This window comes from Odocoileus virginianus, chromosome 5 (assembly GCF_023699985.2).
Source record: "Odocoileus virginianus isolate 20LAN1187 ecotype Illinois chromosome 5, Ovbor_1.2, whole genome shotgun sequence".
NCBI classification, from domain to species: Eukaryota; Metazoa; Chordata; class Mammalia; order Artiodactyla; family Cervidae; genus Odocoileus; species Odocoileus virginianus.
This window is the reverse complement of record NC_069678.1, coordinates 20462395-20534483: the sequence shown is the minus strand read 5'-3', so window position 1 is coordinate 20534483 and position 72089 is coordinate 20462395. Positions and strand designations below refer to the sequence as shown.

The window sequence follows — 72089 nt, the reverse complement described above, 5'->3', positions numbered from 1 at the left end:
TCTATATTTTTTCTTTAATTTTGGTATTTAGGAGAGTTGGTAGTTTTGTCCTCATAGTTACCTTTGTTCTTATATGATTCTTAATGTCTTTCATCCCCTGTTTCTTATTTAACGTGTTATATGGCTTGTCAGATATTATTAGTCTTTAACTGATCACCTATACAATAATCAGTAATCTAATTCAACTTTTTTTTTCCATTTATAGTTTCATTATTTATATGAAGAATGCTTGCACATAAATACTGAAAGTCCAAATACTAAGATTGTTTAAAAGGTGAGAATACACAACTAAAGAAAGAAAATAACTACTTTGGCCAATACAAATATGAACAGGAGCTTGAATTCATCAGTAAGGAGAAAGGTATATGCCAAAATGATTTTTTTTTTTCTTTTTGCCTGGCAGTGGTAAAAATTCAAGTCTGGAAAATGTTGAGTACTGAGGAAAATGAGAAGAAAATAATGCAGTCAAGCATTTCTATTGGGGGACCTAAATTAGTCTGACCACTTTATAATTTTGTAATATTAAATTTCATGATCTAGCAATTACACTTTGTGAAATACATTGTATATAAACTGCTCTAAAACACAAAAACAGCAACATTAATTGAAGTATTTCTGTGAGAAGTAAAATATTGAAAATGATCTAAATATTCAAGTTGGTCTATAGAGAAACACAATTTTATATGCACATGATAAATTAATTAAATTAATTAAAAAACATACATTAGAGGTAGAGTGTAGCCTCCATGCTTTCAGTGTTAATATCAATGCTTTTTAGCTCTCAACAAGTTCATGTTTATTTAAAATATCAGTGTTCCCTCATTATTAAAATGATAATAACTACACAACATATCTCATGGTTTTATTGTGAGGATTAAATATATAAATGTATGGAAAGTGTTTTAAAAGTCTTTGGTTCATAGGAAAATAATCCATAAGTGTTAGCTATCACTCCAACCTAAAAATACAAGGAGTGCATAATTTTAAATAGAAATTAAGATGGAGATTCTACTGTGTTTGTTGTTTAGTTGCTAAGTCATGTCTGACTTTTTGCGACCCCATGGAATGTAGCCCACCAGGTTCCTCTGTCTATGCGGTTTCCCAGGCAACAATACAGGAGTGGATTGCCATTTCCTACTCCAGGGGATCTTTCAAACCTAGGGAACCTGTGTCTCCTGCATCGGCAGGTGGATTCTTTACTGCTGAACCACCAGGGAAATTGTACCATATATATAAATCAAAACAGAAATTATTACTACATACTTTTTATGAATCCAATGTATATGAAGGCAATAAAATGTGATCTGACAGAAAATGATATACCAAAATATTAAAAGGGATGGTGTATGTGAAAATGGGGCAAAAGTGAAAAATTGAATTATCTTTTATAAGAAGTTCAGTTCTATCTGTTGCCACTTAATTTAAAGGAAAAAAAAAAGGCCTGGAAGTATATATAACAATTTATTGACCATATTTACTTATGGATGGTGGAACTGAAAACTGAACTTGTGCATAAATTTAAAACTTTGTCAGAAAAAAAGAGAGAAATCAAGTGCATGGAGCTTGTGCCCCTAGCTGGCGTGAGGGTGGAACTTGGAAGCAAGAAGGGTGATGAATCTATCGGAGGAGGATGCCTCCTCACTGTCCACCACACATCCCAGTCCCCACATTGGAGGTTCTCCTTGCGGTGCCAACAATGACTGTAAAATGCATCTCAATAAATGTGTTATGTGTACGCTCAGTCACTTCAGTCATGTCTGACCCATTGCAACTCTATGAACTGTGTCTGGCTGGTCTGTCCTTGGGATGTTCCAAGCAAGACTATTGGAATGGGTTGCCATGCCCTGACCCCATGATTCTTTACTCACTGAGCCACCTGGGAAGCCCCCAAGTGTGTTTTAATAATAGCTAAATAAGCTGATACCTGCTTTAGTTAAGGAAAGGAGCTAGAGAAGAGTCACAACAATTATGTATGGGGAGAGAATGTGCAGAGACGTATGTGGGCAGGAAACTCTGTCAGCTGATGAAAGCTTTTGATTATTCTCACCACTTCCATCTCCACAGCTAATTCTTATCCCCTATAGTATCTAGCATTGGACCTTGCTTCTATCACCAGTCACATCCACAGCTGGGTATTGCTTTTGTTGTGGCTCCATCCCTTCATTCTTTCTGGAGTTATTTCTCCACTGATCTCCAGTAGTGTATTGGGCACCTACCTACCTGGGGAGTTCCTCTTTCAGTATCCTATCATTTTGCCTTTTCATACTGTTCATGGGGTTCTCAAGGCAAGAATACTGAAGTGGTTTGCCATTCCCTTCTCCAGTGGACCACATTCTGTCAGACCTCTCCACCATGACCCGACCATCTTGGGTGGCCCTACACGGCCTGGCTTAGTTTCATTGAGTTAGACAAGACTGTGGTCCATGTGATCAGACTGGCTAGTTTCTGTGGTTATGGTTTTATTGTGTCTGCCCTCTGATGCCCTCTCGCAACACCTACTGTCTTACTTGGGTTTTTCATACCTTGGACTTGGGGTATCTCTTCACGGCTGCTCCAGGAAAGCTCAGCCGCTGCTCCTTACCTTAAACGAGGGTTATCTTCTCATAAGATACCATCTCCTGGTCAAACAGGAGATGGCAAGAGTGAATGTCGACATTCTAGGAATCAGGGAACTAAAATGGACTGGAATGGGTGAATTTAACTCAGATGACCATTATATCTACTACTGCAGGCAGGAATTCCTTAGAAGAAATGGAGTAGCCATCATAGTCAACAAAAGACTCTGAAATGCAGTACTTGGATGCAATCTCAAAAACTACAGAATGATCTCTGTTTGTTTCAAAGGCAAACCATTCAATATCACAGTAATCCAAGCCTATGTCCTAACCAGTAACACTGAAGAAGCTGAAGTTGAATGGTTCCATGAAGACCTACAAGACCTTTCAGAACTAACACCCAAAAAAGATGTGCTTTTCATTATACAGGACTGGAATGCAGAAGTAGGAAGTCAAGAAACACCTGGAGTAACAGGAAATTTGGCCTTGGAGTATGGAATGAAGCAGGGCAAAGGCTAATGGAGTTTTGCCAAGAGAATGCACTGGTCATAGCAAACATGCTCTTCCAACAACACGAGAGAAGATTCTACACATGGACATCATTAGATTGTCAACACCAAAATCAGACTGATTATATTCTTTGCAGCCAAAGATGGAGAAGCTCTATACAGTGAGCAAAAACAAGACAAGGAGCTGACTGTGGCTCAGATCATGAGCCCCTTATTGCCAAATTCAGACTTAAACTGAAGAAAGTAGGGAAAACCACTAGACCATTCAGGTATGACCTAAATCAAATCCCTTATGACTATACAGTGGAAGTGAGAAATAGATTTAAGGGACTAGATCTGATAGACAGAGAGCCTGATGAACTATGGAGAGAGGTTCGTGACATTGTACAGGAGACAGGGATCAAGACCATCCTCATGGAAAAGAAACACAAAAAGGCAAAATGGTTGTCTGAGGAGGCCTTACAAATAGCTCTGAAAAGAAGAGAAGCGAAAAGCAAAGGAGAAAAGGAAAGATATTCTCATTTGAATGCAGAGCACCAAAGAATAGCCAGGAGAGATAAGAAAGCCTTCCTCAGCGATCAGTGCAAAGAAATAGAGGAAAACAACAGAATGGAAAAGATTAGTGATCTCTTCAAGAAAATTAGAGATATCAAGGGAACACTTCACGCAAAGATGGGCTCAATAAAGGACAGAAATGGTATGGACCTAACAGAAGCAGAAGATATTAAGAAGAGGTGGCAAGAATACACAGAAGAACTGTAAAAAAAAAAAAAAAATCTTCATGAACCAGATAATCACGATGGTGTGGTCACTCACATAGAGCCAGACATCCTGGAATGTGAAGTCAAGTGGGCCTTAGAAAGCATCACTAGGAACAAAGCTAGTGGAGGTGATGAAATTCCAGTTGAGCTATTTCAAATCCTGAAAGATGATGCTGTGAAAGTGCTGCACTCAATATGCCAGCAAATTTGGAAACTCAGCAGTGGCCACAGGACTGAAAAAGTTCAGTGTTCGTTCCAATCCCTAAGAAAGGCAATCCCAAAGAATGCTCAAACCACTGCACAATGGACTCATCTCACACGCTAGTAAAGTAATGCTCAAAATTCTCCAAGTCAGGCTTCAGCAACACATGAACCATGAACTTCCAGACGTTCAAGCTGGTTTTAGAAAAGGCAGAGGAACCAGAGATCAAATTGCCAACATCTGCTGGATCATTGAAAAAGCAAGAGAGTTCTAGAAAAAAAAACATCTATTTCTGCTTTATTGACTACACCAAAGCCTTTGACTGTGTGGATCACAATAAACTGTGGAAAATTCTGAAAGAGATGGGCATACCAGACCACCTGACCTGCCTCTTGAGAAACCTGTATGCAGGTCAGGAGGCAACAGTTAGAACCGGACATGGAACAACAGACTGGTTCCAAATAGGAAAAGGAGTACGTCAAGACTGTATATTGTCACCCTGCTTATTTCACTCATATGCAGAGTACATCATGAGAAATGCTGGGCTGGAGGAAGCACAATCTGTAGTCAAGATTGCCAGGAGAAATATCAATAACCTCAGATATGCAGATGACACCACCCTTATGGCAGAAAGTGAAGAGGAACTAAAAAGCCTCTTGATGAAAGTGAAGGAGGAGAGTGAAAAAGTTGGCTTAAGGCTTAACATTCAGAAAACTAAGATCTTGGAATCTGGTCCCATCACTTCATGGGAAATAGATAGGGAAACAGAGGAAGCAGTGTCAGACTTTATTTTTCTGGGCTCCAAAATCACTGTAGATGGTAATTGCAGTCACGAAATTAAAAGACGCTTACTTCTTGGAAGGAAAGTTATGACCAACCTAGATAGCATATTAAAAAGCAGAGACATTACTTTGCCAACAAAGGTCTGTCTGGTCAAGGCTACAGTTTTTCCAGTGGTCATGTATGGATGTGAGAGTTGGACTGTGAAGAAAGCTGAGTGCCAAAAAAATGATGCTTTTGAACTATGGTGTTGGAGAAGACTCTTGAGAGTCTCTTGGACTGCAATAAGATCCAACCAGTCCATCCTAAAGGAGATCAGTCCTGGGTGTTCATTGGAAGGACTGATGCTGAACCTGAAACTCCAATACTTTGGCCACCTGATGCGAAGAGTTGACTCATTGGAAAACACCCTGATGCTGGGAGGGATTGGGGGCAGGAGGAGAAGGGGATGACAGAGGATGAGATGGTTGGATGGCATCACCGACTTGATGGACATGGGTTTGAGTAAACTCCGGGAGTTGGTGATGGACAGGGAGGCCTGGCGTGCTGCGATTCATGGGGTCACAAAGAGTCGGACACGACTGAGTGGCTGAACTGAACTGATAGTTTCTAGCATTTGAGTCTAAACTCCTGTCTCATCCTGCAAGACAGAAGGATAGAATACATTCTTTTTGTGGTGTTTTCTATTTTTTCCCCTGCTTCCTTAGTTACCACTCCTAAACATCTTTCCTCTGCTGATAAAGAGATTGATACCACTCAGAATGTGATGGTCAGTTTCTTTTTCTCTATGTCATTATAGCCATATGAAATTTTGATACATTTACTATCATTTTGAGAAATGTTTAGGAGGGTGAGGAGAGAAAAAGTGTTTTAAAAAGAACTATAAAATTATTTTACATCAAGGTGAAGGTTAATTTTTAAAAAAATTATTGGGGTAGAGTTGATTTACAGTGTGGCATTAGTTTCTGTTATACAGCACAGAAAATCAGTTCTACATAAATACTGCTGTTCAGTCGCTAAGCCATGTCAAACTGTGCAACCGCATGGGCTGCATCATGCCAGGCTCCTCTGTCCTCCACTATCTCCCAGAGTTTGCTCAAATTCATGGTCAGAGTCAGTGATGCTATCTAACCATCTCATCCTCTACCTCCCCATTCTATTTTTGGCTTCAGTCTTTCCCAGCATCAGGGTCTTTTCCAATGAGGCAGCTCTTGGAGTATTGGAGCTTCAGCTTCAGCATCAGTCCTTCCAATGAATATTCGGAATTGATTTCCTTTTGGATTGACTGGTTGGATCTCCTTGCTATCCAAGGGACTGTCAAGAGTCTTCTCCAGTACCACAATTTGAAAGCATCAATTCTTTGTCATTCAGCCTTCTTTATGGTCTAACTCTCACATCTGTATATGATTCATCTGTACATGAAAAACCATAACTTTGACTATAAGAGCCTTGGTCGGCATATATTTACTCTTTTTTAGATTCTTTTCCCATGTGGATCATGATATAGTACTGAGCAGAGTTTCCTGTGCTATATAGTAGGCCCTTACTAACTACCTATTTAATTTAGATTAGTTATTTTTAAAATTATCACCACAAAGCAAAACAAAAATAAGAGTATTATTCACCTGATTATGGAAATTTAAAAATGCCTTAATAGTAAACACTCCAATATATTTCTAGCAAGCATCATGAGGAACATTTAGTTAAGAAATTCTTTTTAGGAATTTAGACATTTAGGCAAACCATTTAGGCAAGGATTCTTTACAAGAAATCTTATAAAATTATAGTAAATGAAATTATTTTTTACTAAAACTTTTTTAAACTTTTTATTTTATATTGGAGTAGAGGTAACACGAAATTTAAAAATGTTTGTTCCTTGGAAAAAAAACTGTGACAAACACAGACAGTGTAACGAAAGCAGAAACGTCACTTTGCCAACAGAGATCCATATAGTTAAAGCTGTCATTTTTCCAGTAGTCATGTATGGATGTGAGAGTTGGAAGTCTGAGCACCAAAGAACTGATGCTTTCAAATTGTGGTGCTTGAGAAGATTCTTGAAAGTCCCTTGAACAGCAAGGAAATCAAACCAATCAATTCTAAAGGAAATCAACCCTGAATATTCATTGGAAGGACTGATGCTGAAGCTGAAGCTCCAATGCGTTGACCATCTGATGTGAAGAGCCAACTCACTGGAAAATACCTATTGCTAGGAAGGATTGAGGGATGGAGGAGAAGGGGACAACAGAGGATGAGATGATTGGGTGGCATCATCTACTCAATGGACATGAGTTTGAGCAAACTCTGGGAGACAGTGAAGGATAGGGAATCCTGGTGTACTGCAGTTCATGGGGCAACAAAGAGTTGGACTTGACTTAGCAGCTGGAAAACAACAGGTGACACAGGTAATCCAGACATCCTGGAATTCGTGAACAGGTGAGACAGACATCCTAGAATGCGAAGTCAGGTGGGCCTTAGGAGGCATCACAAGTGCTGCACTCAATATGCCAGCAAATTTGGAAAACTCAGCAGCAGCCACAAGACTCAAAAAGGTCAGTTTTCATTCCAATCCCAAAGAAAGGCAATGTCAAAGAATGCTCAAACTACCACACAATTGCACTCATCTCACACACTCATAAAGTAATGCTCAAAATTCTCCAAGCCAGGCTTCAACAGTACATGAACTGTGAACTTACAGATGTTCAAGCTGGATTTAGAAAGGGCAGAAGAACCAGAGATCAAATTGCCAACATCCATTGGATCATTGAAAAAACAAGAGAGTTCCAGAAAATCATCTATTTCTGCTTTACTGACTACGCTACAGCCTTTGACTGTGTGGATCACAACAAATTGTGGAAAATTCTTCAAGAGATGGGAATACCAGGCCACCTGATCTGCCTCTTGAGAAATCTGTATGCAGGTCAGGAAGCAACAGTTAGAACCGGACATGGAACAGCAGACTGATTCCAAATTGGGAAAGCAGTACATCAAGACTATATTGTCACTCTGCTTATTTCACTTATATGCAGAGTACATCATGAGAACTGTTGGGCTGGAGGAAGCACAATCTGTAGTCAAGATTGCCAGGAGAAATATCAATAACCTCAGATATGCAGATGACACCACTCTTATGGCAGAAAGCAAAGAAGAACTAAAGAGCCTCTTAATGAAAGTGAAAGAGAAGAGTGAAAGAGCTGGCTTAAAACTCAACATTCAGAAAACTCAGAAAATGGCATTCAGCCCCATCACTTCATGGCAAATAGATGGGGAAACAATGGAAACAATGACAGACTTTATTTTTGGGGGTTCCAAATCACTGCAGATGGTGACTGTAGTCATGAAATTAAAAGATGCTTACTCCTTGAAAGAAAAGCTATGACTAACCTAGATAGCATATTAAAAGGCAGAGACATTACTTTGCCAACAAAAGGCCATCTATCTAGTCAAAGCTATCATTTTTCCAGTAGTCATGTATGGATATGAGAGTTGGACTCTAAAGAAAGCTGAGTGCCAAAGAATTGATGCTTTTGATCTGTGGCATTGGAGAAAACACTTGAGAGTCCCTTGGACAGTAAGGAGATCCAACCAGTCAATTCTAAAGGAAATCAGTCCTGAATATTCATTGGAAGGACTGATGCTGAAGCTGAAACTCCAATACTTTGCCCACCCGATGTGAAGAACTGACTCATTTGAAAAGACCCCGATGCTGGGAAAGATAGAAGGCAGTAGGGGAAGGTGATGACAGAGGATGAGATATATGGATGGCATCACCGGCTCAATGGACATGAGTTTGAGGAAGCTCTGGGACTTGGTGATGGACTGGGAAGCCTGGCATCCATGATTTTGCGAAGAGTCAGACACGACTGAGTAACTGAACTGAACTGAACTAACACAGATTAAGAATCCACCTGTCAATGCTTGAGACATAAGATAACATATTTAATCCCTGGGTCAGGAAGATCGAGTAGTAGAGGGCATGACAACCCACTCCAGCATTCTTGCCTGCAGAATCCCATGCACAGAGGAGCCTTTCCGGCTACAGTCCTTTGGGGTGCAAAGAGTCAGACAGGACTGAAGTGACTTTGCATGCAAGCATAATGTACCTATTCTTTTTCAAATTCTTTTCCCATTTAGGTTGTTACATAATACTGAGCCATTTGCTGAAACATGGATGGACCTAGATATTGTCACACTGAGTGAAGTAAGTCAAACAGAGAAAAAGAAATATTGTATGATATCCTTTGTATGTGGAATCTAAAAAAGAAAAGATACAAATGAACTTATTTACAAAACAGAAACAGAGTCACAAAGAGAGCAAATTTATGGTTATGGAGGAGGGTTGGGGGAGGAATAGTTAGGGAGTTTGGGATGGACAGGTACATACTGCTGTATTTAGAGTGGATAACCAATAAGGACCTACAACTATAGCACAGTTATATATTTTACTATGTGTGGGTGTGCATGTGTGTGTGTGTGTGTGTGTGTGTGTGTGTGTGAATCCCAGCCTTCCAATTTATCCCTCCCCTCCCCCTTCCCCCATCCCCAATAGCTGTAAGTTTTTTTTTTTTTTCCCCTACATCTATGACTCTATTTATATGTCAAGGTGACTGGACCACTAGGATCCGGGATATTTGGTCAAACATTATCTTGAGTGTGTCTGTGAGGGTGTTTCTGAATTCAACAAACATTTGAATCAGAAGATGGAGTAAATCTGATCACCTTCCCCAATGTGGGTGAGCCTCACCCGATCCACTGATAGCCTAAATAGAACATAAAGCAAAGGAAGGGACATTTCATCCTTTCTTCCTGTCTTCATTGCAACATGGATCATCTCCTGCCTTCAGACTAGGACTTGGACTCAGATTGGAACTTACACCATTGCTTCTACTTCTCAGACCTCTGGACTAGGAGCACAAACCTGGGCTCTCCTGGGTCTTCAGCTTTCTGACTGCAGATCTTGGAACTTCTCAATGTCCAGAACCAAGTGAGCCAATTCCTTATAACACATCTCTGTAGATATCTCCTCAGAACCCTAATACAATGAGCAAACTCTTTTACATGCCCTCTTTATGAAGTTTTTAAAACAAATATATGCTGGATTATTTATTTTCTATTTGAGCTTGCTTTTTTTTTTTTTCATTTTGTGTTCTAGTTCATCATTTATAATGATGGATATAATTTTGAGTTTTGAATAACTCCACTCATCACTCTTCTGGGATAGTCAGAAACCTGCTTTGATCTTCAGCTCTAGCCAAAGCATCTTCTACATAATTTTTTTCATATTATTTTCTCCTCAAGGCCACTTGTGTATCAAACAGTAATTTCGGCTTTGGCTCTAAGGAGTTTCTTCTGCTAGCTTTACACATATTCCCACTATGAGACTCAGTCATCAATAACTTTTTATATTGATTTGCTGATGTTTGAGTGGCCAGTAATGGCAGAACTTGGACAGCTGTATATAGTTCAAGCAATCTTTGTAAATGTCTATGTGCCTGATGTTGTACAAAGTCAGAATTGACTACAATAGGGTTCCCTACTTTTAAAAATGTATGGTAGGGACTTCCCTGGTGGTCCAGTGTTTAAGACTTTTCCTTCCAATACAGGAAGTAAGGGTTGGATCCCTGGTCTAAAAAGCAAAACATTAAAAACAACAACAAAAAGAAGCAATATTGTAACAAATTCAATAAAGTCTTTAAAAATGGTCCACATTTTAAAAATCTAAAAAAAAAATGTATGATATAGAGTTATAGCTTTCAAAGCTTTATGATCAAGATTTATAGTCAGAGATACAGTTTAACTAATGATCCTATTCATCCATATATATGGTTAATTAAAGCAAAAATTTCAGAAAACAGTGTCTAGCCTTCTTCACACAATGCAGTTGAATATTTGTGTATTATATTCTATTTATTTGCTTTAAAGCACCAGGTTATAATACACTACATTAACTTTACAAATCCTGATCAATAGTTAATACAGTTTAAAACAATTTCAGATAATGTGGAATGTTATGAGAATCATCTTTAATTCCAAGTTTAGAGCTTTTTTTACAGATTATATGATGCTGCTTATTTTTAGCTTAGACTCACGCCAACCCCTTAGGCATTTGTATTTACATATTAATGATATGTATCATTACATTAATGATACATATCATTATACAGCAATGATAAATTCAGGGCTTCCCAGGTGGCATTAGTGGTAAAAAGAAAAAAAAAATTGCCTACAAATGCAGGAGACATAAGAGATAGAGCTTCAATCCCTGGGTCCAGAAGATTCCCTGGAGGAGGGCATGATAACCCACCCCAGTATTCTTACCTGGAAACTCTCATGAACAAAGGAGCCTGGCAGGCAACAATCCAGAGGGTAGCAAAGAGTTAAACACGACTGAAACAACTTAGCAGGCATGCACTTCTTAATGTATTAGCCCCTTGAATCCTAACAGGATGAAGCACAAGCAAGGTAAATTTTGGTGAAAATAATCCTTAAATGATAGGAAACAGGCAAATGTTGAAGGGGAAAGCATGATAAACCCAGCCAAGGATGAGTGGGTCCATGGGGGTGTTGCTCCAGAGAATAGCCTAACCTAGTCATCAAAGTAAAGGGACAATGAGAAGACCATTTACAGAATTAGGGGAACAGAGGATCAAATCTAGTAAACAGAGTCATGTAAGGTATTTTATCTCTTTCATCACTCAGCTCAGCTGTTATTTCCTCCAAAAAAAATCTTTTCTGGTGCTTAAAAGCTCACAGCATTCTGGGCCTGCCTCCATCACTCACCTATACTATATTTATATGACGTTTGGAATCTTCAGAGCATAGAGTACCTTTTTATTTGAATTTCCAGCATCCAGCTGAGTGCCTGGCACACCGTAGGGATTCACATACATGTCCCCCAGAGCTCTCTAAAACTGTTTCCTCTACTGCAGAACAAAGTTGGGCTACATGATCTGCAAGGGCCCTTGAAGTCCTAACCATCTTGTGACTTAGACACATCTGAAGTAGCCCAGAGCATTCTGCTTCATAACAAAAACCCACATCTTTGCTGTGATGGGTTCAAATTTATGAGTCAAAGCATGAGCCTCCTATGCCCAGTTTAGGGACTGCCCCTGCCCTGGCAGAAGTGTTCTGATAAGAGCAGCTGAAAACCTAATGTGGCAGTGCCTGCCGCAGAGGAAGGATTCCAGCCCCCTCCTCCCACACGAGCGCTGTTGCTCTCCAGCCTGCAATTTCCTCTAAGGCTCTGGATTGGCCCACAGAGGGACGGAGGGCTGGGAGAGAGCCTCTATATACTCCCCGGAGTAAAAGTCAGTCTCAGACGGTTTCGAAGTTTTCAGAGACTTGCTCTGCTGATAAGGACTTGTGTTCAAAGCTGAGGAGCTAAGCCACTTGCCAAAATGTGCAAAGGACTTGCAGCCTTGCCCCACTCATGCCTGGAAAGGTGAGAACGACTGATTTCGGTTTAAGAGATGGAGATAAGGAGACACTTCACTCGGGGGTCACTGCGGTTTGTGGCAAAACAGGTGGTTGATTGTAGACTGGGGATTGTCTCCTCTGTTAAATGACAAAGTTTAAGATCTGAGCTAGGAGACTGATACAATATGAGATATAGCATACATTGTTTGTATCCAGAACATCACTTCCTCCAAGGATTTCCTCCTATTTTATAGGTGCTTGTGCAGACTCAAAAGTATGGTTAAGAGCATGGATTCCAACATCAAACTGCTTGGGTCTGAATCCTGATTCCATTACTTACTATTTTTGTGGTCTTGGGTAACTTATTTGAACTCTCTGTATCTCAGGGTCCCTATTGGTAAAATGGGTCTATGTGTCTATCTCACTAGCTGATTATGAGGGCTGAATGAAATACTGTGTGTGAAACTCTCAGAACACTGTCTGGCACATATTAGAACTGCATAAATGTTAAGCTTTATTAATGTACATGAACTCAGAGAGGAAGACTCGGATTTGCAATGAAGCAGAGAGGACTTCTCATTGCTGTCTGTCTTCTGGCTAGATACCATCAGAAGCAGCTGGGTTGCTGGACAGAAGACAGTCCTTGGGACATAGAGATTATTTATTAGCTAACATTGTGCTTTTTTTTTTTTTTTTTTTTTTTAGATATAGAGGAACACCTTTGAGGCTCTGTGGTTATCCTTAGACTGGACAATATCCTAGAGGGAATCCTAAGTATCTAGACTAAGTAAACTGAAGGAGAAGAAACATCTGACTTGTTAGAGAATTTAACCCAACAATCCTACCAAAGAAGTAGGGTTCTCCTTTCTTGATAATGAGTCTGATTACATTTTATTTGATCCTACATTATTTAAAGGAAATAAAGATGATCCTTGTACAGCCTAACTTCATTCCTAAAGGCGGTGGTAATGTTTGCCTAAGAAGGTTGTGCTGTTCGGTAGATCTATATTCTGTCTCTAACAAGCTCAGGTTTTCTTTTTGATGCCTTCAACCTTAGAAATTATCTCAAAATGATTTTAAAGAGATAACATCATAACAAAGTAATTTGTCTCCAACAATACTGAAAAGTGACTAGGAATAAAGCCTACTCTCACTTTGTACTGTCAAAAGCACAGATTATTTTTTTTTAAAGATGTATGTATATATGTTTTTTTTTTTTTTTAAAAAAAGAGAAGTAGGACTTAAGTAATTAGTAGTGAGATGGTAACTAGGTGGGTGATATTGGCCATTGGACCAAACCTGGGGAGGGAGACAGATTTCAATGCTGCATACCATTTACAGATCTCAGCTTACCTTTCCCTCTATAGAAAGCCCAAAGAACACCACCAGGGTGAAAGACTCTTCCTAGAACATGACATGATGCATAATTCTTTCCTTTTCCATTTTTTCAACTCTGAGATTGCATATTTGACTTTTACCACAATTTTAACATACATCTTTAGTCCATTTATTGTCTGAAATCATGTACTTTTCTGTAATGGATAAATCTTACCTTATTAATTGATGGACCCTTTACACAGAATGATTATATCATTGATTTGCTGGTCATTGTGTGATCCTATGATCTACTGCTTGGCATTTAGTGAATACTCAATAAATTTTATTGACTGGCACTGTTACTAATATTTCCCTATTTGTTCTTATGCATAATCTTTACTGAGACACATAAATTGAACATTTTTTAAATTGATTTCTCTAACTTTCATATCTGATTCACTAATTTACTACCTACATTGTTATTGATTCACTTTATAATTATTTTAAGTCACAGTAAATTCTTATGCTTCAGGATATAACTAATGTTCACATCGAATATTATAGAGCAACCAAGGAGCAAGCTTTTTTTGCCTAGATTACCTGAAACTTTTAAGGTATATGGTAGAATCCTGCAATTATGGTGTCATATTACTTTTTTTTTTTTCATGATCTGTTACCATTACAGTCATATTTCCAATTAAGTGCTACCTGTAATGAGTGATTTGGAGAAGTAGAATTGTGGACCTGGGGGAGCTGTTAGAAAATGTTTATGGAAAGATTGTTTATTCTAAGGGGAAAATGATACTTGAATAAATCCTTCCAGATCTGCTTTCCTTGGCTCTGATCATAGTGGAAAGGTTAGGGAGTAAGGAACAGACTTAGTTTTGCCATTAACTAATTTGTGTCCATGAGCAATTTATTTCACTTTCCTGGAATTTTATTTTCTTTCTTAGTAAATGAATGTTGGATTAGTTGTTCTATAATTTAAATAAAGTGAGATACACCTGGTTTCAGTGACTAGCAAGAGTTACAATTAAAAGGAAGGTTTTCTTTCTTTATATTTCTGAAAGCTTGGAAGTCAATTAGTGAAAATCATCAAGAATTCAACCCTGTGTTGAAATCATGGCTGTGGCAGAAGTAATCTACTCAGTTAGAATCTGACTTACAAGAAAGTAACATTTACTTCATGTAAGGGAAGCTTTAGAAAATAGTTCTTTCTCAATGTTTAGGAAAGCATTAAGCCAGAGTCAACTTTGATGTATTTGTAGAAACTTCTTCTACTATTTATTTAGATTTTTAAGACTATTACTCATTTAAACTCAAAGTTGGCCTCAGATATTTTTATATATCTAAAAAGGCCTATAATAAACATTTGAGAAATGAATGACCACCACCCCAAAACTTTTACCTTCTGTTATACTGAAACCTAACACTGTGTGGGTGGGAATATTAGAGAGTCAACAGAAAAGGAAAGAACTGAATCAACTGAAGGACTTATTTTTACCAGTGATATTCAACTATGAGTTTTAGGCTTCTTTTAAAAATTCATTTATTTTAAATCTCTTGAATGTCTCTGAACAAGTTTAATTTTTAAGTATTCCTCTTTGGAAAAACATGAAATTCTTCTGAAATAAAAAGTATTATCATGATTCACAGAAGTTATTACCATTATATAAAGCAACAAATGTGGTTATTTACTCTGGTGGTGTTGATTACTCCTGATACCAAATTTACAGTCTCTACTAAACTAAATAAAGGGGAGTAAAAGAGTAATGAAGACAGCAACTACTGACCAAGAATTTTCCCAAACTGTTAACAAAGTGTTTGACATATCTGACATGCATCTGATTTTTGTGGGTTGCTAATGATGAGTGTGTTTAATCCATGGTTCACACAGGTGCTTCTGGTCATCTCAAGTGCGTGGCAATGCTGGGAATTTCAGGAGCTATAGAAAGTAGATGGGGAGAGTGGTGCTTCATCTTGTTGTTTATTATCATTTTACTAAACATCCAGTTTCCCCCCCATCTTCTTTAATTTATGTGGGTCTAAGCATTGACAATTTAGAGAAAAAAGGTGCCTAATCAAGTAATCTTTTAAGGTTTTCAAGCCGCACAGAAGCAACAAATAGAATGGATCAAGACTCCTGGATTCACAGAATTAAGTGCTGCTGCTAAGTCGCTTCAGTCGTGTCCGACTCTGTGCGACCCCATAGACAGCAGCCCACCAGGCTCCCCTGTCCCTGGGATTCTCCAGCAAGAACACTGGAGTGGGTTGCCATTTCCTTCTCCAATGCATGAAAGTGAAAAGTGAAAGTGAAGTCGCTCAGTCGAGTCCGACTCTTAGCAACCCCATGGACTGCAGCCCACCAGGCTCCTCTATCCATGGGATTTTCCAGGCAAGAGTACTGGAGTGGGGTGCCATTGCCTTCTCTGTCACAGAATTAAGTAAATACAGCTTTTTCCAAAGGCATGAGCAAATCCTTGGGCAAATTATAGAGAAAAGATAAGTACATAAAGAATTGAAACACTGTAGCAATAAGCTTGAATAAATGATAAATAAGTCAGAATGAATACAGGATCATCAAAGAAGCCTAAAGAGATAGTAGAGTTTGAGATCATGCTCTCTGGGAACAAGTGTGAATTTGAAGCTTGCTGTTGCTGAGTTGTGTGACACTTACCGGCAAATATTTCAGAGAAACTCTGTAATCTTAAGGAAGTGAATGAAGTATATAATAAAATAGGGAGGAGGTGTCCCTAAGAAAAACTTTGTTTCAGTTCTTACTGATGAAATAATTTTGACCCTTTCTCTGGATTGCTTTTCAAACCTCCATACTTGCCATAGACGTAAGGATAAAATATCTCTCTGGGAAATTGCAGTTCAGGTAGGGAGATAAATCTAGGCTTCTCTAGTGGCTCAGGGGTAAAGAATCTGTCTGCCACTGCAGATATGGGTTTGATCCTGCTTCAGAAAGATCCTTTGGAGAAGGAAATGGCAATCTATTCCAGTATTCTTGCCTGGGAAATCCCATGTATGGAAGAGCCTGACAGGCTACAGTCCATGGGATCACGGAAGAGTCAGAGATGACTTAGTGACAAAGAAATAACAAGGGAAACAAATAAGAATAAAGTAAAGTCTCTGTTGAAACCAGCTATAGAGGAATAAATGAATTGAGTGCCAAGAAGCACAAAAGTAGGGGAAGTGGACAGGAAACTAATAGAGCTTTGGGTGGTCATGCAAAACTGTGTACAAAGTCACAGGGGACGATGCCTGTTTATGAACTAAGCCTGAAAGGACCAAGGAGTTGGTTAGGTCCAGAGAGGAGGAAGAAGAGAGAGAAAGAAGACTTTCCAGGCATGTGACAAGGCAGGCAATGAGAGGCTCCAGAGAGTCTGATTGATGTTTAACATCTTTGTGCAGTCCGGACTGCCTCTCCCAGCAAGCAGGGAGACAACTTTGAATTTCCAATCACAGTTAACCTCCTGCGCAGTTTGTCCTTCATGCTGTCTCCTTGCGACTTATCCAGTGCCCATCCACTTCGAATCTGAAGATTGAAAAGATCTGTTCATAAAAAAGATTTTTCCTTCTTTTGCCTAAAGACTTCAATTACTAAAAAGGTAATCTGTATTTGGAAAGTAGTAGAATCCACAAATAATAACAAAATAACAAATAAAAAACAAAAAAACAAATAAAATAACAAAAAGAATCCACAAATAAATGTGCAGCAAGTAGAGACAGATCTGCTTGCAGGCCGTCTTGGCGCTCTCTGTTTGCAAAAGGATCGAGAAGGGCAATAACAGTGACTTTTCGGCTGAAATAGGATGAAAGAGTCTATCTTGTAAAATTAAGAGGGATTCTTGCGAAGGGGCAGTGGACAAGATAGGAAGTGGAAAAAAAAGTTTTTCTATAATTTCATTAGGAAAAACCTTGTTAAAGAGGTGAATCTTTTTTTGCTTCTAATGATAGCTTTTTAGCTACTGGTAAACTTCATGAAATTGTAACATTTGTTCCTCATGCAGTTCCTGTCCCAGCTTCTTTAAGGAATTTTATTCTATATTCTAACTGTTGCTTCTTCCTAGTCTTTCTTTCATTTGGCCTGGGCTATGTTGAAACACCAATACACAACACTTTTAGACTCCGGAATCTTAAATTTGGAAGATCACTGAAAGATAATCTAATTTGTTTCTCCTTCTTTAGCAAAGACTGTTATGGGACAGCTGATATCTAGGGAAGGAGTTTATATTTCTGGGGCCAGTGTTAATAGCTTTTGTGTGTCTTGCTGGCCGGAAAACAAAGGAACTAAACTTTACCTAGTTCAGTCAGGATCAATCATTAGTAACAGGAACCAGAATGAGGCTGGAGGCTAGAAGATAACAGGCTCCTATATCTTTCTTCCTTTAAAGTTCATTAGATAACATTAAACCTGCACTCTATTTTAAAGCCTGAGTCATCCAGAGGATAAAGACAATGAAAGCCTGATTGTTTTTGACTGAGAAAATAACTCCTAAGGTTACACATTTCAGGGATATTAAAGAAAACCCAGAATAAGAAAGGATGTAAATTCACAGTCTATATTCCCTGCCTTAACATCAGCAATGTAGTGGAGTTAAAAAAAAAATATGGACATGGTAACTCCACTTCTATTACTTCCTTAGTTGTATAAACTTGAAAATCTAAGCCTCTCTGAGCTTCATATCCTTATCCATAAAAGAGGATATTTATCTTGTTGAGGAGAGATGCTATAAATAACAAATGAAATAATATAAGGTAACTAGGTTTTTGTAGGCGGACGACTACTAACTATCAAATTGCCTTCCGTCTTCCATCCTTCTTTCCCTTTGTGTGTTTGTGTGTATGTGTATTAGTCTTTTCGTCTTGTTCAACTCTTTGAGACTGCATGGACTTCAGCTGCCAGGCTCCTCTGTTTGTAGAGTTCTCCTGGCAAGAATACTGGAGTGGGTTGCCATGCCCTCCTCCAGGGGATCTTCCTGACCCAGGGATCAAACCCGGGTTTCCTGCATTGCAGGCAGATTCTTTATGATCTGAGCCACCAGGAAAGCCCTTCTTTCTTTATGGGTAGTCAGAAAAACATAATAATCTCATTTTAAAGAATAATAACGATGAGCTTGCGTAATAGTATACTATTTTTACAATTTCACCCATAATTTTTTCAGCAGAGCTTCCCTTTGCAGAGCTCTTAACAAAACATTAAAAACCATGATTATACTGACAAGTTAAAAATTCTTTAATATTCTTAAATATTCAGTAAGTATCCCAATATCCTCAGTGATCTTTTGGTAGTTGGATTGTTTGACCCCTCAGAGTTTAAATGAGAGTCACACATTTTTTGGGGCTGCTATTAAATTTTGTTATTAGACTGATAAACACTAGCAAGTAATTTCGTGTACTGAAAGGATGGAGTCCTAACCACTGGACTGCCAGGGAAGTCTCAGGCTAGTGTTCTTCCTACAATTAACTGGGCTCTAATTGCAGAAAAGCCCTTCTTGCAAATGTCCTTTAAGGACCCCTAGAAACTGAGAGACAAATGTCTTCTACCTGGTGGGTATGGGTTGCCGTTCCACAGTTCTTGGCAAGATGACCTGAGGGGTTTGTCTCAAGTGCCCTTCACCCACCTCTCACATTCCTTTATTAATTGCAGGAAGCTGCTCCCTGGGCACCCATTTACTCTTCCATATTAAATCATGTTTACTAAGCTCCTACTGTGTGCAGCTCACCACACCCTGGGCTGGAAGCCTGCTGGGGCACAGAGCCTTTCTCCATTCTACTTCTGAACAGTGTGGGAACTAGCCCATCTTCCCTGAGGTACTGTTGAACTGAGGCTGAATCCTGAAGTTCACACACGTCACCCTCCCCTCAAGACTGAATGAGCAACCCCAAGTCACCACCCAGGCACCGAGGTCACACACTGAGACTGATTCAGAGTCTCTTCAGTCTCTCCTGATCAGTGGGCTTCCTGCTGTTATTTCTCTTCTTACTTTCAGTTAAATATAAAAGGCCATGAAACAAGTGGAAATGATACTGGGTGGGGAATCCAGGGATTCTGATCTGTAACCTTATGTTCTACTAAATAGCAGAGGCGAGTCATGAATCAGTTCCCTCTCTTCCTCCTCCTCATTATTGTATTTGTAAAAGGCTGAGAAATCCAATTATATAGTCCTCTGCACTCCTTCCAGCTCCACTACTTCATTGTTCTTGATTTGGACACTCCGTATTCTGAAGAAAGATTGTACTTTTATTCTAATTTTCTACACTTCCCAGAAGTGTAGAAAGGCCTGAGAACTAACTTCTCAATGCATTATAGCTTGAAAGCACCAATTAAAAGTATGAAATTTTCTTCTAGGCACTTAGAATCTCAATGGACTAATGTCAGTACCCTATGTTTCTTAAAAAATATTTGTACCAAATTCAGAATAAACTCCTAGTTTATGAAAAACATATATTTATAAGTAGTGAAAAGTGACTTGGTCTTTACTTTGGTGAATTCCATGAAAGAAACAAATGGTTTCAGTTTTTGACACATTTCAAGGGTGAATTAAGATCAGAGATCATGGATTCTAACAATCTAAAATTCTTGTGCAGTTGACCCTTGAGCCACTTGAGGGTTATGGGTACCAACCTCCTTGGAATGAAAACTCCACTGGCTCCTCAATATCCATGGTTCTGCCTCTTTGCTGACTCAGCCAACGGCAGATGGTGTAATATTATAGTATTTACTACTGAAAAAAATCCACATCTAAGTGGACCTGTGCAGTTCAAATCCTTGTCGTTCAAGGGTATTTTGTTTACAGTTAATTTAGTTCTATCTCATCTCTGGAGCATAAGTTCCTCAAGACTGGGGAGGAAAAGTGAAATAAGGACACAGATACACCTCGCCTTTGGTGTGCGGTGCTCCCGACTGCATTCACACTGTGTCACATGTTCCTCCAGTGAGTGGGACTGGCGGTCCACTCAGGCTCTTCTGAAAGCTGCCCAGAAAGAGACTCATCCTTGACTTCACAGTGAGTTTCCATCCTGAGGCTGCAATGAAGTGAAGTTCAAGTGTTAGTCTAGTGTTAGTTGCTCAGTTGTGTCCGACTCTTTGCAAATTCATGGGCTGTAGTCCACCAGGTTCCCTCTGTCCATGGGATTTTCCAGGCAAGAATACTGGTGTGGGTAGCCATTCTCTTTTCCAGGGGAATTTCCCGACCAAGGAATCGAACCTGGGTCTTCTGCATTCTTTACCATCTGAGCCACTAGGAAGGCTGCAATAAGAAGGGTGAATTGGGGTTTCTTGGCTTTTGTATAATTAGCCAATTTTCATCTACCAGTTGAGTAGATCATGGAGTATAGGCAGTTCTTAAAGTGGCATGAATACTGCTTCTTACTGCATGAATCCAGGTCAGGCACATGTATGCACAGTGACTGCGATTTCTGACTAGAAATTGAGGACATACACCTTGTCTGTAGACAAGGCATTAGAAATTGGGCCTTTTTTGGAAAATATGTAGATAAGGCCAGCTAAATCATAACATACGTGCATCACTAACACAGCTAAGGCACATGTGACTTTGGGCTTAATCACCCTGACCATCGTTCTCTTGGAAAGTCCAGATGAGATATTTCCTTACAAAGCATACTATTCAGTTGGCACGTTGAGATAAAACACCTTGGCTGGACATTTCTTCTCTTTCAAAAAGGAAATATTGCAGGATTGAAAAGATTCAGCTAATGCTTTGGTCGTAGATACCTGATAATCAGCAGGCTTCATAAATAGCAAATACGGCTAAGACCATTATTCTCTATTCTGCATGCTTTCCTTTCTATTTTCCAACTGCTTCTCCAGACACTTCTCAAAACAATACCTAACCCATGAGATAAAATACCACTCAGGTTCCTAAACTCTACATTCTAGAAAGATGTTAGAACTATCATGTTAGACTCAGAGGAAGAGAAGAGACAAAATATAATACCTGAACAATGTGAAGTGATACACTTCAGACGTGCTCATCGTTGGTAGTGAACTGAGTGGGGTTGTTTTGTCAAGCTGCTGCTGTTTGACAAATTTTGTGAAGACCATGTGTTTCTTGATGAGTCACTTGTCTGTGAGGATTCAGGAAGTTTAGAAAGAATCAAGATGCTTCATTAATAAAGTACTTTGTTGTATTTGGCAACTTATTTTAAGTAATAGTTTTCAAGAGATACCTGGGTCGACAGGAGCATGGGACTGAATGACCTGGTCACTTTGGGACAAGGTCAGCAATGCGGACCAAGACTTGCAGACTTTCCCAGAAGAGCCCACTGTCTAAGCTCTGATGCTTTCTGCTGACAAGTTTCCAAAGTCTTGGACTTTGTTTCTGAATCCCCCAAGACCAAATAGTATATCACTTGGACACACACATGCATGCTTGTGCACATGTGCACACCCACACACACCTTATTTTTTGATGACTTGGAAAAAAGATGACTTGGTTGAAATCAGAGATCCATGTAGACAGCTTGAAAGTGTCTACATTGTCTAAGAGGAAGCAATTTTTTTTTTTTTCATATAGATTCATTGTAGATCAATGGGGATTTTTTTCTTCTCCTCACAGGTTGAATTTTACACTTTTTTCTTTAGCGGGCAACAGTGAAGAAAAACACTTTCTTGTCTCAAAATTCAAATTTGACAGTTTGAAAGCCTTAAATTATTTTTTTCCAATTGCCTTCTAGTTTTTATCTTCCAGATCCTCTAAGAAGAGCTTAACCTTTGCCTCCCTTCCTGGTTCAGACAGGGTCTTGTTGTTTGCATTTATGTTGAAATGTGAGTGCAGATGGCTGGACTGCAGCTGAAGGAAAGGAATATGTAACTTTCATTAGCTACTTAAGGAACATATTTTGTCAAATGTATACCAGCTTAAGAAAATGCAAAAGACAAGATTAACAAAGACAACCAACAATTGTGACAGTTGTAGAATAGAGTGTCTAGCACAATTTTGATTAGGTACACACACATAATAAAGGCTTAGTGATTCAGATTCATAGATTCTGCCCCTTGAGATGAGATGTGATGTCACCAAACTCTTTGGTGACTTGTCCAAGACCACGTAGCTAGTTTCAGTTGCAGATACTTCAAGGTCTCTGGATTTACATATCATCTTCATTTCATTTTGTCTGATGAACTTTAATTTATAAATTTTGTGTCTACACTTTTAAAATATTTATTCTTACACAAGGCCTCATCTTTCAAAAGGTGTTGCTTAGGAAACAAGCTGTCGTCTTTAAGAAAAAAATTATTTCTGAAAAACTTCTATGCCTATAGCTGCCAATTACAATATCTGAACTCACAAGAGAGATGATATTGCATATAATTAGGAGCTCAGGAGTTGAAGTGAGATGGGTCTGACTCATTTACTGGGTGATTTTGAGGCAGATCATTTAACCTCTCTGTGACTCGGTTTTGTCATGTGCAAGATGGAAACAACATTTATACTTCCCTCAGGATTGTTATAAACACCAAATAGGGTTATGCATTATATGGATTCAGTAAAACATTTAGTTACCAGGGGAACATGTGCTTTCTCTAAGTGTGTGATTTTTCTTAGTTATTTTTATGTTGAAAGACACTTACACCAAATCAGAAGAGTCTGCATCCAAAAACTACCTTTATCTCCCTACAAAGTTAGACAGGAAGTATGGAAAAGGGACTCAAATGGAAGAACACATTGCAAAAAAAAAAAAATGACAGCAAATGAGACAGCAGGTAAGAGGGAGCAGGAGAGAAGGAGGATCACAGGTAATACCTCTGAGCCTGGGGTTGGTAGAACAAATGGACTACTGACAGAATAAGTTTGTCTAGGGTAGGTAATGAGGTTATTCCTCTTTACCTGGTATTACCTGGTCTTCTCCTTTGGGAAATCTTAGATGATGTCGAGTCAGAACACCTTATCCTGACTTTCCTGATAGTTTTATCATTACCAAATTAATTTTATTAAAAAAAAAACTAACTGTAAATGCTATATGCAAGACTCTAGAGAAAAAGAAGACCCTAGATAATAACTCCTAGAGAGTTACACCATAATAATGAAGCTAAAAGGACACTATGTCTGCTTTGAGCTTTGGGGGCTAGGAGAGAAGGAGTAAGATTAGAGAAGAATAACTTGTCCAGGGAGGAAATTTAGGTAACTAAATGTTGACATATAGACTTCTACCTTAGTAATTCCTATCTCAGTAAACACATAATTGGAGGAATCCCTGTTCACCAAGTCATGATGTATGAGTACCTCAGGTCAGAATTCATTGCTCATTGGGAGAAAAATGAGGGCATGCTCTAAGGATGCTGGAAAGAAGTTTCCAAGATTATGCCCCTGTGATATATGCATAGACCTCAAAAGTTTCTTTGGAACTTTTAGAAAATATATGCGGAAGATGGAGGCTTCCACATTAAACTTTGGGAAGGGTCTCTGGGGGACCTGGGAGAGGGCCGGGGGAGAGAACCTGCTTTTGGGATCCAAACAAATAACCTCTCCTCCCGGGTCACACAGCAGTCCAGCTAAACGATATGTCCTCAACCCTCAACCCTCTGAGAAGCCTTCTCTTTTCTCCCTCAAAGAGAAACTGATTCTCCATCCATTGAACTCCCAGAGCTTTTTCATCTTCCTTGTATTTTGTATCACTTCCTAAGCAGCTTTCCTCAGATTCAACTTTGGTTGTGTATTTGACATGACCTAACTTAATTCTTATTCTAACCCTGCATGGTCGATATTATCAACATCACCATTTTACCAAAAGAGAAGCACAGATGAGTTAAATATTTGGCCCAAGGTCCAATGAGACACTGCATACACTGATAACAGTTAGTTCTGGCGCGCTAGGTTCAAACCTGGGACTCATTCCACCGTGTCATAGCTGCATCAAATAAAGCTATGTGTATAGTCGGCCCGTAGTCCCTGGAGGTTCTACAGGTTCAACCAATCAGGGATCAGAAGTAAGTCAGAGAGAGAAAGACGGAATCTAAAAAAAAAAAAGAGCAGAGATGAGCCTATTTACAAAACAGAACTAGAGCTGCAGATGTGGAAAATAAACTCACGATTACTGCGGGCTTAAAGGCGAGGGATAAACTGGGAGACTGAGGTTGAACACACACAGTGATATATAGAAAACAGATAGCCAACAAGGACCTGCTGCATGGCACAGGGAACTCTACTCAGTACTTTGTGATGGCCTGCATGGGAAAAGAGTATAAATAAGAGTGAGTATGTGTATACAGATAGCTGATTCACTTTGCTCTTCACCTGAAACTAACCCAACACTGCAAATCAACTATCCTCCAATAGATTTTTTAAAATTATTTAAAAAAAATCCAAGAAGCTCTAAAAAGCAATACTTGGATCTACCGTGTGCTGGCAAACTATTTTCAGAGCATTGATGTTGTATTCACAACTATTGACATGACATGTACTTTGTATTAGGTAATATAATTAATCTAGAGACGATTTAAAGTATATAGGAGAATGTGTATATGTGAGTACTACACCATTTTACATGAAACTTAAGCATTTGCAGATTTTGATATCCATGGGAACTGGGGGTGGCCCTGGAACCAATCTTCCATGGATACCAGGGGCAACTGTACACACATCTTCTTTGTAAAATGGGAATTGCTTAAGGTCTGGAACAATCTCTCGTTAATTTTGTAAAGCATTCTGCACACTGTCTGGCACGGTGCCTGACAAATAGTGGTTACTCTATTAGAGTCTAATAAGTGAATGGATAAATGAATTTGTGAAGAAATTGTGAATTTCTTCAAACGAAATTGAAGAATAGATAATTCTTAAAAATAGAAATCTTGAGAATAATAGGGTGTTATTACAATATACTGAAGGAAGGAGAGAAGAAATGGTCTGAAATGTACTTCTATACTTCAGACCAGTAGCAGTCCTCTTATTCCTCATGGTTATGCCATTGGTTTGCTGCACACATAGTAATTTGGCAAAGACAAATATTGACCAAGCGTTCTTATAATCTGAGCTAATGAGTTTGTGTCTATTGTATAAATTCATTACCAGAGCACACGTTAATTCTGAGAATCATAGTATTACTAAGAGATGTCATTCATACGTTCATTAAGTTTTAAGTAAATTTTACTTTACTCCTCTTTCTTTCCCTTCTTTTCCAGTACCCCTTATTGCCACTTTTATTTCCTGCTTTTGTAAGATATAAAACCAGTAGAGTCCATGGACAGCTAGAAAATTTCATTCTAGAAAGTCCTTCTTTATAATTTAAAGCAGAATGAGATGGAGATATTCAAAAGTCAGAGAGGCTCTCGTGGGAATGCCTTCTGACCCCTCCACCTTTGGAACTCAAAATAAACCACAAATTTCTGTCTTCCTCAACTTGAAGACCATTTTCCCACTGTTTATTATCTGGCTTCCGAACTGAATTACAAAAAGCCCAGAAATCCTGCCAACAATATTTCGAATAAGACAGAGAACTGAAGGTCAAAGGGGAAAAGACCCCTACTCTGTCTATCTTGTCCCCCACTGTCTCATCACCCCATAACTGCTCTGAGCGACGACTGTGTCAGAGGCAGGCCAACCAGCATGGGAGTGATCTCAGTTTCCATGGGAATCCTTGGGTAGGGCGCAGCCCGTGCTTGGGAAAAACAATACTGTTATTATTTTCATTTTAAAATAGCAGCACAAGGCTGGTGATATTCTAATATAACTTCGAGCTGTGGGAGGAAGCAGCAAAGGTCTCCAAATGTGCTTACTTTGTCTCTCTGTGGGATTGTTGCCCAGAAATGTATATTCTCTATGCTTTCAGAATGAGTTGCATTATTTCAAGTTGAAAACCTTCTGAAAGGAGCCCATCTTATACGTCAGTCAAAAGGATCTTTGTTGAATTCTATTCTATTCTATTTATTTAATAAGCAATTGTTTTCCAACACCCATGTGCAAGATGCTGTGATAGGAGAGTACAACAAACACAGTAGAACAGTAATAGTAATAAGTAATATTTAAGGAATATTTAATATGCGGTAAGTGCTCTCATAGGGCCTTCCCAGTTGGCCCTAATAGTAAAGAACTCTCCTAGCAATGCAGGAGACATAAGAGATGTGGGTTTGATCCCAAGGTCGGAAAGATCCCCTGGAGGAGGGCATGGCAATCTACTCCAGTATTCTTGTCTGGGGCATTCCATGGACAGAGGAGGCTGGCGGGCTACATGTCCATAGAGTCACAAAGAGTCTGACATGACTGAGGCAACTTAGCACACAAGTGCTCTCCTAAACTTGTTAATGCCTTGATGTATTTAGCTCCATTATATACATGCTGCTGCTAAGTCATTTCAGTCGTGTCCAACTCTGTGCGACCCCATAGACGGCAGCCCACCAGGCTCCCCCGTCCCTGGGATTCTCTAGGCAAGAACACTAGAGTGGGTTGCCATTTCCTTCTCCAATGCATGAAAGTGAAAGTGAAGTCGCTCAGTTGTGTCTGATTCTTAGCGACCCCATGGACCGCAGCCCATCAGGCTCTTCCATCCATGGGATTTTCCAGGCAAGAGTACTTCTCCACCATTATACACACACACACACACACACACACACACACACACACACATATATATATATATATATATATATATGTCTATGCATCTCTCTCTCTCTCTCTCTCTCTCTATATATATATATATATATATATATATATATCTAATGCTTTGGAAAGATTGAGGGCTGGAGAAGAGGGTGACAGAGGATGACTTGGCTGGATGGCATCATCAACTCAGTGGACAGGACTTTGAACAAACTTCGGGAGATAGTGAAAAATGGAAACCTGGCATGCTGGAGTCTATGGGGTTGCAAGCAATAGGACACGACTGAGCAAATGATCAACATATATAAACAAATGTATATACACATAAATGAGGTAGGAACTATATTATCACTATTTTATGTAGCAAATTGGAAGCTTAAACTTCAAGTAACTTGCCCAAAGTCACTCAGCTAGTAAGTAAGATAATATAAACAAACCAGTATAGACTTGTACTTTTATCCTTTACACCATCCTAGTAGTTAAAGCAGCTTTAAAGTACTTAATTATTTCCAAGATGCTTTGGGAGACCAAGGAAATAAAAAGTGGTCCCCACCCTAGATGAGCTTATTATGTCACTGGGAGTACATATACATGGAACTCTTAGATATGCACTGATGATAAACTAGGGTAATTGGGTGAAAATGTGCTGTCCATAAGTTCAGCCAAAGAAAAGCATTCTATCCTTTGCTCCATAACTTACTGGAGATCTAAGGATAAGATCTTATAAAAACCTCAGTTTTTTACTTTTGAAATAAGGGAAGAGCAAATTAAAAGCTCTGTGAGGGCCATCAAATATGCCTGTTTTGTGATCTGATGCTAGAGAAGAGATATATCATTACAGACTGGAGTAGTTACAGAGGTTTCAGGATTTAAAAAATGAGATTGTTCTGGTCTTAGAGCATTAGAAGAGTTTTAATCATCATATGAGTGGAAGAAGGCAGAGATTGTGTGCTTGGGGGTTAAAGAGTTGGCCACTGGGGTTAGGTATACAAGTAGTTGTGGGGAACCAAGGGAAAGAAGCTTAGAAGTGGAGGACGTTGGAAGCAAGAAAGTGATGTTTGAAATTGATACAATTGATCAGAGATACTCCAAAGTATAGTCCTGGGAGCAAAGAATTTATATATTTGGTAGCACTTCAGACCTCTTGAATGAGAAATTCTGGGATGGGTCTGAGAAGTCTGTGTTTTAACCAGACATGCTGGTGACTGGGGTGCATATTGTTTGAGAACCATCATAAATACTAGAGAGCCACTACAAGCAAGGAGAAAATTGTTGGTACTCTGGTAGTGAGTATCGGATACATTCCAGTAGAAAGATGGAAATGGTGAGGTGGAAATCCTAGTTCAGGCCTGGAGAAAGGTGCTAAATTTAGATATGGAGCAGAAAAGCCACATGTAAAATAATTTTCTAGGAAGATTGAATAATATTTGTGACAGATTAGCTATTGGAAATGAAGGTGACAAACAATCAAATCTGAATCAGAGAGTTTATAAATTATGAGAAGGAGAATATTCTAATTACAGATAAACATAGGATAATGGGATACTCAGTCCTGAATATTCATTTGAAGGACTGATGTTGAAGCTGAAACTCCAATATTTGGCTACCTGATACAAAGAACTGACTCATTTGAAAAGAACCTGATGTTGGGAAAGATTGAGGGCAGGAGGAGAAGGGGACGACAGAGGATCAGATGATTGGATGGCATCAACTGACTCAATGGACATGGGTTTGAGTAAACTCTGGGAGTTGGTGATGGACAGGGAAGCCTGGCGTGCTGTAGTCCATGGGGTCACAAAGAGTCGGACACGACTAAGCGACTGAACTGAACTGAACTGAACTGATGAGATGCTGGGAAGGAGGATGGAAGAGAAAAGGAATCCATGGTGCCATTCACAAGTCATTTCACATCTCAAGTTCTTGCTTTCTCGTTTATATTCTCAAGATGTTGAGTATGATAACCCTGACGTTTTAGTTTATAATAGCTAAAGAAGATATTAGAGGTTTTCCCACTGAACTTGTTTCCTTCCTCTCTCCTTATTTTTGACTGAAGACAAGAGAACTCAAATTTCTTAAGCTCACCCAGCAAATTAGTGACAGAGTTGAAAACAGGGTTTACTCAACGGCAAATGTTACTGTTTACTATTTCTTTCCTAATTTTCCTTCTTATTGTTATATGTTGACAGTTGTCATTTTTGTGTGTAAATAAGCTAGACATGTTCCTTTGTTAGCACAGGAGTTAGCAAATAATAATAACAGTCCCTATCATTTATGGATTACATTGTCTGTGCTAGGTAATACTATAAGCACCTCATATAAAATAACTAATTTCATCACCATGAAAAACTTTTGAGGTAGGTTATCATTATTATCTCTAGTTTATAGATGAGAAAACTGAGGCAAGGTAAGGTTTAGAAATCTGTCAAAAGTCACACACATAGTAAGATAAACCTGGTCGGTTTGACTTCAACCTTCATTCCCTTAACCACTGTGCGATACTGGCTATTGCCTTTTAGGAAAAAAAGAATTGCTTAATTTTGGCATTAGCCAGATTCCCCTGGGAAGAGTTTCACTTCACTTTCTCTCTCAGAACAGCCTCTTTGACCAGTATCGTACTTGCTTGGCAAAGTCTTTCAGTTATATAACCTGAGATGCGAGTTTTGCTGCAGTTAGGAGTTGGGTATTTTCTCTGCCAAGGGCAGGGGAAAGATTGAATGCAATCCAACACGTTGCTTGTGACTACAATAAAGAACTCGAGATCTGGAAAGTATCTTATGAAATCATCTGGACCAATCCAGATGTCATATGACTTAGAGCTTATCCAAAACAGCTGGTTTTGTCTTTTCTTGGTGAATTTTCTTTAGCAATGGAAAGTTGGCCACATTTAGTTCAGTTTCCATGGTTTCATCAACCATATGGTTAGTAAGTTCTCTTGAATGCTTCCTGGTTTTTTTTTTTATGGTTTTTTTTTCACACTTATAGAAGGATGACTTTTGAACAATCTTCAAAAGGCAGATATCATTATTTATGATTCAATGGACATTAATTTGAGCAAACTCTGGGAGACAGTGGAGGACAGAGGAGTCTGTCTGGCATGCTACAGTCCATGGGGTTGAAAAGAGTCAGACACAATTTAGTGGCTGAACAACAACAATAGCATGGTTATTTATTTATTTCTTTTTTGAAGCATCATAATGCCTTGAAGTCATTCCAAGAATCCTTGCTTGTGTCTGGGTATTAGCCTGAGTGAAGCTGGGCGCTCTAAGACTGAAAAGGTCAAGTCTCATTATGAGCACCATATAGCTATTCCTCTCTGTTATCCTGGCATTTCCCTGGAGTCCCACAAAAGTGTGTGAGGCAGGGGAGAGTAGGGGTGGTGGTTAGCTAGAGAACCGTAAACCAGAGTCCTGTAAACTTGTCTCAGAGATTCTGTCATTTCCCCTCTGTTTCTCTGCCTCTTTCTTTATTACTCATCAAAAGCAACATTTCTCTTGAGGATCGAGCCAGCGTTATCTCCCCAGTGAGTTTAGGGTCTTGGAAAACAAAAGCCAGAAATGAGATATTATCTTCAATCAATACCTGCTTTTGGCCTTACAACACAATTCCTTCAGAAGTAAGAAAGCACAAATGCCTACCTACCTTCTTGAAAGGCAGAAGAAAAACTATTAGTATAGAAAAGCATGAATTAACACCTCAATTCATTAATATTTTATATGTTATCATCATTATTTTTAAGAGTTGCTGCAGAACACTTGTTCTCTGCCTGTGTACCATGAAGAGGGAACTCTTGCCCACAGCTAGAGTCTTTTCTCCTAGATTCAGGGATCGTGTGATTACAATCAAAGTCCAGTGACACTTGGAAATATCAGGGGTGTGGAGAGGCAGAGTGTGTTTCTCCCTCAAGTGACGGAGGAAGAGAATGCATCATCAGACTCTATCAATCTGCCCATGTCTAGCCTCCATTTGACCGACAGGGAACAAACAAAGGTGCTGCAAAGATAGACATTCCCCAACTGCCTCTAAGTGAGTGAAGGCCTCACTTTCTGTTTTCATCATTGCTTTGCAGCCCAAATATCTTCTTGGCTTTCAACATGGAGCTTTCCTTCTATCTTCCCCAGTATAGAATCACCAGAAATTGCCTCTGACGTTTCCCAGTTCTCACACTTTAGTATCTTTGTGATTTTACCAGGAAAGTAGTGTTTAGGGCACATAATTCACTCATCCAATAAGAGAAAATGAGCTTAATGAAATAAAATACTAATATCCCAGCAGTTGAGAGTAACTGCTATAAACTGTAATACTACATGAAACAAGATGGGTGTTAAATAAGCAGAGATGATGATGATGGTTACCATGCATTGCATGCTATTTTTGTGCTAGGCACTGGGCTAACTTTTGCATGCATCATCTCATACACACCACATGGAAACTTTTTACAGCACATAGGTACTAATGTTTTCTTCATTTTACAGATGATGCAACTGAGGCCAAGAGACATTATATAACTTGCCTAAGGTGCCAGGGATTGTAAGTGGCTATTGAAAACTAGCCTAAATCAATTTACTCCTGTCACTCTTCTTAGGTTCTTTTTGTAGATAATTGTAGCTAGCTATTACTGCTTAGTGGTGGTTGATGCTTAGTTCTTTCTGCACAGCATCCCTACCAGCTTATAAAAGCAAGATCACCATATGTATAACGAAACCCAATGTTCCGTACTTACTTAGGCATATAATGGTTAACATTGGTGCAAAATATTTATACAGCTTGTTCTGTACTTTTAATAAAGGCTTATTCTTGGTGCTCTGACTATAACTTGCAGGAAAGTTTCACTCTGACAATAAAATTCTGAGGTGGGATTCTTTTTTTTTTTTTTTTTAATTTTTAAAGTTTATGTTTGGCTGTGCCAGGCCTTCATGGCTGCACAGGCTTTTGTTTCGCTGTGGCGCATGGGCTTCCCATCACAGGGGCTTCTCTTCCTGTGGTGCATGGGCTCCGGGCTGTACCAGCTTCAGTAGCTGTGATGCGGGGCGCAATAGTCATGGTTCAGGGCGCAGTAGTTGGGCTCCAGGGCTCCAGAGCGCAGGCTCAGTATTTGTAGCGCATGGGCTTAGTTGCTCCCCAGCATGTGAGATCTTCCCAGACCAGGGATCAAACCTGTGTCTCCTGCATTGGCTGCTGGAGTCTTTACCCCTGAGCTACCAGGGAAGCCCCTGACGTGGGATTCTAATACCTTTGTAGCTGATATCAGTCAACAAGAAACCTCTGAATCAAGGGGATATAGCACTACTTAGGAATGAAGCCACAGGTGCCATCTCTAAGAGTGAAGAGCGACTTACATCCTTACAACCCTTCTATGGGGTGGATGTGAGTTTCCACAACAGTATCACCAGGACAAATGACTTGACTATCATTGTGACTGCAGAGAGCCCATTCTCTGATGAACAAATCTATGAGTGAAAACTCACTTCTAACGTGCTCTGGTAATTGACAAGGCATCTGGTGGTGCCCGCCCCCTGTAAGGACAGCTAAGGCACCGACAGCAGCCCCCCCTGGACCCTGGTCTTTTTCACAAGCCTGCTGACCCCTGTGATTAGGGCGAATAGTTGAAGCTAATGCTTACACAGTGCCACACTGCAGCAATTACAAGCAGCTGAAAGTTTTCATTTCACTGTTTGGATTCCTGATTTTGTGTTTGTCTTGCCCAACTGATACATAAACTCTGTGAGAAGATCTTGTCTTTTGGTTTCACAAGAATTTCAAAACCTGTAATAGTCTATGGCACTTGGCAAGCATTTAATAAACATACTTTTATTTTGTTGAATAAATGTGAGCAAAAGGAGAAGCTACTAAGGCCAGTCTTTTCTACCTCAATGTGAATCTATGAAATAAAGTCAGTCAGCTTGTAGATGGGATCCATAGTCTTTTTTCTGCAGGTTGCCTGAGTGGGGCCCTGATGCTGAGCTAATCTGGGCAATTAAGAACTTGAACATAAGAATGAAAGTAGCTGTTACTACAAGAACTTACTGAAAGAAGAGGTTGTGTGTGTGTGTGCATCTGTGTGTGCTCGGTCGTGTCCGACTCTTTGTGACCCTGTGGACTGCAGCCTGCCAGGCTCCTCTGTCCATGGAACTTTTCAAGGCAAGAATTACTGGAGTGGATTGCTATTTCCTTCTCCAGAGGATCTTCCCCACCCAGGGATTGAACCAATATCTTGGGTTCCCTTCATTAGCAGGTGGATTCTTTACCACTTGCGCCACTTGGGAAGCCCAAATGAAGAGATCAGAAAACATTAAATGTTGAGAGGTTACAATAGACAAATGTAACTTCTATGCGTCCATTGGGTGCAACTGACATTGTCAATTCAATTTTTTTTTTATCCATCTTATAGTGTGACAGTGATAGCTATTTAATTCATTTAATATAAGTGAAAACTTAAAGCACCAGGGAATGATTCAACTGTGTCTGGAAACAGAGCTGTTGTTTTGGAGTTATATCCTAATGCATGAGTAATAATAATGCTGTGTATTCTTTAGCATTTTCTTCATCATTTTATCTTTTGGACCACTAAGGAGTATTTCACATTAAGTAACCTAGAGTCATTTTCCATAATGTATCATATTAATAATATATATATCAGGTAAAAAAAAATAAATGCATGCTTTAACATGGTATCTTATTGCATTAGTAAATTACTCTTCCACTTTCTGATAAGCAATAGTGGATTTTCTTTAGTTCAGATAGAAGAAGATTATTTCAGGAAAATGGTAGATGCCGAATTTATACATTCTCTCTCCACCAAAATGACCCTGGAGGGCCTTCTCCCCGCACATGAGAATCAATCTTGATTTTAAGGGGGATCCTGTGGAGTTTGAGAATTGACCTGATTTTCCAGTGATGTTTCCTTATGTTCTTCTGAGGTTTTTCAAGATCACCCTTGTCTCTCATGAGCCACCTATCAGTAACAAACTCTACTGATATCGAGTTTTCAATGAACAGCCAACAAGGAGGCTTGTCCAGTCTTGAACCAAATGAATCTCTCTAGGAGGGTCCAGCGCAGTGAGCACGCACAGCCTGGGCCCCCTTCTCTCCATCAGCCTCTGCTGGGCTTCTGTCTACATGACTCGGATCTCGGCAGCAAGAACCCAGAGAGCCCCTTTCTTCCTCTGCTTTTCAGATCCGGTTGCCAGTACGCTCCAGCTGTGGTCTTATTGTAAACGAGTGCTTTAGGAACTTTTATTTATCTTTCATGTGTATTTATTCCTTTTTTTTTTTTTTTTGGAGCCAAGAAAGGTCATGTCCTTTTTGCCCCTGTAGAAGCAAGGTTTGTAGTGTTTCTTCAGGAGGCAGCAGCCTGGAACAGATGTGCTTCACTGATGCGCACAGCTTCCTGTGTCCAGCCACACAGATTTAAGCCTGCAACACAGATTTAAGTTGGATTGGTCTTAAATTGGATTGTCCTTGACAGGGGACAGGTTAGAACACATCTTTCGGGAATGTGTTGCAAAATCCTGTCCTAGACTTCCCGATTTTCTTCCATCCTGTCTTCTTCCCTGGTTGTTCAAAACATACGTCCAACCTCAGAACTAGTCCGAGCCTCGGGGTACTTCTGTTTAAGTAAAACCTGATAAATTTTGGCCTCATAATGGATTCTAATCAGACTGTTAATAAGTGTAATTACCCTGCCTGCCTTTTCTACCTGGTGTGAGGGACTGAAGAGCAGACTCAGTTTGAGCCCTTACTTGTCTATTTCCAAGTTCTCAGACAGAAATTGAATTCAGCGAGAGTCCTTTCAGTCATTTAATGATTCTAACCTCTCCCCAGTTAACCAAAACAGAGACAGCCTAGTCCTTGATGACTTATTCTGTGCTTCATCCCAGTATTTCACCCACCCACTCCAAAATGCAGTTTTACTATAACCTAGAAATTCATTCATTCATTTGCTGATTCATCAGTTTATGTAGTAAATCCTTATGACATGCCTGTTAAGTGCCTGGCCCTGGGCTAAGTACTGAACCTGAAGCTGTGAACAAAACAGATATTAACCCTCTTCTTGGGACCTGACATTCTAGTGGGAGAGGGACAGACAGTACTCTAATAAATATGCAGAGATATAATGTAAGTGGATAAAGACCACAAATGAAGAACACAGAGGGCTTAGAGAATATAGGAGGAACAGCTGTAGCGCGTGTGCCTACCACTACACTGTTTTCATGGTATCACATTGGAGCTCCTTGAGGCTAGGGCCCAATTTTATTTTTTTTAATATATGCCCTCCACTTTTATCCATGATTAGAAAAGTATCTAGCAAATAGTTTACACGTATGTGTCCTACACTCACCTGTCCCACATGTCTCTTAGGCAAGGGATGTCTTTGTAACCCTTGAAACACCCAGCACAGGACTTTATATATAGTTGGTTATTGACAGTTTATTTGAACATAATTGCATTTTTAATGCAATTTTAATTCTGCTATATTTTTGTTTTAGTGATTGCCTGTACTGTTTTCCACACTTATTCACCCTAAAAGGTAACAGCTTTCCCTCAATTCACTAATTAGTCGGAAGGACTGAGGTGGCCCAGGGCCTTTTGAAAACATACCCACACAAGGGACGGATTTAAAATTTCACAACCGTACAATTATTCAAACTCCTTTCAGTTTGAAATCACTAATGTGAGTCATCTAGGAAAAAGATTATCTTCCTCTGAACCCTTAATTAAAATTTTTACCCTGGCATTTCCAATGATTTTATTTCAAAATAAGTTTTTCTTTGTAAAACCAAAGGATAGCAAGGTTGGGGGTGAGATGAAAGGAGATATGAATCGGTTCCTGTTAACAAGCCTTAATGTAACATAACGGGAAACTGCCTGGTGGGCGGTCAAATAGAGCCAAGGACAGAGTTGAAGTCATGTTAGAAAGTTTCCTTTTCTAGATGGAGTTGTTTTGACATTAAATGAATGTCAGATACATTAAAGCTTGTTTTTATAGTGAAGTGAAAGTTGCTCAGTCATGTCTGACTCTTTGCAACCCCATGAACTATCCAGTCCGTGGAATTCTCCAGGCCAGAATACTGGAGTGGGTAGCCTTTCCCTTCTCCAGGGGATCTTCCCAACCCAGGGATCGAATCCAGGTCTTCCAGATTGCAGGCGGATTCTTTACCAGCTGAGCCACAGGGATGCCTTGTGTTTTTAAAGGGGAAAATAAATAGAAAATTTGAGCCTTTGTTTTGCTTGATTTCCATTTGTTGTTGTTGTCACTGTTTTTTCATTCCCATAGCTGTATGTGTCACTGTGCTGGGGAGGAAGGGGTGAGAGTGGAATGAGAGTCATCCAGGAGTCTTAAGGAGAAAAACAGATGTAGTAATGCTGCTTACTCTTACAAAAAGAGTAAGGTATTTCAAGTGGTTTCTACTTCAGCATCAGTCAAACTGTTCAGCTTTTAAACCTTTATTGTTTTATAAGAGAAACAGTAATATTGTTCACTCTCTGTATTCTCTCAAAGTGCTAATGCAATCAAATGGACTTTTCAAGTCCACTGACATTTTAACGTCATACATGTGAACCTACACTGAACTATAAGAGGGAGTATTTTCTGAAGCACTGCATTTCCTTTCTCCCTTACATCCCCAGGGCAAGTATGTTCCCATGTGTTTCTCTACTTTGAGGAAGTGAAATATGATTTTCTATAGGCAGTGTTATAAATGGCAGTTAATTTCTAGATTATCTTTCAAAAAGACAATTTTAAATAATGATACAGATAAAATTATGCAAGGGTTCTGATTCACTCTGGTTTTAAAAGGCTTTTGTAGGATGTCTTGGAGAATTTAACCACTGTTTATAGACAGTATTTTTAAATGAGTAAATGCATCTGAAATACTTAGCAAAGAAACATTGGAAACGAGTTTATAAGATAGGATGCCACCTCTTTGAAGGCAACTTTCAATCATTTTACCTCTTTTCGGTCTTTCATACAGAATTTGCTGAAGGCTGCATACTATACAGAGGTTCCTCCCTCACCCACCCTTCTATCAGGAAGGGGAGACAGAGTGAACAGACTTCATGAATACTGATTTCTGCTTTCTCCAATCACTTTACACTCAGGCAATGCAGAAGCACTTTTGCATCCCTTCAAATGGACTTCCCTAGTGGCTTGGTAAAGAATCAACCTGCAACGTGGGAGACTCAGGCTAGTCCCCGGGTCAGGAGGACCCCCTGGAGAAGGGAATGGCTACCCACTCCAGTATTCCTGCCTGGAGAATCCCATGGACAGAGGAGCCTGGAGGGCTGCAGTCCATGGGGTCACAAAGAGTCGGACGTGACGGAGCGACTCACACTTTCAAACGATACGAACATTCTCTTCCGAGCCCAGAAGCCCCAGCCTTTTCTGTTCCACCTTGCTGACTGCTATTCCACCCTTGCCTCTTCCGAGAAGCCCTCCTGGCCCCTCCTGCGAGCGCTGGGCTCCTCCACCGGTACTCTGCTGCCTGCTTCTTGAACAGCCGCTTCTGCTGGCTCACAAGCTTGCGACGCCAATAGGCTGTTAGCACCTTGCCGGTAAAGGCAAAACTCTCTGAGTGTTTTCTGCATACTGATGACACGGTAAACACGATCAAGGAGGAAAGTAGTTACGAATACACGAAATTTAAAATCGTTGAACACCTTCATTCTAATAACCTCTTCGTATCCAACTTACTCTTTCACTAGGCAATCAAACACAAATATCTCTGCCTTTTACAAAAGCAAGTGGGGCTAAAGAGAGAAAGAAACAGAAGTTGAGAGGGGAAAAAGCAAAGCATTCCCTGGTGGTTCAGATGGGAACAGAGCCGCCTGCAATGCCGGAGACCTCGGTTCGATTGGGAAGATCCCCTGGAGGAGGGCATGGCAGCCCACTCCAGTGGTCTTGCCTGGAGAACCGCATGGACAGAGGAGCCTGGTGGGCTGCAGTCCTTGGGGTCGCAGAGAGTCGGACACAAATAAGCACAGCACAGTGAACTATTGGGTCTAGTGACACAGTAGCGTCATGCCTTCTCCTACGGTCAGGAAGTGAGGGGCGTATGGGACCAGGAGCAGAGGTATCCTGGATGGAACTCTTCAAGGTCTAGGTAGGTTATCCTGTCTTGATGGAAAAGGTGAGCCGAGTGTTTCTGGTTGCAGTTCCACACACCGGCCAGCAGGGGGTAGCCACGCATACTGCATGCATTTTCACGGCCAAGTACTGTTTTCTTCCTTCAGATAAAATTGGCAGTTCTTGTCTCTAGAGGTGGAATATGGGAGGAAGTGGATGTATTAATTCTTAGTAACATGTGGGAAGTTTTTGAACGTTTTACTTTGGTACTCAAAGCTAGGGAACATGATTTGAATTTGGCTGAAACAGAATGATTGTGTAGTTAGAACTAACTTTGAAGAAGCAGTATTACATGCTGCTCTAAGTGATTCACATGCATTAATATATTAAATCATCACAGAATCTATGAGCATGTACTATTTTATTAGTCCCAATTTCTAGGAAAAAAACTAAGCATTAGATAATTTAAGCAACTTGTAAAGTCCGGAATCAAACTGATGCTTATTCTTCTTCTTATGTTTTATATAAGCTCACTTGGCGGAATATTCTCAGCTCAGCCATAATGTTGGGCACAGCTGAGTTCAATCTGCTATAGTGTGGTACCCGAGTTGGTTTCTACCAGACAGTGGGTCCCAGGGAAAGAAGAGAAGCAGAAGGAACTGAAAAGAAAAAGACACTGGGGAAGCGACCAATAGTTCCAAAATCACATTTACTATACTGAAGGAACCTATGATATGATTGAATATTTATGAATTTATAGTTATATAGTATATTTCCTTTTTCTCCCTACTATCCATAATTGCTAATCTCATGCATTTTATAGTTTTTAATCGCCTCAGCACTGTCTTCATGTGAATGGATGAAGAAAGTGTGTTTATAGTAACACAATTCTATTAGACCACAACTTGACATTACAACCCCATTACAGCTCTCTGAGACTTTGATTATGATCAGCATTGACTGGGAGATAAATGATAGCAGATTTGTAACAAAGAAAAATCAAGATATGTTTAGTTCACTTTAGCAAATATTTTTGAAAGTTGACTATGCTGCCAAGCTTCATGCTATGCACAGGAGTTAAAAGATATTTAAGACTCAATTCCCTCCTGCAAAGAGGTCTTATATCCAGTGTGGGAAACAGACACCTAAGTCAGTAACCATAATGCAATATGATAATTGTTCAGTTGCTAATCATGTCTATCTCTTTGCAATCTCATGCATATACTGTAGTCTGCCCTGCTCCTCTTGTCCATAGGATTTTCCCAGACAACAATACTGAAGCGGCTTGCCATTTCCTTCTCCAGGGCATCTTCCCAGACAGGGATCAAGTCTGCATTTCCTATACTGGCAGGCAGATTCTTAACCAGTGAGCCACCAGGGAAGTCCTGCAATATGATAAACCATATCTTAAGAGCATGAGTGAAGTGCTAAGGTGGCAGTGAAAGGACAGCATTTTGGGTCTCTCAATATACAATGGCTTGTCGTATGGATTAATTTTTAAGATCTGCTTGGTACTTTATTAATTCAGACTTGTGAAAAAATAAAGAGTAATTTAGGAAGTTAGTTTTGAAACTGGGCATAAAAAGAGTTGTATCCTAGGATGCAGAAGTGCCCAGACTTCTGACCACATATATTCACCAAAATGTTAAAGACAGAAAGGAGTAGTATAATGCTGTTACAGTCAGACCATTGATAATTAACACTCATCTACTGAAGGCATACTGCATATAGGATACTACTAGCAGAACCATTGTGGAACAATGGGCAAAGGGTTGCAAAAAATCAAATGCGTATAAAAGAAGAATATTTTATAGAGAATTAATCATAAAGCAGAGTAATTTAACTTTATAGCTGGAAATAGCTAAAGGAAACATCTCGGTTAACTGTCATTTTGCAGATGAGGGAACTGAGGTCTAGCAAGAGAAAAAAAAAATGATTACCTTTTTCCAAATGTTACATGTCTAATTAGTGGCAGAGCTAGGACCAGAGCCCTCAGAAGACTGGTAGGCAATACAGTGAGTTGCACTTGTGAATTTAAAATCAAACAGCATGGGGTCAAGTCCATTTCTATCACATACTGGCTGGGTTATCTTAAGTTATTTGAATTCTCTGTCATTAGTTTCTTCATCTGTAAAGTGGGAATACTATAGTATCTGTTATACAGAATGTGAAAAAATACATATGAAACAATTGAGATTAAAATGAGATAACACATATTATCCAGGGATGTATTAAGAGCTTGATAAGTGTTATTAGAACTTATGTGTCCCAATTTCTGTTTTAGTATTCTTTCCACCACCACACCATGAAGAAATGGTTTTTTCTTCATTTTTCTTTCTCTAACATGGAAAGAAATATCTTTCTTAGATCTCTATGCTCATGCAGTGTCCTCTTCCCCTCGTATGTCTCTTCTTTCAGGGCCAAGGAGATTAAGATCAAGTTGGGAATTCTCCTCCAGAAGCCAGAATCTGCCATTGACCTTGTCATTCCATACAATGAGAAGCCGGAGAAGCCAGCCAAGACCCATAAGTGAGTCATGATTATGGATTCCACTTTCTACCTCTGGAGGATGGCTATTCTTCGAGTGGAGAGAACCATCCCTCTGTAGAACTACCCCTTTCAGTGACTCACCAAGGATCATAAAAGTTCTCAGAGAGTTGGTTTGTATTGATAAACAGGATTTCTTTTTTTTGTTTGTTTTTGTTTTTAACACTCTCCTGTATATGGAGCATAATATTTCTTACTGGCAGGATGCTTAAACAAAAAAGATAAGACCCCCATCTTGGGACATTGTTGGATAGATGGGCCATATCTTATAAAATGGCACCAGCCACCTCATCAGTTATTTCTGACCCAAAAGTATGGTTAAAAATACCTGTTCACTTGCTGTCCTTGGGTGACGTGAGCCTTCTTGATCCAATTAATTACAATGACCGGATGCTCACCTGCTCAGGAAATATCCAAGACTGCTTCCTCAGCAGGGAGATATAAGTGGGAACAGTTCCCTCAAGAAGAGGCTGATATCAAGACAGACAATTAAGTCTAATAGTTTCTTCTCCAACACATTGTCCCTTCAAGGTCCAACAGAGGAAATGAAGACTGTTCCTTGGTACAGGAACGAATACTTGACCAGATGCTTCTATTTAAAGCACATCAAACAGTTCTTCCCTAGTCCATAAATTAATATTCTATAGGACTTCTGCAGTCCTCCCCCACCGGCCCCACATACGTCTATTTATTTAGGCATGGAGGGAAACTAAAATTACAAAGATTCAAGATGTTATGGCAGTGATCGTAATCCACAATTTCATTGACATTACTGTAACTTAATGTCGTTACTCACAGCATTCACGATGTTCACTGTAGGTCCACTAACTATACAGTCCATGACTGACTAGACAAATGCACTCCATCTTCTCTTTAAAACAACGACACCCCTGAAATCAAGAAAGGAAAGTGAGAAGAAGAGCTAAACGTATTCAAGACCCTTCACTCTACTACCTAAAAGCTTTGCAGAGATCACAGAAGTGTGGTAAAAATAGAGGAATGCCTTTGAAACTCCATTTCTTTTAAAATTTAACATTTGTATAAATTGGCCAATCTTTTCTCCAAATGACCTTTACACTCATGTAGCTGGATTGGTTGGGAGCTAGAAAGATGGGTTATTCCTTTTAAATTTTTTTTCATCGACCTAAGTGGATATTTCCACTCTCCTCCTTTTATTACTTCAAAGTGATCCCAAGCCGGAAGTGAGGCATAATTGAGTTTTCTGCATTTAGAAAAAGGGAAGTTAATTTAATGTGGAGCAACAGGAACCAGGCACTGGGAGAGAATAAGAACCATATTTCATTATAACAGAAGATCAAAAAGTCTATTTTGAAATAAACAATGTGGAGGTTATTGATCTGTTGGAATTAACTTTTAAAAAATAAATATAGTGCTACATTTCCTGCTTTGATTCTCGGCTTTAATATCCCACATAGATATTTGAATTATTTGGCTGAACAGGGATTCAGAGAGAAGCAGTTTTGGAAGAAAACCTGAGGCTGACATTTACTGGATTATTTTCTTCTCTTGTCTTCCAGTCCCCTTTTTCTTCCAGAAGTTTGAATTGTTTTGGAAAAATCCTCCTTATCCCTAGAGAATATTTGTATGTCTCTTACCATATTTTTAACAGTGACCACTACAAAGATTTCCCATGTTCTTCCAAACTCCTAAACCCCATTCACCACCTTATATTTGGTGCATTTCCATGCCTTTTAATTAGCAGAAGACTGTGTTCTGCATGAGCTCAATTGATCTCTGTTCTCCTCACTTTCAAGATTCTCTGTATTTTTTTTTCTTTTTACCCACGTTCTTCTCAAGGAGAAGAAAATAAATCTCAGAGGAGAAAATAGACTTTCTCTGCATGGAAGGTATTTTTAACTCCTCTCATTTTTTAAAAAAAGCAATCCCTTTAAAAAAAAAAAGCATTTTCTCTTTTTTAAATATAATTTCAATCCTCTCATTAGAAAAAAAAGAATTGAACCATTGGAAAAAATAGAAAAAAATGTTGCCTATATCCCTCCCGCCCAAGGCCAGCTTCTGTTACCATTTTAGTACTCTTAACTGCTTTTTCCCCTCTGGACTGTTTTCCACTAGAGCAAACAAGTGTCATGCTCCAGTCTGAAAACCATGCACCCTGCCGCCCCCAACCCCAAACACTTCACCTCTTCCATTCTCATCCCTTCCTTTTGCTTTCGTTGGATAATTCTAGGGATGGAAAGTCACTGCTTTCCATTTCTTCTTTAACTCCCTTTGTCAGGTCTAAGCCTTACTGCTTCACTGAAACTGCTACCATTAAGGACAAACTCCTGACTTGTGGGCTGAATTTGACTCTGCTCACCCATGGGCCGTCTTAAATCTCTCTTCCTTAACTTCTAACTTTAAATTCTCCCCCTGCCCTCTCTCTCTCTGAGGGCTCCCACTTTTGCCCACGCTCTACATGTGAGCATTCCCTAAGACTCCACTATAGGTCCTCATAATGAACAATAAACATGCTCTGAAACCATGAAAATATAGTTTACAAAAGCTGTTATCATGGCTCATGAAATAATCAGTTGCAAAATGTTCAGGAGCTGATGCAGATATTTTTATAGTTTATTTTATATTCTAGATGATCCTTTTCTCTCTGTCAAGGTCACTAATTTTTAACTACCCTTTTGTTATTGTTTTACCACTTTATAACTCTAGAATGACCTGTACATGTAAACAGTCTGTGCATAGGGGAGAACAATTACAAAGTGTTGTCCTGTACATACTCTAGCCTGGTAAACTGCAGAGTGAGCTTTATTGTGAGGATTAAAGATGAATGTGCAATGTCTGACCCATGAATAGACATCAAAAAGTGGCAGGTGTATTTATTTGTATCCCCATCCACAGTGCTCAGGTTACTGCTGGTCCTGGGGTGAAAGCTCAATAAATGTCTATGAACTTGAGGCTGGACATGAGCAGACATATTGCAGGAAAGAAGGGAGAGCTAAACAGGCCAATAAATAACCTGGATTTCATTTTTCTTTTCAAGAGCCAGAACATTATCAAGCAAGTTTAAATGTGTGTCAGGGACTATGTAGATTTTTTTTTTTTAATGAAGAAAATAAAGAAGAAAACCACCAGTGCTTACAGAGAATAAAATATTCTCCCGTGGTTCTAGTTAAGGAAGTGCCAGAGTTGCTTATAGCTATAGTCACGGTTCATGGGGCTAAAATATTTGTACTCTAAGTTTTTTAGTTATTTGTAGCTTTCATCAATTAGACTAAACTTGGGCAAACTGAACCATTATTAATTTACACATTAATCTGACATGCATATTGCAGGGTAGATTAATGCTTCAGGGAATGCACCATCAGACAAGTAGAATGGAAAAATCTCTCTGTGACTGACAAGCTATGGCATCTAGGCAGTGAGTATACTCATCTAGGCAGTGAGTATCATTGACGTGTAGGAGATTCAAAAAGCAAATGTGATAAGAGTTCAGTAGAGGGAGAGAGCTCTTCTAGTTGAGATCATCACTTCCTGGACCAAGAGGCGTTTACACAGGCTATTAGAAAACAGTTAAGCATCTCTATAAATGTTTATCTTGCCTTTCATTTGGACTGGTTTCTTCCTCTCCTCCACATCCACAGACAGAAACTCCATGCCCGCTCTCTGTGGTCAGCAATGACCTTGTAAACCAGGATACTTACTGGTCATTTAGATCTGCACCTATCTTGTTTCAGAGAAGTCAGACTTAACGGCAAATTCTGGGAATCAGGACAGGATGAACCTGTGGCATCTCCTAGGCTGGTAATCAGAGTACTGGGCCTCATGCTGTGGGGGATGTGTTCTGCTTGACTGTGTCCTTGAATCAATTTGGACTAATATTACCCCCAAGCAAGTTCTGCACACATCCTTTTCAGGAATTTAATCTTGGCTGTGATGTGCTGCTGATAGTGACCATTAGTCTCATTCTAACAAGACCATTTGAGACAATTGTACGTGGTAACGTGCTTGGGTTTGATGAGCCTGCTCTTGCCGTTTCTACTCCCTGCGCCCCTCCACACTCGCCTGAGGAGATGCAGGACAGGAAGGTGACTTCACTTCACAAAGGTGTTTATAAAATCAGAAGGCAATTCAGTCTTCCCTTTGTTCTGTCTCTTTTGTTCAATTATTTAATGTCTTGTTTCTGTCAGCAATCAATAAAGACTTGGTGGGTGTTATATGCATAACACTAAACCCACTGTAGTGAAAAAATTAAGATGGATAAGGCCACATGTGAAACAATGTAGGTACAAAATAGTATATGCAAAGGAAAAATTCTTGGTATGAGGTAGTGTAGAAGAGCCCAGAGGAGTTATTGACCTGTAGAAAATAGCTCCTTTTCTGGTTAGAAATAAAATGAGGCAGAAAAATATAGGGGCATGCTTGTAATTCCTTCCTCATGTCATTTCTGCTCTCCTTCCTGTGTTCCTTTATACTAACCAAAAGAAAAACGGAAGTAAGGAGGTAGCTCCCTGTTAAAAATAAATTTCCAAGGAATTCTTGTTGAGTTTTTGATCCATTATTTCTGTGTTTCTAGTCAGGAAAATGAAACCACTAAAGACTATTTAATCAGGTTTATTACTCCCATTTTTGGCTTATTTTCACCTTCAAATACTAAAAACATAAAAACAAAAAAATTCTGAAAAATCATATAATTAAGGCTCAAAATCTACACATGTTCTGCAATGAGGAATATAGAAGTGAAGGAATTTCTCAGTATTTTAGTCAAAAAATCTACTGCCATCTTGCACTCCTTAGATATATTGAGGCTAACTCTGAGCCTGGAGAGGCTCAAACAAAAAGTAGAATCAGCAATTGTCTTATCAATGTCTCTTCTATTCTAAGCGATTAAAACCCTAAGATATTATTTTTATGATGCAGGAATCTTCCTGGGTTATTTGAACAATTGCTAAACAATTAAGAGTTGAAGGAATTTCAGTTTAGGAAAGATACCTTCATTGGCCTTAATGTTTTAATAAATGCCTTGTTAGTCTGTTTCGATCTGACAATGAAAAACTCACATCATGACCCAAAAACTAGAGCCAGTGAGCCCCGGGAGAGCACAGTCACATTTTCCTCAGACAATACCTGCCCAACTTGACACAATCCTGCTGTGAGAGAAAAACTGGTAATTAAAACAAAGTAGCTACAGAGTTTCTGCAAATATAAATGCTAAAATAAAAAGCCTAAAGCTCAACATTCAGAAAACTAAGATCATGGCATCTGGTTCCATCACTTCATGGGAAATACATGAGGAGACAGTGGAAACAGTGTCAGACTTTATTTTGGGGGGCCCCAAAATCACTGCAGATGGTGACTGCAGCCATGAAATTAAAAGACACTTACTCCTTGGAAGGAAAGTTATGACCAACCTAGATAGCATATTAAAAAGCAAAGACATTACTTTGCCAACAAAGGTCCGTCTGGTTAAGGCTATGGTTTTTTCAGTGGTCATGTATGGGTGTGAGAGTTTGACTATAAAGAAAGCTGAGTGCCGAAGAATTGATGCTTCTGAACTGTGGTGTTGGAGAAGACTCTTGAGAGTCCCTTGGACTGCAAGGAGATCCAACCAGTCCATCCTAAAGGAGATCAGTCCTGGGTGTTCATTGGAAAGACTGATGCTGAACCTGAAACTTCAATACTTTGGCCACCTCATGCGAAGAGTTGACTCATTGGAAAAGACGCTGATGCTGGGAGGGATTGCAGGCAGGAGTAGAAGGGGACGACAGAGGATGAGATGGCTGGATGGCATCACCGACTCGATGGGCATGAGTTTGAGTAAACTCCAGGAGTTGGTGAAGGACAGGGAGGCCTGCGTGCTGTGACTCATGGGGTTGGACACAACTGAGAGACTGAATGGACTGACTGACTGAAGGGGAGATCGTATGTTGACCATTACTTCTCCTTTGAATCAGCATCCAGAATGTTTGTATACAACATTCCTATTCACAGTCACACCACTTTTCTTCTCAGAAAGAGTAAATCTTAAAAACAAAACAAAACAAAAAACCCATTATCCTGTTCTGTTTGTCCAGGAAAATGCACCTGGGTTTCAAAAAAAGTTTTGGCCATGATATGCAGCATATGAGACCTTAGTAGGGATCGAACCACATCCCCTGTCTAGGATTGAACCACATTCCCTGCACTGGAAGCACGGAGTCTTAACCTCTGGACCACCAGAGATGTACCCCCCACATTTTTTTTTAATTCCAGATTTTTAAAAATGTAGACCTGCTATGGCAATATTCCCACCAGGAGGCAGCTTCACACCTTGCATCTTCCATCAGCCCCAGTGAGATAGCAATTCCCTGTCAATATGAAAGAAATGCTCTTTGAGTGACCTCAGGTTAGTGCTGAGCCTCACGGCCCCTGGTTATAAATGTGCAGTACAAACTTCTTCCTAAATGTGTCCTTTAGTTTATAGAGATGATTTGTTTGTATTATTTGAGATTCAGCTTTATCTATTTTTTATTGGATTCTAAAATTTCGGTTGTCAGCATATAATCTCCCACTGGGAGTTCTGTAGTTTTAATAAGCAGATTTCCTTGTAAGCCAGGGAGAGAAGGCATGTGTGAAATGAATAAATCCTGCAACGATCAGAAAAAAAAATGATCTCTGTGGGTTTAATTGGTGTATTAAGTGTAGCCCTGATGAAGCAGGGAACATGAGTTCAAGACCCATAGTGGGAAAACTGGATTTTATTCAGTTACATCTGGAAAGAAAAGACCACAGTTGGAGACACTGTCATGGGATGCTCAAGAATATCAAGACAGAGCTGCGAGACAAATACTCTCTGATCTGAAAAGGGACAACCCTAACCAAATTGCTCAACAAAGATGAAAATATGCAAGATAGATGTAGGAAATCAAACCCAGCTCATCAAACCCGCTTGATCAGAATAAAACAACTGTAACTCTCTTTTTCCGAGAATGTCATCAACTATAACGTTTCAAAGAAAAGCAGGTCCAAGTCATTGTTCGTGTACTTGGTTAACTTCCTTCTAATGCATCTTTTTCTGTCTCCTTTTTCTTTCCTAATGCTTAATTTAGACCCTCGCTGGACGAGGCCCTGCAGTGGCGTGATTCCCTGGACAAGCTCCTGCAGAACAATTGTAAGTCTGGGGAAAAAAGAGCAATCGTAAATTTGAATTATCTTTATAAAGGTCAGGGGAAAGAGGCCCAAAAAAGGCAGCTTTAGGTTGCCAGTGCCTTCTTCTCAAATTTTGACATTTATTCAACTTTGGAAGGACGCCAAGGGAGTATGATTATCTAGCTCACTTTGGGAGAGTGTGAAAATGAGTTGTCTGGAGGGCTCCTGAGTGCAGGTTGTATTCCCATCTGTCCTGCTCACTTGAATGAGCAGAGCTAGTAGTTCGGCCTCTGTTCTCCTTAAAATTTCCATTAGTAAAATAGACACACTGCATCTTCCATCTTGGCCTCATAGTGGCTTGATATGGATTGGGTATAGCAGTGTACATATCACTAAATTCTGAGGCATGGGTTGGGTGGTATTTCAAATTGCTGTTCATTGCTTTTGTAACCAGCCACAGGTTGTTAACCTCGCTGAGCCTTCTTTTCCTCTTCTGGCTGCATGCCTTTTATACCTTCATTCAAGACGTGACAAAAGTGAAAGCAAGAACTTCTCCCCAAGCTAATACCAATATACCTAAGCACTATTTGCCTTTGCCCGATCCAAAATCCTTACTGATTGCCAAGGTCTAAAGTATCAAGTTTAAATTTCTAGTTCTTAGAATTCTCCATAGTACCTATATTGCTGGTCTGCAGTCAAACTGAACTGTTCTCCCCTCCATTTTTATGTGTAATCCCTTTGACTAGAATATTTTGTATTTATATCTCTATCAGTTGAAATTCTCCTCTTCCGTTAGAGAGAATCTAAATACTAAATGCCTAGTTTTCCTTGACCATCCAGAATGATTTATGTTCCCTCTGAGTTTCCAGTGCATTTTGTTTGCACATTTTTATGCCACTTGTTATTTGCTACATTGTGCTCTGATCACAGAATCTTCCTCCTATAACAGATTATAAATTCATTGACAACCAGGACTTAGTCTTTTTCATCTGGATAATTTCACAACAGGAAGTGCACAGTAATACAAAAATGTTGAATCGTTCTCCTTAAAAATAGTATTTATGTAAATTATCTAAGTCACATTTTTCCATTTTCACTATAAAAATTGATTATGAAACTTTGTTCAATGCTTTGCAAAAATAAGAATTTAGAAAATATTTCCCACAGGACCATCAGGATTCAGAGACATGGAGTAGGTGGCAAGGGCTGTATGTTGAACTGTATACAAACATTTTTTGTCTTGTTTTTGGTGAGGTGATCTGTTTACCTCTGATAGAATCAATACCTAATATCTGGAGGCAGATAGTGACCAAAGTCACTAATTTGAAACTTTCTTTTTTTTTTTCCATTTATTTTTATTAGTTGGAGGCTAATTATTTTACAATATTGTAGTGGTTTTGGCCATACATTGACATGAATCGGCCATGGATTTACATGTATTCCTTCTCAATATTTTCCACTTTCGATTTTCTTTTTAAAAAAATTTACTTTATTGAAGTATAGTTGATTTATAATGTTGTGTTTCTGCTGTACTGCAAAGTGATTCAGTTATCTGATTTTCTTTTTATTTCTTATGCTAAACAGAATACTCAGCCCTGATGCATATAAAGTGTTCAACAAATGTTTATTGAATAACTGGATTAATAAATGACTTCATTATCCTTCTTGGACACAGAAATTTCATGAAGTCAACTAGGAGAAAAATATTTATGTTTATCAGTTGACTTATTTATTGTGTTACCTGTGGTTTTAGGGCCAATATCTGACAAATGAATTATGCATACCCTGGGTACATGTATTTATTGCTACTATCAATAAACAAAATTAGAAGAACTGTTGTCATGTTTTTAAAACTATTAAGGAGAAAGATATAAATTTATATGGCCATTCACAATCCTTTTCAGTCACGCTAATCCTTAGGGCCACATGTTTATATGTTTCAGGCTTTTAGGAGATAGAGAACTATTAGAATAAGTTAAGCCAGAGGCACTTACTGTTAACACCTGGCATTTTGGGAGTGAAGTTATTCAGCTTGCAAGTAGTTGATTTCCATGGTATAAGCCTGAAATCTGATATTCTTGCAGTAATGTTTTCTGCTTCTTAAAGGGGAAATATGTATATACATATATGTGTGTGTGCAAATATATATGTAAGATTCAAATTTTATTTAATTAGATATAATATTTTAAAATTATATATACTATGTGTGTATCTTGAGTATATATGTGTGTGTGTATAATCTTAAGTTCCACATCATTATCTTCTTAAGTAATTAAGAGTTTTAAAATTGGGACAATTTCCGCAAGTAATAATTGGGAAAATGTTTGATAACTGTTCCAGTCAAAAGTCTTTCCTTGAAAAGGTATTTATCCATTCAAATGAGCACAAATAATAGAAAGGGTTTCTGGTATGGATACAGAGATGTCACAGAAATGAAAAAGATCAGCCCCTAAAGGAGGTGGCGCCCTGGGCACCTAGCACAGCCTCTCCCTGCCTCCACCTTGTTTTTCTGTCCACGTTTCTGTCTCTCTTCCCTTCTGTCTTTCCATTTCCCCAGCTCTCTCTGCTTCTACGACACCATCTCTCTTGCCACTATGTCTCTGCTTCTGTCTATTTCTAAAGGGACACGTGCCCAAATAATTCTACCCCAACACCATCCACCTAAAAGAAACAGTTTTTGTCATATTCCCCAAACACTAGCTTTCACGCATTGTGGATAACTAAGCCAAACTGGCAACTCAGTTCTTATGAGATATTCTTTGAATCAGCAAAAACTAATGGTCTATAACCAGAACTATTATGATTCTGACATTAGCTATGATTGACTCAGAATAGGTAATAAAGAAAGATACATTTGAAAAACATGCACTAGAAACATCATGATTCCTTCTTGCATGTTTGTTTGATAAATTAAATCATTTAACCTCAGAGAGTGTTATGTTTGTTGGCTTATGAGGAACATTTGACATTCTCTTGTGCTACTGTAGGATATTGATTCTCATCATTGATACAGTCCCCCAAGCTTTGCTTAAATCCATGTTTTACTTAAATTTTTTTGGGTGAAAATGAAATCATTTGGTACCAAACCTTTAAAAAACTAAGACCATTAAGCTGCTACTCAATCTTTTCTCTTCCACAAGATTATTTAATTTTTTCTTTCTTTTAAGAAAATATTCTTTATTGATATATAATTGATTTACAATATTGTATTGTGTACAGAATAATTATTTATTTTTTACTGATTATATTAAGCCGATTAAAACCTAATAGGCCTTACCTAATAACCTATTCAAAATCTTTTTTAATTGCCCAGTATATTTGACTCTGTTCTGAAAAAACACCAATTTCTTATGTTTTCATCTTCAGTTTTCTATACAGAACCATCTGTTTTCTTTTTGAAGGTCCATGGGGTGTATAACTGATGCATTGCTTTCCAAACACAAACACAGATTGCATGTGGGCGTTTAAATGAGACAGTGACCTTAAACTCTTCCACGCGACTATTTTCAAGAGCGGAGGAAGAATGAAGCATAAGCCAGTAGCCACAGAGTTTTTATGTGAATCTCTTTGCCCCAGGAATTCCAAAAGGTCAGAGCAGTTTCTTGAAACATCTTTGAGATTTGGACTCTCACATGGGGAATGGAATAGGCTGGATCTGGGCTCCTCTTTCTGTCTTTGCATTCTCCTTTACTTCTCTTCTTTGATTTCCAATTTTCTCCCTTCTTTTGTCTGCCTATTCTTTATCATCATCTTACTCACTAGTAGTCACAACTTTCTTTAAAGCAATAGTTATAAAAAAGCAGTAGCTTACATTTATTATTCATCATATGCCAGTCACTGTTCTATACATTTTGCATATATTAGCTTATCTAATGATTTCTATAATTTTAGCACTTAGATATGCAAACAATTTATGTTTTTCAGGAAAAAGCAACTGAGACAGAGAGAGTTTAGGTAACTTGCCCATGAAATAAAACACTACAGCAATAGCAAGATCAGTAAATTTATTTTTCCTTAATGTTTGTGCTCTTCGGTTTTGAGATGTAGGAGGAAATTTTTATCTCAGTGAGTCTTCTTTTATTCAGTTTGAACCTTTTTTAAATATTAGGTCCACAGATTTATACTAAGAGGTGGGATGCTTTTGAGAGAGGGGCAAAGATAAATGAAACTCGAACCTTGAACTCAGATAATCAACAGCATCCTGGGAGAAAGAGTCATAGTAGCAAATAATCCCATGAGAAAAAAAAAAAAAAGTGATCGCTTCTCTTATACGAATCCAGGAAATGGATTCAGTACACTGGAAAGTTATTTTCTGAGCTCATTCCTTGGCTAGGATGTCTTGGTAATGTGGTAAATATTATTGTTGTGGCATCCTGGAATGTATCCTCAGGTCATAAATAACAATGTTTTGGAAGACTAGAATTTTAGCTCTACCTTTTTCAAGGATGTGGAAAGGGTGATTCAGAATGCCTGAATCACTATGTTATGGGGACATGAGGCTAATGAGAGTTAATTGGCCCTACACTTATTGTGTGAAGTTATTGCTTCCTCTACAGTCTTACACATGATAGTGTGGGAGCTCATTAGACTTCATTCCTATCATCATTTCCTAGCAGCTAGAAAGTGCCTGGAAATTTTCTCATTTCAGCAGAGACTAACGAACACCTTTTGTTTAAGAAACAATAAAAAATTTAAGGATGATAGAGAACTCAGTCTTTATTTCTTCTTTCAGCATGTACTATTGATTCCTATGTCACTAAATGATAACACATCAGTTCAGTTCATTCAGGTCAGTCGCTTAGTCATGTCTGACTCTTTGCGACCCCATAGATTGCAGCATGACAGGCCTCCCTGTTCATCACCAACTCCTGGAGCTTACTCAAACACATGTCCATCGAGTCGGTGATGCCATCCAACTATCTCCTCTTCTGTTGTCCCTTTCTCCTGCCCTCAATTTTTCCCAGCATCAGGGTCTTTTCAAATGAGTCAGTTCTTTGCATTAGGTGGGCAAAGTACTGGAGTTTCAGCTTCAGCATCAGTTCTTCCAGTGAATATTCAGGACTGATATCCTTTAGGATGGACTTGTTGGATATCCTTGCAGTCCAAGGGGCTCTCAAGAGTCTTCTCCAACACCACAGTCCAAAAGCATCAATTCTTTGGCACTCAGCTTTCTTTATAGTCCAACTCTCACATCCATACATGACTACTGGAAAAACCATAGCTTTGACTAGATGGACCTTTGCTGGCAAAGTAATGTTGCTGCTTTTTAACATGCTATCTAGGTTGGTCATAGCTTTTCTTCGAAGGAGCAAGCATCTTTTAATTTCATGGCTGCAGTCACCATCTGCAGTGATTTTGGAGCCCCCAAAAATAGTCTGTCACTGTTTCCATTGTTTCCCCATCTATTTGCCATGAAGTGATGGGACCGGTTGCCGTGATCTAGTTTTCTGAATGCTGAGTTTTAAGCCAATTTTTTCACTCTCCTCTTTCACTTTCATCAAGAGGCTCTTTAGCTCCTCTTCACTTTCTGCCATAAGGGTGGTGTCATCTGCATATTGATATTTCTCACAGCAATCTTGATTCCAGCTTGTGCTTCATCCAGCCCAGTGTTTCTTATGATGTACTCTGCATATAAGTTAAACAAGCAGGGTGACAATATACAACCTTGATGTACTCCTTTCCTAACTTGGAGCCAGTCTATTGTTCCATATCCAGTTCTAACTGTTGCTTCTTGACCTACATACAGATTTCTCGGGAGTTAGGTCAGGTGGTCTGGTATTCCCATAGCTTTCAGGATTTTCCAGTTTGTTGTGATCCACTCAGTGAAAGGCTTTAGTGTAGTCAATGAAGCAGAAGTAGATATTTTTCTGAAACTCTCTTGCATTTTTGATGATCCAATGGATGTTGGCAGTTGGATCACTGGTTCCTCTGGCTTTTCTAAATCCGAACATCTGGAAGTTCACGGTTCACATACTGTTGAAGCCTGGCTTGGAGAATTTTGAGCACTACTTTGCTAGTGTGTGAGATGAGTGCAATTGTGTGGTAGTTTGAACATTCTTTGGCATTGCCTTTCTTTGGGATTGGAATGAAAACTGACCTTTTCCAGTCCTGTGGCCACTGCTGAGTTTTCCAAATTTGCTGGCATATTGAGTGCATCACTTTAACAGCATCATCTTTTAGGATTTGAAATAGCTCAACTGGAATTCCAGCACCTCCACTAGCTTTGTTCACAGTGATGATTCCTATGGCCCAGTTGACTTCACATTCCAGGATGTCTGGCTCTAGGTGAACGATCATACCATCATGGTTATCTGAGTCATCAAAATCTTTTTTATATAGTTCTTCTGTGTATTCCTGCCACCTCTTCTTAATATATTCTGCTTTTGTTAGGTCCATACCATTTCTGTCCTTTATTGAGCCCACCTTTGCATGACATGTTCCCTTGGTATCTCTAATTTTATTGAAGACATCTATAGTCTTTCCCAGTCTATTGTTTTCCTGTATTTCTTTGCATTGATTGCTAAAAAGGCTTTCTTATCTCTCCTTGCTATTCTTTGGAACTCTGGATTCAAATGGGTATATCTTTCCTTTTCTCCTTTGCCTTTCCCATCTTGTCTTTTCTCAGCATTTTGTAAGGCCTCCTTGGACAACCGTTTTGCCTTTTTGCATTTCTTTTTCTTGGGGATGGTCTTGATCACTGCCTCCTGTACAATGTCACGAACCTCCGTCCATAGTTCATTCAGGCACTCTGTGTATCAGATCTAGTCCCTTGAATCTATTTGTCACTTCCACTGTATAATTGTAAGGGATTTGATTTAGGTCATGCCTGAATGGCCTATAAAAGCACATAGTGCTGGAAATATGGGCAGGAGTGAAGGAAAATACATCTGATCTTATCCTGGTGAACATTATCAAGTGGTTTTAAAGCAATTCTTCTAGGTCGGTTACTAGAGACAGTTGTTTATCATACCTACCATCACTCCTCAGTGTATTTTTTGGTGTTGCTCAATTTAAAAAAAAAAAAAGTGTTTATGTTAAGTACAGGGAGAAGGGTTTAAAATGCAAAGTTTCTTGTTTGGATCCAGAATTGTCAGTGACCCTAATTCAAGTTAATTATAACTTAGCAATTTTGTTTCTTTAATACTGAGTGCAATTGCTGGGAACTGTGAGGGATAGAAAGACAAAATGTATAGAAGGAAAATTGAAAAAAGACAATGTTATATTTCTGGCTTAATCATTATATTTTGTGCATATTGTTTGAAATCGTTGTTTTGGGCAATGACTAATGAATGAAAATTAGAATCTATAAAAAGAAGTAGGGAGAACTATTCGAGAGGAATGGAAATAGAAATTAGGTCAAAGGAAATGAATTCAGTACATGAATATGTTCTCCAAGTAAAACTAATGAATTGTAGAAGTGTCTTCTGATGAGGAACAAGTTAGAGGAAATGTAGACCTTGATGTACCAGTCAGTCCAGCCTTCCGCCTGGGAGGCAAATGCCAGGCCAGGCATGCCTGTGATTCTGATATAGTCTGTGGAGAACTAAAATTTTCTCTCCTTCCTTTAGAAGTCCACTTACCTTACATAATAAATATGCATGAATTTTCACTCAGTACATACAGATTTGTTGGAATTTGGGTTAAAATAAAGTATCTATCTATCTATCAATCATCTATCTATCTATCTCTCTATCTAGCTCGATATATATCTAACTGTCTATGTCAGCTTTAAAAGGAGGAAAATATTGAAGATATAAAGTGATTTTTCCTTTGTTCCTCTTCATTTCCTTCCTAATTCCTGACCTTGCCTTCAACTTACCTACCACTTTGGAGCTTAGAGCTGCAGAACAAGGTTAGAAGAAAGAAAAAGAAAACAAAAGGATCAGACCCAAGAATCTCTAATATACATATTTGCATAAGATATACATATATACGGCCTTCTCCGGTGGTTCAGACTGTAAAGAATCTGCCCTCAATGCAGATTTACAAGCTGCAATATATTCTATAAAGAATCTGCCCTCAATGCAGATTTACAAGCTGCAATATATTCTATATGAGCAACAGTACTCTGAAAACAGAACCACAGCAGTCATAATTACACTTAATTTAATATGTTCTAAAGACTGATGCTTCATTGATGGGTGTAGTAACTGCTCTATACGTGGGCCCCTTCATCAGGCCCCTACCATCCTCCTTCAGGTCTCAGGTCTCACCTTCTCATATAGGCTTTCTTTAAATGTAAAATCAGGTTAAGACACTTTTGTCACTCTTACTATCTTTCATATTGCTTTCTTTTGTTGTGTATACATTTTTTGTGTATGTTTCTTCATTTTCGTTTCTACCTCCCCAGAATCTTCACTGGGGCAGGTATCATGTCTATTTTACTTACTATAATTCCTCAAACATAATATTTACTCCAAAAATCAACTTTAGAAAGAAAAAACCTAAGTAGTTGGTACACAAGAATCAACATTAATATTACTTACACTACCAAATCAAGTTTTAGGTGTATTTTTTTCTTTTTGGTAACTGATCAGTATCCAGGATGGTGTTAGTGTTTGCAGTGTTCCTCAATGCTCTGTACGGTTAAACATTTATCATCCACATATAGGCTGTCTGTATTCGAATCCCAGCTCTGCCACTTTCCAGTTGGTCAACTAATAGAAAGTCATTTAATCTCTCTGACCTCATTTGTAAAATAGGATATACCAGCCTCTGCCTCTTAGGTCTGTAATGATTAACAAATGAATTAACTTTAGTAAGGTTATTACACAAATAACAGAAATGTGTTATAAATAAACCTAGGCTACAACATGGGATATAGTGATAGATGATAGATAGAACACATTTCCTCAAATAACCTTTTTCCTTGCTAGATGGACTTGCCAGCTTCAAAAGTTTCCTGAAGTCTGAATTCAGTGAGGAGAATCTTGAGTTCTGGATGGCCTGTGAAGATTACAAGAAGATCAAGTCCCCTGTCAAGATGGCTGAGATGGCAAAGAAAATTTATGAAGAATTCATCCAAGCGGAGGCTCCTAAAGAGGTTGGTCCTGATTGGAAGATGGGTGAGGGTGGTCAATGCGGGTCAGCTCAACAACTTCCCAGGAAGGATTTCCATCTGCAATACAGTTTGCAGCTAAAGGTTATTCCTATTTGAGAGTGGGCCACCTTTCTTAAACACCTACTGAATGGAAAAGCAGAACAGTGCAATCAAGCAGATATGAACTTGAACTCTACTTAGACCACTTTCTAAGCAGTGTAGGTCTCTCTTCAGTAGCATGTAATCACAAATGAGGATAATACATGTTGTATGATCTCGGATGAAGTACTCAGTCTCTCTGAACTTAGTTTCTTTCTTTGGGAAAATGAGGATAATGAAAACTATGTTGCAGGATTGTTGTGAGGATGAAATTAAACAGTGGATGTGAAAATATATATCTCAGCATTTGAACAAATCAATGTCTGATGAATGGTTCTATCACTTCATCTTTTCACCTTTCACCTTTCCCCTTTCCTCTCTTCCTTTTCATTTTTGGTGAAAATTCTCTCTTTTCCATCCTATTCTCTGCCAATCCCTGGTTTCCCCTAGGGCTGTTTCACTTATTCTCTGGTCTGGACAAGGTTTCTACTCATGAAAATCAAATGATTACATGATAACAGTGCTACAGATGTTGGAGGACAATATAATATTAATTAACTGTTAAAGATGTGTGTTGATTTCAAAGAGGCTTTAGGGTAGTTTATCTGCCCTTTCCTATTTGTGAAACTGAATTGAAAAGATTTTTTGTGGAATTCAGGATGGCCTCAGCAAGACCCATTCATCATGTTTTGGTCAGGTCACCGATTTCACATTGCACACTATAATTCAATCTGGACATCAAACATTTCATCAAAATTTGAGGTGAGGTACAGAGGTGATCTGAGCAAACCCTCTAGGCAGGCAATGATTAACTTAAGATGATTTGAGAGAGGGAAACCCTCATATCCTTTTTCTCTCACAGGTGTTCAAGACTCGTGAGGGTCTACCGTTTGATATTCCTTCCTTTGGTAACACATTACTCATCACTGATACTTTTTAAAGGGCAGCTTTTGGCTTCCCTGGTGGCTCAGAGGGTAAAGCATTTGCCAGCAATGCGGCAGACCCTGGTTCAATCCCTGGGTTGGGAAGATCCCCTGGAGAAGGAAATGGCAACCCACTCCAGTATTCTCGTCTGGAGAATCCCATGGACAGAGGAGCCTGATAGGCTACAGTGTATGGGGTTGCAAAGAGCCGGACGCGACTTCACTTTCATTTTCACTTTTATCCAAATGGATTATTATAATCTAGTAATCAAATTAGATTACATATCTAATGCCAACAGATGAGCCACCTCCATGACACAGGCGGTGGAGGTGAGGAGCAGAGACCCTAGAGTACTACAGGTCACAGTGGGGAAAGTGAGAATCATGCGCCTGGGTTTAGTCTTGCTGTGGGAATTATTTTGGAATCCTCTCTAGAACCCTCTTCTATGCCTCAGTCTCGCATCGCATGCATATGTATTGGCTTTCCCTTACTTCTGATGCCATTTGTGCTGGGCTGTTCTGTCAGCAAGGAATCCGTACTTGTGATGTTACCAAGGACATTAATGTACTGTTAGTATTAAATGTGACACAATTTCCTGACTTTGATTGACTTCCCACTTCCAACCTATCTTCTTACCACCTTCATTCCTCTTCACAGAAGTCTAGGATTTGAATATATGCAGATGATGGAGACCCATCCAGGCTATTGCTAGGTGCTCTGAGCTCTAGGAATACATTGTTCTCAAAGTTCCTTGCTAGAACACTCATGGGTATCATGAAAATATGAGAAATTAAGAATGGAGTTTCAAAATAAATAAAACCCTTGCTGAGTTACTAGAATACACAAATGATGGCCTTCATTATAAGGACCTCTGGGCTCTAATTAAAATAGCTTTGGCCTCCAGCCTCTGAGCTGAGCATCAGAGGGATGTAAATCCCACTCCTGTTATATAATAAACACTCTGTGAATGCTTGTGAGATGAATGGATATAGGTACACTGACTCCAGACCTTTCTTGATGTATGACTTTGGGCAAGTTTCTCGCTAAAGCCTTCTAATTCTCAATTCTCTTTAATTGTAATAAATTCATGTATGTGTGTGGTGTGTGTGTATATACCCAGAGGATGTTTAGTAAATTATAGCTATTGTTTTAAAAATGAGCTTGCATTTTGACAAAAATTTGAGATTTCACTTTTAGAAACATGTTTTTATTTATTCACTATTTTTTACTATTTACTTTTGGTTGCACTGGGTCTTTGTTGCTGTGTGTGGGCTTGCCCTAGTTGTCAGAAGCAGGAGCAGCCCTTCCTTGCAGTGCATTGTGATAGCTTCTCTTGTTGAAGAGCACAGGCTCTGGGCGCAGACTTCGGTAGCTGAAGCACACAGGCTGAGTAGCTCCGCCTTGCAGCCTCTAGGATACAGGCTCCACTGTTGAGCTGCGTAGTCTTAGTTGCTCTGCTGCGTGTAGAACCTTCCCACACCAGGGACTGAACCCGCGTCTCCTGTGTCAGCAGGCGGACCTGCATCCACTGTACCACCAGGGCAGGCCTCCCATCTCATTTCGATGAATGCCGGAATGACCTGTATAACAAGTTCACCCAGGCAAATAGCAATCTAAATTTTCTTTATCTGAATATTCACTTCAGTTCCTTAATATCAGGAACTGAAGGAGAGAGATACAGTGGTAAAAAATTGGAACTGAGATTTAAAAACGAGAATTTACCTTGTATAGTTTGATAAACAGATAATTTGTGTACTAAAAATTGGTATGTCCATATCGTACTAAAAATTTTTTTCTTTGCTCAGTAGTATACAGATGAGTATATATCAAAATGATTCATTAGAGGAGCCCATGTACATAAAAATAATAAGAAAAATAGCTGTTATTTGCTATTTATGTGTTACAGAGGTTAAAATATGTATCACTTCTTTAAAAGACATATCAATTCTTTAAAAAATTTATAATTGTTAGAAATTTTATAATCTATAATTGTTAAAACATTTATAATTATTTTTGTTAGAAATTTTATAATTGTTATAAATTTTATAATTTTTAGCGTTATAATTTTCAACTATTTTGAGTAAGGCTGGCTGCTCATCTAGTTCAGTATATATTTAAGAGAAGGAAGAAGCATTGCTTTAGTGTGGCAGGAAGAACAGACTGTTCCTCACTAGCTGCTTGTAGGCATGTAAATTGACCTCTTTGGATCTTGGAGTCTTCACCTGTGAAGACAGACATCTTACCTTCCCTGTGAGGCTGTTTCCAGTGCAGACTGTGAAGTTTCCACCATTCTTGCATAAGACACACAGGTTGCTCTCACCTGTGGAAAACATATCATAGCCTCAACTCACGTCATCCTGGACCTTCGATCACAGTCACTCCTGTCTGTTCTGGCCTGGCTGTCCCCAGTCACGCCTTTGCCCCTGGCTCTGACCTAAAGACACTCCATAATTCTCTGAGCCCAAATAACTTTTCTCAGCATCAAGAAACTTCAGCAGCCCAGGAGAGACCCAAGCACTTCCTAACGTTTCAGTTCAAAATCATTGGTTGATTTGGGTTTTGTTTCTTCTTTACACTCAGATACAAGAGTCATTGGAATAACGACGTGATAAACAGTGATTTTTCGCAAATCATACTCAGGCAAGCCCAGGCAGGCTGTACCTTGCACAACCCCAGGGGACCATTCACATGGACCCTACACGGATGATGTCCCTGGGAGTGACACAATGTAGTAGCCCTGCATTCAGGCCAAATAAGCCATGATGCCTCCCAACACTCCAGTCTCCTGGGTAAAAGCAACTTGCTGGGCTGTTGAATCTTTTATCTACCACTTATGATCTTGGGCAAATCACTTTAACTCCTCTGCTCCTCAGTTGTAAAATGTGGATGTCAGTATTGCCTCTCAGAGTTGTAAGATTCAAGGAGTTCACAGCACAGTGCTGGTGAAAGTAAAGTTCTTAGCACTCAATAAATGTTAGTTGCTATTGTTATGAATGTTGTGCTAAAACCATTGTGTCTTTGTTTGTTTCAGGAAAAAAACAAGTTTCCTTATTCTTCTAGAGACATGCATAAAGTCTTGGATCCCTGATCAAAATTTCTCTCTCTTCATTCTCCCCATTGGGGTGAAACCAAATGCTGTGGTAGGAAGACTATGGGATTAGGCATCAGGATACCTAGATTCAAATTCTGAGTCTCTGCCTTTAAATACGTTTATTAGCTCTGTGATCTTGAAGTCCCTATCTATCTGCCTTTCACCTAGAAAAGGAAAGACTCATTTTTTAGGGTTATTGAGAAGCTGATATGAGGTCTGTCTGAATTGGTTTTTTATTTCTAATATTGGGTGCCTAATACTGGTTAGATTGTAATCTGAGTCATGCATTTGTTGAATACATGCCTTACCCTACTGTATATAAAATAGAAGTGATAAGCTATTCTAATTTCCTATGCCTCTCTTCCCCTCATGTGTTATGTGAGACACTTTTCTCCCTACCCCTCCTCAAATCCCACAACCTGGGCTGACTCAGTGACCCTGTTTTCTGGCTCACAGGTGAATATTGATCACTTCACGAAGGAAATTACCGTGAAGAACTTGGTGGAACCTTCCACAAGTAGCTTTGATGTGGCCCAGAAGAGAGTCCACGCTCTGATGGAGAAGGATTCTCTGCCTCGCTTTGTGCGCTCTGAATTCTACCAGGAGTTCATCAAGTAGCAATGCAGTCAGGCCCTGAGAATCGTCCTGAGAGTTATTTCGTCCGTAATCACCCTGCACTTTCCAGCAACCCACATATCTTCCTGTAGCAGCTTGCGCAAAGATTCTGAGACAGAAAACCCCAAGGAGGGTTGCTTGCTGTTTTGCCCACATTGTTTTGGATGATTATCTATTGCCCCAATGTCTTCCTTTTCCAATTTCCCCTTCCTGCCCCCATTCTCAGTTAAGCTCTACTCTTGTAGGTTGTTGTGAAACTTAATCAGAACAACAGAGAAGCTCTACTTAGGGAAATATAAAGCAGAAATATGATATCAATGAATGTGGCTCCACTTGGTAATGGATTGCCATCTAAATTGGGAAGAAAAAGAATATGGACATGGAAAAACCAATTTCAAGTGAGATTAATTGATCTCATTTGTTGTTTTAATTCTGATCCAGGGAGGCCACTCATTATTTTCTGAATTTGGTTAGTAAAAGGTGGTAAGCATTTTATAAAAGAGGCAACCACTATTTGATTTTTTTAAGCAAATACATTGTTCAAAACGTTGGTCTTCCTCTGAGACCATCTTTGTGTTAACTAGAGATTATAAACAAGAGGTACAGCCAAGAATATATTGTGTTTATATAAAATCAATATGAACACAATCCATGGGGTTTCTTATAATTCCCTCAGACCTTCCCACACATAAAGTTACTAAATTCTGTACTAAATCAGTAATCTGAGATTGACAATGGACTACTTTATAAATATATCTATGCCTCTAATAAGTAGGCCCAAAGTTTCCATTTTCAAATTAGTTAAAATTTGTGTGAGTGTAAAATTCCAAAATTGCTAATTCCAATCGTGTAAAACAAAAACATGCTGCTCATTGCAGTAGTCTTCCACCTCCGTATCAAGAGGGCTATCCACTACAATGGGGAATCTTGTCAGACCTAAAAGGGGTAGTTGTCCTACAGTGCAAGCAGTTTGTTAAGTAAATGATGATTACCTTCAAAATAGCAAATTATCTTCAGAAAATAATTTGATAAAATGCAGAGACTTTCTGAGTGAAATAGAGCTTTACAGTACCCTGCATTTTGCAAAATGATCTGATCTTCTAGCAACTGCTCATTCCCCTCCTTATTTTGCTCACCAAAATAATGAATTGTATTATAGTCAAAATACACATTTATACCCCTAACATGCCTTACGCATAGCCAATTTTTAGTAAGTTTAAACTTTTAATGCTGTATTTCATTATTATAAGTCTTACTAGCATTTCTTATTATCTTTAGTAGATTTGATTAAGCAATACATAATCTAGTAATAAAGAGTCCAACTGTGTATGAGGGTAACCAAGTGAGGATACTGAGTTAATTAAAAAAGTGATTTTTAAGGGATTAATAAACATCTTAAATGTTTAAGTAGAAGATTACATTGTTTAGTCTTGTATTTCCTCCTTTTGTTTCTTTCTTTCATTTACAAACTCTTAGTTTCACATGTCTGTAACCTATTAATTCAGTCATTTCCCAAGAATATTGAAAGTGAAGCAACTATATGACTGTATTCTTTGAGTAAACACTGACCACATTTGTTGGGTTTTTCTTATTTTTGTTATTTCAAAGACTAATGTGCCCTTCCTGAATACTTGCCATTTCAAATTCTGAAAATGTGACTGGGTCTAGTGTCAACAATTGCTAGTCTGGTATGAGCTCCTTAATATTTGTCAATATTGCTCACTTCAAAGAAACTGCATTGTCAAGAGGTTGACAGGCCAGGTCAACATTGTGAGCATAAAAAAGAAGTTCTCAGCCTGTCTATTTGTGTAGGGGTGACAAGCAACTCACAGCAAGAATTCCCAGCACAATCTTTCTCAGCATCTGTCTATATTGCCCCGAAGGGGTATAAAATCACCAATCCTATACTTGCTGAAGCAGCTAGAAAATTTAAGAACCAAAGAATCTAAGTGAGTTGTCTTTTCTGAAATGCTAAAACATTTTTAAGAAAAATTTGGATGTCATTAAAATTTCAAATATTTTATTCATATTATTTGAACTAACCAAATGTTTACAAATACCCAGAGAATTGACTAGAGACTAGAAAGTTCACCAAGATGGTTGATGTTACAAAGACTCAAGCTTACCGTATTCACAAATTGACTGCACATCCTATGTAAGTGGGTAGACGTGTCAGTGGAGGATAAAAAGGTCCTTTGCCTTTTCATAAGCTGAAAACACAGGAGGCAGAAAAAGCAGGAAAAGCACCAGGAAGGCAGAGTTGTGAAGGCTACAAGAAGCATGAATGCCTTGCAGTCAACTGGTGACACGTAATATATATCTAAACATGATTTTAAATTTAAAGCAGTATGAACATACACATTAGACACTCTCCTAAGTAAAAAATTAAAAGGAATATAAATATCACAGCCCCAAATGAAAAAGCAAACATATAAACATTGTCCTAGAAAGTTCTTTGACATATTTTGAGAGTGTTTTTAAACTTAGAAGAGAAAAACCTGAGCTACCAAAAGTTTCCATGGTAAAACAAACAAAATAGCACTCCTTTAAATTTTGGGAAGTTAGGAAAACTAGGGTGATCTTTCCAGGAAAAGCATGTGTAATGTCTGTTATCACTCCCTTTCCCTCCTCCCCTTCCTCCCCAATCTCCCTTGAGTAAATTGCCTGGGCAAGTACGAAGCTCAGAGGAGGAGCTCTTGGCTCTGATGTGTTCCTCGCTTGAGAAAATCTACACAGCCCTGTGTAGATCTGGGATATAGAGAGGTGGTCAATGGGAACAGGAGTACATGCTTCTCATCCTTGAGAGGAACCTAAGATTAGGGAGGCCGGGTAACCGCCGGGCCGTTTCTCTGCTTGTGTCTGATATAGTTTGAGCTTGGCATCAGATTAGTATCTAAATCTGACCAGAACGAAGAGGAACAATACCTATTGTAGAGTAAGTTAGGAGGCTGTGTTCCGTGTTTATCTGCTAAAGCAGTGCTTGTTCACATGAGCAACCACCAACACACACATAACACACACACACACACACACACACACACACACACAAATAGACACCTTCTGAAATGTAGAACTGATGTGTTTCAGTAATTTTGTTTTCAAATCAGTAGAAGCAAATTTATAAACACATTTTGCGCCCCACTCCCAAAACCACCCATGTCTTCATTCTCTACTGTAAAATTATGCTTTAAGCAGGTTTCAGTTTTTAGTACATGAGGAGAAGAATTTGTTAAAGAAAATGTTTTTATTTTTGCCTTCTACAGAGCCATTGATTTTTCTTGGTTGTTGTTCTCTGCATACACTCTTTTTCAATAGGGTGGAGTTATTATTATCTCACAAAGTACAATAAATCAGTTGGTAAACTAATAAAAATTCTTTGCAAGGAATTTGTCAAGCTATGTGTCCCATCACAGATTTGATAATTTGAGAATCATTTCAAAGGCTATTTGTATTTCAGGGAAATGATTTTTGCTCTTGAAATCATTCCTTCTCATAGCCATTTTCTTTGTTTCCTGGTAATTTAGCAAGTTTGGTAGAAATAGGGTCATGAGAAAAGAAAGGGTGGAAAGGAGGAGTGAGAAGTGGTAAGAAGTAAGTGCCTAGACTTACCTACAAAGTGAGTACATTCACTAGGAAACATTTAAGAGCATCTCCACTTGATTGAAAATCAAACAACCTTTTGCTGTCGCCACCAAGATCTGCAGGAAGGCATTTCTTGACTAACAGTGAAGCTAGATGTGAAACTCCATTTTAAAATCCTAGGGAGTCTTGGTTAGATAAAAGAAGAAACACGGAGGCCATCCTTTCCCCAGTGGGTTTGCATGTGCCAGAGAGCAGAGCATGGAGAACGCAGTTTCTAATATCTGAATGTCCAAACCCAAGGGCCAGACAACTCTCTGTAGGTTTTGGACATGAGGTCTTATTATATCTCGGTTTATGGGTTTTCCAGTCTCTCCATTCTATTAGTAAGTGTGTGTTTAATAGTTGCTTTGGACAAGGCTCCTTAACAATTTAGCAACTACTCCCTGTGTTAAACGTATTTTCACCCAAACAGGTCATGTGGCAGATCAGAGCCATAGATATTAAAAGAAAGGCTTCCCACACTATCCTGTAACTGATCAAGTCTTCCAACTAAGATATTAATAGCTTTGAATGGAAACTCACAGCATAGAGTAAAGGGAAAAGACAGAAAACCAAACTTTGGAGTACTATCCTCACCTCACAGTTTAACAATAATCTTATCATCTAGTAGAAAAGCTACAAATTCAACTCAACATTTATATCTAGTTTGATAAGTCTCTTCTTTTCTCACCTGAGAAAATTTTCCTTCTCTTTCACACCTATGTCTCCATTTCTCTTCTGCTCCAGCATGAGGATATATTTAAAATAGTTGAGTCTAACCACATTTATCTAGTAATGAATACAAGTAAAGCATTTAACTCCCTATCTAGAAACATGTATAAACTAAGGCATAAACAAAACAGTGGGAAATGTTGAGCATTTTTCCAATGGAGAGAAGTAATCTGGATAATTTTTGCCAAAAGATCTTTTCATATCATACGTTATTAGAATTTGGGAGACTGAGCTTTTTTAAGACTGCTACAACTTGCAACTTATCTTCAGGAGACCAGCCTAGAGAAAAGAGTGGAAGTGAAAGTTTGGAAGTGCATTCATCAGCATGTATCCCATGTTTTTCATTTAGGAATAATTGTGTTTATCTTCAAATTTTGTATCCAATGTGTTGTGTACTCCATAACTCATGCTACTTGATAAAGCACCAAATATGTATCTGTAACCACAATCACATTTATTATATTAAATATGTATCTACATAACAATCTCTGATTCCTTCTTGACTCCTGAACATTCTTGATGTGAATCTCTCCCTTAAGATAGGCTTGTTTATTCACTATGCTCCTTACAACAACAGGTGGGAAGATCCCTCTCCTAGTAAACCTCAACTGTAATATAGCTTGACATGCAAAATTCAGAAAGGGAGATAACAAAGTGTCTGATATTCATACACTGTTCACTACATTCCCCTGGATTCAGATGGCAACAACGTATTGATGCAGGTATTCTCTGTTAGCGTTGGCTCAGCTCATTATATCATTTGGATCCTGAAATAGTGAGCATATTTATTCCTTTCTCCTCCTGAACTTGTGAAAGATCTGAAATCCATGAGCCACTGCAAACAGCTTAGTTCTATGACCTTAGATTTGGTGCTCAGATAGTTTGCGTATTGGGCTCAGATTATACAACTAGTGGGACTGGGACTGGGCGAAAGGGAAAATTGGTATGCAAGAAATGAAGTCGCTCAGTCGTGTCTGACTCTTTGCAACCCCATGGACTGTAGCCCACCAGGCTCCTCTGTCCATGGGATTTCCAGGCAAGAACACTGGAGTGGGTTGCCATTGCCTTCTCCAGGAGATCTTCCCAACCAAGGGATTGAACTTGGGTCTCCGGCATTGTAGGCAGATGCTTCACCATTTGAGCCACCAGGGAAGTTGTTCACGCAGAAAAGAGGCATAAATAAAATTAGTTTACAGAGAGGTCGTGATGAGAATTCATGTGAAGGGGGAGTGGGAGAGGGGAGTTGACAGGTTAGAGAATGTCTGCTTGGTAAGTTCTCATTAACAATTCCAATAAAACCTAGCTATATTTAATGTAGATGCTTGAATGTAGATGCTAGCACTCTGAATCATTTCCATACCATCTATTCTCCTTTTTTTATTGTCATTATCTTGGATGATTTTCTGAGAGTTTCCCCTAAGAAACATTTATTAGAGCAAAGATCACTAAGACTTTAGTCACCCCCATAGAGAATAAGTGATGTCTCAGGTCAGTATGTGAATCAGTGGCAGGATAAAGTTTAGAGGTCAGATTGCCTCTCAGATACCCGTCAGTTCACTAGACCAAAGGAACCACACGTGACTCCTCAAAAGATTAAGATTGCTGATTCTAGTTTGACTAAAACTGGCTATATTCACCCCTGCCCTAGTGGGAGTCCATACTATCACCTGTTAGTGATGTAAGCCATATTCTCCAAGCTATGTGATCTCCAAAATCTTTTGCTAATTTTACATTTTCTGAATCAGTAGTATTTTGAAAATTATTTTGCTCACAAACCACTTTCCAAACACCTTTAACTCTTCAGATAGCTTTCCAATGCCTCAGTGCCTTCTACATTTAAATTAGTTCTTATTTGGCAAATTCCTCGTTCAAATTCCATGCTTTTCCACTTTTCAGTCAATTTCTACTTTCTCAAGTGTTTAAGTGTATTGAAACAATTAAAAACACGGACTGAAATTATGTTAGAACATCAAGCTTATGAGGAGGCAGTCTTTCTTCAATCCTTGTCAGCCAGCCCCACATGGCCAGGCTGCCAGTTCTCTTATTTAATGAGCTTACATTTTCAAAGTGCTCTCACCTTGAGAGAATCCTAGGTGTGAGACAGACAGGCAGTCACCTCCTGCAGGTGACTTTGGAAGGCTTCATTATATTTTGAAGAAGTGGTGCCTTGTCTTCCACAAGAAGGACCTATGACCTATGAGAAATAGATGCTTACCTCAGATTGTACCGTTGAAAACCTCACAGACACTTAAAAAGGAATTAGAGCCTAGGGGTTTCAATGAATAAAGATGAACAGAGGTTGATATTCACTTATTTCTTTTAACTGAATATATTTTTATTACTTTTTAATTTAGCAGTGAAAGCCATAATATCTGTCTACTCGAGCTTCACTCACAATTCTACTGACCAGAAGAACAGGGACTGGTACAGAACAGTTCTCTTTATCCAACACTCTGCAAGCAAAACATTGGATCCCAAAGTTTGTGGCCAAGGAGTTTATTCTCAAGGCAACTAAGCGACGAAATGATGAAAGAAGTTGCAGATGCATCTCCTTGAAAGGGAGGGAGTTGGGCTATTTATGGGATAAGCAGGGTGATCTTAGGCATGGGGAAAGGTGGCTGGACCTAGGGAAAAGATGAGGTAATCAGTGTTCTGCACAGCGCATCTTATTTATGTACTTTTGCATATTCAGGATGGAGGCGCTTCTCATGATCTGAGGCTGGAGTTTTCCAGCCCTCTGATGTCAAAATGACATTCATCAGACAACTGTGCAGACCCAGTTTTAGGGTCAGTGGCCCCGACCAGCCTTAACTGAGTTGCACTGGACAAGAGCTGACTCCAAATTCCCGAGGCTATATGAAGCTGTGAAGGCATACAACTTAAAGGCCATGGTGATTGGGGAGGGATGGTGGGACTTCCACTCCCTGGTAGTCCAATGGTTAAGACTTGGCCCTTCCACTGCAGAGAGCATGGGTTCCATCCATGGTTGGGGAACTAAGATCCCACATGCTTCTTGGTGTGGCTAAAAGTAAATTTTAAAAAAAAGACAGGGTGCAGGGGAAGCAAAAGAAGGAAAAAATAACCTAAGGTGAGCTTAAAGGCAATTTACAAGCAGAAGGATTTTTTTAATTTATTTTTTAATTGGAGGGAAATTGCTTTACAATATTATGTTAGCTTCTGCAACATAACAACATGAGTCAGTCATCATTATACATACATCCCCTCCGTCCTGGGGCTCCCTCCCCTCTCCCAATCCCATCCCTCTAGGTCATCACAACTAGGCTGGGCTCCCTGTGTTATAAAGAAACTTCCCACCAGTTACCTGTTTTACACTTGATAGTGTATATATGTCAATGCTACTTTCTCCATTTATCACACCCTCTCCTTCCCCCATCAGGTCCACAAGTTCATTCTGCATTTTCATTCCTTCCCTGCAAGTAGACTCATCAGTACTATTTTTCTAGATTTCTATATATGAGTTTTTGACTCTTTTTGACCCCATGGACTGTAGCTGATCAGGCACCTCTGTCCTTGGAATTTTCCAGGCAAGAATACTTGAGTGAGTTCATTTCCTACTCTAGGGATCTTCCTGACCCAGGGAGCAAATCCGCCTGCTTTGTATCTCCTACACTGGCAGGCAGATTCTTCACCTGCTGAGCCATTTGGCAAGCCGGTATATAAACATTAGTGTACAATATTTGTCTTTTTCTTTCTAACTTCACTCTGTATAACAGGCTCTAGATTCCTCTATGGAATTTTAACAAATATCTGTTGCTCTGCAAGACCAGCTCAAGAATGCCTGTTATCCATCAGCTTCTGTCATGTCTATGAGACATGGTTTCAGGGTGACAAGAAAAATCCAGGTTCAGAAAATGTCAGAACTGGAACAGACATTACAAATCCTCTCATACACTCAGGATGAAAGTCCAGTCCCCATAAAAAGGAACACATTTGAGTCCATTCTAATGAGGTGGATGAACCTAGAGCCTATTATACAGAGTGAAGTAAGTCAGAAAGAAGAAGACAAATACCATATATTCATGTATAGATATGGAATCTAGAAAGATAGGGCCAACAGCCCTATGTGCAGGGCAGCAAAGGAGACACGGATGTAAAGAACAGATTTTGGACTCGGTGGGAGAAGAAGAGGGTGGGATGATTTGAGAGAGTAACATTGAAGCATATATATTACCATATGTAAAACAGATAACCAGTGTGAGTTTGATGTATCATGCGGTGCACTCAGAGCCGGTGCTCCGTGACAACCTGGAGGGGTAGGGTGGGCTGGGAGACGGGAGCGGCGTTCAGGATGGAGGGGACACCTGTATACCTATGGCCGACTCAGGTTGATGTATGGCAAAAACCATCACAATATTGTAAGGTAATTATCCTCCAATTAAAATAAATTATTAAAAAAGATCCAGTCCTCCTCTCTCCACACAGCTACTCTTCAGCAGAGACACCAGCAGCTAGCAGGCTGGGAGCGAAAGCACTTGAATCCCTGGGAGCAGAGGGAACATCCCCTTGCCGGGCCAGTCAGATCAATGAACTGCCCGGGATAACCAGTCCAGTAACACAAGTCACACACACTAAAAGCCACCCTGCTGGCCTCAGAAATTATTCTTCTCCATCTTTGTTCTAGAGATGAGAAAACTGAGCCCCATTAAGCTGAAATGATTTGTCCAAAGTTATGGGTCTGGATGACAGCGTACTACTTACAGAGGATCTGGTTCACATTCTGTGGTGTTTTTTCTTTGGAACAGTATTCATGTTATGCCTCATTCACATGTCTATAATAATAGGTGCTCTTAAAGTTGCTATCAAAGAACCACAAAATACTAGAGAAATGGTAGGGTAGGGTTAGTCCAGAAAAACTACTTCTCAAAAGTATAAAGAGTGAAAATGCTAGTTGCTCCATCGTGTCTGACTCTTGCGACCCTGTGGCCTGTAGACTGTCAGGCCCCTCTGTCCATGGGATTCTCCAGGCAAGAATACTGGAGTGGGTAGCCATTTCCTTCTCCGGGGGATTTTCCCAGTCCAGGGACTGAACCTGGGTCTCCTGCATTGCAGGCGGATTCTTTACCATCTGAGTCACTATACTTCTTTCCATTATCCCTATAATAATTTTCCCAAAGAGATATCCTTCATGCTTAACAACCACTCCTTTAACATCTGAATGCAGAATTCCAAACAATAGCAAAGAGAGATAAGAAAGCCTTCCTCAGTGAGCAATGCAAAGAAATAGAGGAAAACATAGAATGGGAAAGACTAGAGATCTCTTTAAGAAAATTAGAGATACCAAGGGAACATTTCATGCAGAGATGGGCACAATAGACATAAATGGTATGAACCTAACAAAAGGAGAAGATATTAAGAAGAGGTGGCAAGAATACACAGAAGAACTATACAGAAAATATCTTCATGACCCAGATAACCATGAAGGTGTGATCACTCACCTAGAGCCAGACATCATATGGTGTGATGTCAAATGGGCCTTAGGAAGCATCACTATGAACAAAGTTAGTGGAGGTGATGGAATTAACAGCTGAGGTATTTCAAATCCTAAAAGACGATGCTATTAAACTGCTGTACTCAATATGCCAGCAAATTTGGAAAACTCAGCAGTGGCCACAGGACTGGAAAAGGTCAATTTTCATTCCAATCCCAAAGAAAGGCAGTGCCGAAGATTGTTCACGTTAACACACGATTGCACTCATTTCACATACTAACAAAGTAATGCTCAAAATTCTCCAAGCCAGGCTTCAACAGTATGTGAACCAAAAACTTCCAGATGTTTCAGTTCGATTTAGAAAAGAGGGAAGAACCAGAGATCAAATTGCTGTTAGATCATAGAAAGTGCAAGAGAATTCCAGAAAAGCCATCTACTTCTGCCTCACTAACTATGCGAAAGACTTTGACCATGTGGACCGCAACAAACTGGAAAATTCTTTAAGAGATGGGAATACCAGACCACCTTATCTGCCTCCTGAGAGACCTGCATGCAGGTCAAGAAGCAACAGTTAGAATGGGACCTGGAACAATGGACTGGTTCCAAATTGGGAAAGGAGTGCATCAAGGCTATATGTTGTCACCCTGCTGATTTAACTTATATGCAAAGCACATCATGTGAAATGCCGGGCTGGATGAAGCACAAG

At 39.2% G+C, this 72089-nt stretch overlaps 1 protein-coding gene across 1 annotated transcript; it reads left to right on the top strand.

Annotated features, from left to right (window-relative positions):
- The first annotated feature begins 12105 nt into the window (after positions 1–12105).
- RGS5 (regulator of G protein signaling 5) lies at positions 12106–66419 on the top strand. Its single transcript, XM_070467710.1, has 5 exons — positions 12106–12245; positions 40583–40693; positions 47773–47834; positions 56689–56855; positions 61423–66419. The coding sequence occupies exons 1-5, from the start codon at positions 12202–12204 to the stop codon at positions 61582–61584; spliced, it is 546 nt and encodes a 181-aa protein (XP_070323811.1). The 5' UTR covers positions 12106–12201; the 3' UTR covers positions 61585–66419.
- The last annotated feature ends 5670 nt before the right edge of the window (positions 66420–72089 follow it).

Bases quoted from the DNA above. Each gene is read 5' to 3' on its own strand.
- RGS5 (XM_070467710.1), top strand. From the start codon at position 12,202: ATGTGCAAAGGACTTGCAGCCTTGCCCCACTCATGCCTGGAAAG. The intron at 40,694-47,772 runs GTGAGTCATGAT...TGCTTAATTTAG, and splicing joins AAGCCAGCCAAGACCCATAA to ACCCTCGCTGGACGAGGCCC. The intron at 56,856-61,422 runs GTTGGTCCTGAT...TCTGGCTCACAG, and splicing joins AAGCGGAGGCTCCTAAAGAG to GTGAATATTGATCACTTCAC.